The 72,089-nt window shown below is 31.9% G+C and overlaps 4 protein-coding genes across 7 annotated transcripts in view; 3 read left to right on the plus strand and 1 right to left on the minus strand.

Annotated features, from left to right (window-relative positions):
- LOC109818099 (rac-like GTP-binding protein RAC13) overlaps nucleotides 1-2,211 on the plus strand; it is a 2,357-nt gene extending 146 nt beyond the window's left edge. The window contains exons 1-7 of the mRNA XM_020383502.3: nucleotides 1-95; nucleotides 207-294; nucleotides 380-489; nucleotides 589-652; nucleotides 1,202-1,266; nucleotides 1,361-1,426; nucleotides 1,828-2,211. The exon at nucleotides 1-95 is cut by the window's left edge and continues 146 nt beyond it. Coding sequence (XP_020239091.1) covers nucleotides 1-95; nucleotides 207-294; nucleotides 380-489; nucleotides 589-652; nucleotides 1,202-1,266; nucleotides 1,361-1,426; nucleotides 1,828-1,926 — 587 coding nt within the window. The 3' untranslated portion in view covers nucleotides 1,927-2,211. The remainder of the gene's footprint in view (nucleotides 96-206; nucleotides 295-379; nucleotides 490-588; nucleotides 653-1,201; nucleotides 1,267-1,360; nucleotides 1,427-1,827) is intronic.
- Nucleotides 2,212-21,346: 19,135 nt separating this feature from the next.
- On the plus strand, nucleotides 21,347-31,485 carry LOC109792671 (WUSCHEL-related homeobox 9). Of its 2 annotated transcripts, XM_083071158.1 has the most exons (6): nucleotides 21,347-21,487; nucleotides 25,480-25,579; nucleotides 28,811-29,137; nucleotides 29,603-30,403; nucleotides 30,761-30,969; nucleotides 31,048-31,485. In XM_083071158.1, exons 3-6 carry the CDS (start codon nucleotides 29,008-29,010, stop codon nucleotides 31,051-31,053), a joined length of 1,146 nt encoding a protein of 381 aa, XP_082927284.1. In that variant the 5' UTR covers nucleotides 21,347-21,487; nucleotides 25,480-25,579; nucleotides 28,811-29,007; the 3' UTR covers nucleotides 31,054-31,485. The 2 variants fall into 2 exon arrangements, with proteins under 2 accessions (XP_082927284.1, XP_029126020.1); XM_029270187.2 differs by lacking the exons at nucleotides 21,347-21,487; nucleotides 25,480-25,579 and having other exon boundaries at nucleotides 27,440-29,137.
- Nucleotides 31,486-49,545: 18,060 nt separating this feature from the next.
- Nucleotides 49,546-53,184, plus strand: LOC109792670 (ras-related protein RABA1f). The gene is made up of 2 exons (XM_020352096.3): nucleotides 49,546-49,895; nucleotides 52,537-53,184. The coding sequence occupies exons 1-2, from the start codon at nucleotides 49,675-49,677 to the stop codon at nucleotides 52,967-52,969; spliced, it is 654 nt and encodes a 217-aa protein (XP_020207685.1). The 5' UTR covers nucleotides 49,546-49,674; the 3' UTR covers nucleotides 52,970-53,184.
- Nucleotides 53,185-66,266: 13,082 nt separating this feature from the next.
- Nucleotides 66,267-69,279, minus strand: LOC109791297 (uncharacterized). 3 transcript variants are annotated; one of them, XM_083071161.1, is made up of 8 exons: nucleotides 69,007-69,279; nucleotides 68,440-68,533; nucleotides 67,700-67,780; nucleotides 67,469-67,552; nucleotides 67,330-67,364; nucleotides 67,045-67,130; nucleotides 66,590-66,655; nucleotides 66,267-66,502 (listed from the first exon to the last, which is right to left on the minus strand). In XM_083071161.1, the coding sequence occupies exons 2-8, from the start codon at nucleotides 68,488-68,490 to the stop codon at nucleotides 66,468-66,470; spliced, it is 438 nt and encodes a 145-aa protein (XP_082927287.1). In that variant the 5' UTR covers nucleotides 68,491-68,533; nucleotides 69,007-69,279; the 3' UTR covers nucleotides 66,267-66,467. The 3 variants fall into 3 exon arrangements, with proteins under 3 accessions (XP_082927287.1, XP_020206166.1, XP_082927286.1); XM_020350577.3 differs by having other exon boundaries at nucleotides 68,440-68,477; nucleotides 69,007-69,278; XM_083071160.1 differs by lacking the exon at nucleotides 68,440-68,533 and having other exon boundaries at nucleotides 67,700-67,776.
- Between the last annotated feature and the right edge of the window lie 2,810 nt (nucleotides 69,280-72,089).

Genomic DNA, 72,089 nt, shown 5'->3' on the forward strand with positions numbered 1-72,089 from the left:
GTACTGCCAGGTTTATCAAGTGTGTAACAGTTGGAGATGGTGCTGTGGGAAAGACATGCATGCTTATATCCTATACCAGCAATACCTTTCCCACGGTATGTTTCTGTTAGTTATAAGGTTCAATATTGTGCATTACATGCATTAGAAGAAGGTGAATCATGGTTGAAGGAGTTAACATTCTTTTCCTTTGCTTTTCTCTATGATAGGATTATGTTCCAACTGTGTTTGACAATTTCAGTGCTAATGTAACTGTGGATGGTAGTACTGTTAATCTTGGTTTATGGGATACTGCAGGTTGGTTATTCTTCTTTTTAAGTTCACATTCTCATTAAATTTGAATTCATGAGTGAATGTGATTGGTTTAATTTGTGGATTGTAGGACAAGAAGATTACAACAGGCTGAGGCCTTTAAGCTATAGAGGAGCTGATGTGTTTTTGTTGTGCTATTCTCTCATCAGTAAAGCCAGTTATGAGAACATTTCCAAAAAGGTTCTTTCATTGTTTTGTAACTGTAGTTACCTTTTCATATTTGTATTGTAAAATGTTTAAAATTAATATGCACATTCATGTTTGATTCTTGGCAAACAGTGGATACCTGAGCTGAGACATTATGCTCCAAATGTGCCTATAGTGCTGGTGGGAACAAAACTAGGTAAGATAATTGCATTGAAGTAGCATAACAATCATCATCATGGGTTGACAAGTAATGATTTTTATTTTTTACTTTATTTTGTTGCTATTATGGCGAAAATTAAACTTGGGTATACAAAACACAATCTTTGTGCTGATTCTTAATTTTTACTTTATCATGGATAAAGCAAGCCTGGATCCTTTTTTATTATGCATTACTCACTCTGTACCAATCCTCCTGTGCCTATAGAGGCAATACTTATCAACATATTTTCAATTGAATGTTATGATATGCCTCATGTCAATGGCAGAAAGCAGAGGAAGTAATTAGACTTTATTATAAAAGTTAGCCACAATGGATTTTGTGATTAATACGAGAAACGAAACATGTCTTCCAATTATACTTCATTTACTTTTTGTATTTAACGTAAATCAGTTTCATGTGTAATATCATCAAATATCTTGTCAAATTTCATATGGTTGTTACTTAAAAAACAAGCAATACTTGTAACATTCGTCAATGGACTTCAAACCTAATACAAGTTTCCATTCAAATCTGACGTATGCACAGATTTGCGAGATGACAAGCAATTTCTGACTGATCATCCTGGAGCCACACGAATAACAACTGCTCAGGCATGTCATCGTCAAATTAAACAAACAAAAGCTTATATTGAAACCGAAATTCTTTTGCATGTATAATGAATTTAACAAAGATTGTGGTGAACAGGGTGAAGAATTGAAGAAAATGATCGGTGCAGTCACTTACATTGAGTGCAGCTCCAAAACACAGCAGGTAAAATACCTGCACTTCATTGGATTCAAGTATTTTGATCCATATTTTGAAGTGAAATCATGTTATATAGATCAAGATGAAGTTAAAGAAGCATTGTTTGTAGAGTTTAATTTATATTTACTGTTAGTTAGTGTAAAATGTAGAAGTACACAAACGTCCAATAGAAATTCATTATACTGCTATATTATATTGTCAAATAATATGATGTAGTAATATGGTAAATTCTTATTTGATATCTGTGTAAAAGAAATTATACAGAGTGTCATAAATTATTGTTATTTTGTATTCAATTTATTGCAGCAAGTGAGCAACAGATGATCTCTGAATCTCAATTGGGAAGTAAATTACATTGAAGCGATTGTTAGAAACTTAGAATTATCCTTTTTTTGCTTTGTTTGCAGAATGTGAAGACAGTTTTTGATGCTGCAATAAAGGTTGCATTAAGGCCACCAAAGCCAAAGAAGAAACCACGCAAGAAAAGGACTTGTTTTTTCCTCTGATATTTCATATTCACTTATCCTTCACCTCAAGTCATTTATATAAACAGAATTGAAGCTCAAAGTTTTTAGTGTTTGTGATCCACATATATAAAGAGACTGAGTTTATGGATAATTTCTGGGAAGAACCTTAGACTCATCTCAATTTGTAAACGATGGAAAATCAACTTAAGCGTTGCATTGTTCGATTAATTATTTTATTTTGCAGTGTCTAGTTGTGGCTGTGTATTCAATACTTCTAGTTCAGAAAGATAACTCCTATTTGAAATTGGGAATACCCTTCTGCAATTCCTTATTTTCTGTTTCTAGTTTCTACTCTGTTTCTGGAATTGTTCACAATTCACATCCAAAATTAACGAAAAGGAGATAAAGAATAGGGAGCGCATTAATCATGGCGAATGATTTCTTAATTTGAGCAACATTAATGCGTCTAATTTAATCTTTGACATTTGATCAGGCATTGTCAAAAATAATGCTTTTGTATCTCAGGTCTTAATAATACAATGTAAGGATTAAATCTTGAACTGTTGGTCTCACGGTGTAAGAAATAGGATTATGAAATTAGATTCAAATTTATATTATAAGATGATAGGAGAGTTTATCTTAAAAAGTGTTGTTGGACTTATTAAATCATTATGGAATTACTCACAAAAATTTTACGAACTTCACATTCAAAATATCAAATCTTTGATATTGAAGATGTGTTTAAAATTTTCGTGAACTAATAATAATGTCTTATCAAAATAAATAAATATATATATATATATTAACATTTTTTTCTTCGAGATCGGAGAGAGTAGGTAACTTCTACATGAATACAATATGTATGAGAAAACATTAATATAACTTTGATATGGAGTTATTGTATTTTTGATTAATTGTATGTACAGGCACCGTATTCAGGCAAAACTTTATATAAGAAAAATATTACTTACGCGTTTAATGCATTGAACAGAGGAAAATTCCTTTCGCACCGTGTTTCCAAACATACGTTTACTCTGGCATAAATAGTGTTATAGTGTAGGTAAGTTACATGCATGCATTGGTAATGCTATATGAAATTAATAAAAACTTATTCATAGACAAAAGAATGGGAAGTATTTGCATTTGCATGATTACATATAAATCTATGCTTCAAATCCTAAAGATTTCATATTTTAGGACTTTTTTTGGTTGAGAAATATACTTTTTTCAAATAAATTTTATATTCGTCTACGAAACAAATAGGCACTCAGTTTCAGTCAATTGAGCTGTTGAACTACTAAAACCTGTACAATATATTGAATATTTCTATAAATAATAAGAAAAAATGTACCAACATGTCATTGATTTAAGTAATGACTATTTTTTTTAATAAAGTATCAAATTCAAGTTTTGTAAGTGAAAAAAAAAATATTATTAGAGAAAGAAATTCAATGAAATTATTTTATCTTTATAAGAGTAAAATGATATTTTTAATCATGACTTCATACTTGAATCGGAGATTAAACCTCGATTATTGGTTAAAAAATATAAGTGCTAAATTATTTGTGTTAACAATTTTTGATAAGTTGATAAATACTTTATATTTGAGACATAATATGATGACTTAAAAATAAATTAAAAAAATCGTATAACTATTTCATTATAGCTATAGATAATGTCATAAAAGTGAAAGAAAAATAGAAGTGTCAGCCAGTCGTTTAAAAAATTGAAATATCAAGAAATCATAACTAAGTTTCATCACATCTATTTCATAACAAGTGTTTACTTGAACAATTTTCAGAGAAACTTGACTGAGAAAGTTTCTTCCACCTGAAGCATTGGCAATGACATTGTTACGCGAGTTTTCCCATTTATTAAATATGCAGATTAATTTATAAATATAAACACTAAATCACATGCATGACAGAATTGAGAATACTCATTCGCTCTTTCAAATAGGAATATGGGGGAATAGAGGAAGTAGGATATGAAGCAGCATGCAAAAAATGAGCAAAGTACACCTGGATTGGCTTCAAGATATATATCAGGCAACAGAAACATGTTTGATAAAGTTTTCAAGTCATGAAATAATGGTTCCATCACCAATGGGTGGCGTAACTTTCTGTCTCTAACACCAAATTTTTTGTGCCAGGCATTTATTATAGGCATGCTCAGCCCTCACACGGTTGCAAAAACGCATACACATCGCGGTATCATGTGCAGCAAAATTAAAGCATTCAATCTCAGCATCTTTGTATTTACTGCATGCACGTTAGCATTAACTAACTGTTGTTGGCGCAACTTCAGATACCACACGCAAACCTATCTCATGTTTTGCATTAGATTATTACCAAACATTTATTGATACATGTGCAAGCTCAACCTCTTTTTGAAACTAAAATAGAAAAAACTTATGTCCAGGTCCTTTCATGCAGTTGATGTTGTTCTTCAATAAGAATTGAAGTTTTATTTCAATATTATGTAAGTGTATTTAATGTAAGTCTCATTAATATACATTTATATATACTATCGAATTAAAACTCATGTAATTGGAGAAAAGTATCAATCACACTTAAGAAATTGTATCCAAATTTTATACACTAAAATATAATAATAAATAGTTGTCAGGCCCTTTGTTCTGCTTTTCACAATTGCCTCCACGTTTATGTTGCTATAAGTGTAACATATATATCAAGTTGAAGTGTATATTAGGATTTCTACATTATTTTAAGAGTATGTTTGGATGAGAAATTTTAATGGAGTGATTCATTTATTTGAAGAATTTCAAATTCTTTGAGGTGAAATATTTTGTTTGGATAGAGAATTTACAAAGAATTTGAAATCCAAGCATTTGTAAAATTCTTTGAAATAGTAGAATTTCAAATTCTCTCAAAAAGGTAAGAATTTGAAATTCCTAATATTTTTTTTCTCTTATTTCACTTATATATTTTATCTTATATCTTCATATTTTTAATTATTGAATATTCAAAAATACTTTAAAAATTATTAAATATTATCTAATATTAATTTTTAAAATTATTAAATATTTAAAAATTGGTTAATATTTATTTTTATAAAATTTTATTTAAAAATCTCAACATATAAATATATTTTTAAAATCAATTTTATCATGATAGAATCAAATTATCATATCCAAATTAGCAATTTAAAATTTTAAAAAAATTGAATTGACTTATCCAAACAAAATATTTTAACAATGATAGAAATTAAAATCAAAGCAATTCAAATACCAAGAATTTCAAATTCCTTGAATTTGTAAAATTCTTCATCCAAACACACCATAAGGTTTTGTTTAGGAGTTAGGTTTTGGAAAGGAGAAGGGAGAAGGATATAATATATATATATATATATATATATATATATATATATATATATATATATATATATATATATATATGAGGAGGAATCCGTTTACTTCAAGAGTAAGTTTACCTAGACTTATTTCATTTAATAACTTATGTTCTACATCAAATTTCAATTATTCAACCAATGAAATTAAACTTTTTAATGCATAGGTTAAGTTTGCAAATTTTTAAAAAATTTAAAAATCATTTGATGTCTCATTTCATTAATTCAAATTGACTTGATTAGAGTTCAAATTTGTAGATTTAATGAAACAAAATATCAAATGGTTTTAAATTTTTTTAAAATTTGTAAATTTGATTTATGCATTAAAGACTTTAATTTCAACGGTGTTAGATCGTTAAAATTTGATGTAAAACATGAATTATTGAATGGAATAAGTTTAGATAGATTTACTTTAGAAGTAAACGAATCCCTCATATATATATATATATATATATATATATATATATATATATATATATATATATATATATATATATATATATATATATATATATATATATATATATATATATATATATATATATATAAAAGGTACGACTTCATATAAGATTAGAATCAACCATCAACCATCATATAAGGTACGACTTCAGTGAAATTATAGATTATTTATCTCATTTCTAACACAAGTTTGGATGAAAGGATATAAAATACAAGAAAAACTAGATTTGATCCAAAGTCCTTGCTAGTAGGATATAAGAATCTTAATGAAGTATGTCACCTTGTGAAAGGAAAGAAAATTTTTTTTAATCTTTCATTTCTAATAAATAATTTTTAATTTAATAATTTTTAAAACCAAGGTCATGCTTAATCATTATTTTTTAACTATGTGATCAAAACAAAATTTTAGTCTTGTTTCTTATAAAATATTTTACTTTTTTTATTTTAAGATAAATAAATAATATTAATTTTAAGAATTTATAAAAAAAAAATTAGATGTTGTACACTAACATGATATCATAGACAATTATAAGTATCTTCTTGCATTTAAAACTTAACTCCCAAACATATCATTTGGATTTAGATTGAATTGTGTATATTCCTATGGAAGACATAAGTATATCGATGATATATGTTAGAGAGTATGTATATGTTGGAGAGTATGTCTTTTTCGATTTTTGACAAGTTCAATTTAACGGATAAACACAAATCCATCATGTGTTTAATTATTTTTATTTTTACCCTTTGCAAAAATTTGTATAACACAGTAACTATGCAATAGAAAACATAAGTTATTCAATTACATTAGAGTTCTCATGCAATAGTCGATTAGACATTCATGCAATAAATATATATATTGGGTGCAAAAAACGTAAATAGTCATTGCCAATATAACTGAAAACATAAAATCCCTTAAAAGGTTACGCATAATCTGTGTACATATATACAATATACATCAAATATACTAAAATTGTAAACAACACAACCTTATCGACAATTAGCATCTCCATACAACAACCACTGTATTAGAGCAATATATACAAAATAGATCATCTCTAGTATGACTATCCACCAACATCCAAGCCATTAAGCTAATCATGTTACTTTCATACCAAGTATGACAATTGTAGTCCAACAACAAAGAAAAGAAAGGTAAACTTGTAAAAAGAATCAACATAACGATAAGAAATGCAACTCCATCAACCAAGTTTAACTTTGACAACTTAACAATAACAAGCTAGGTCATAACACAACGTCAACCTATCATCATCAGTTATAACTTTCAATCATCATACACAACTTACAACACAACACAATTGAACAACTTTTCAACATCTCAACAACAACATAAGAACAAGACAACAACTTACAATGCAAACAACATTTTGAACATGAACAACTTTAAACAAATGATGCATTGTCATGCATATCAACTTATGGAGATCTCCTACAACAAAGGTGAATAGTCTAAGTAGCTTGACTTTATCAAATCACTATGATTGACATATCGCAACTAGATCAGATAAATACAATGTTAGACCTCTCAAAGTACCTAGCAAACAACTTAAATTGATCTCTTAGGCTTTGTCACTTAAACTATGAAAGTCTATTATTATTGTCAAGGTAGAGTAACTTGGGTGTGAACCTATCACAACCTTAGCATTAATATTTAAGCCTCATATGGTATTAGTTCGACAACTACCCTCAAAATTACTACACACCTTTCCAATAATGAGTTAAGGATTTTACCTTTCAATTTCGTACTTTACTAAATTAATCACTTTTTACACATATGGCTTAACCTTGCCTCTATACGGATCAACAATTTGGTTACTTTATAATCAGTATGGCTTGACTTAGCTCTCATACTATTTCCACATAAAATCTAGAGGAGACAACTTAAAAATAATTGTCCATTTAGTAGCCAACTTACTTTCTCATTGGTATTTTAATTTTCAAAACAACTTTACTCTCCTCTAGTTTTATGTATATCAACTTAGACATGTATCTCATCACCATAAGTCTATACAACTCAACAACTTAATCAACTTCAAGCAATTATTAACTTATAACTTAACAACTTTCATTCATAAGAAACTTTAAACATCATTATACATCATCCTAGATCAATGCATAATGAACTATCATCATGCAACAACATAAATCATATGAGTAATAAACATATTACATTCCCTCTCAACACTTAGTCAAATATCAACTAGTTTTTCATTCAACACATCATGCCCAGGGCCATCTTCCCCACATTCGGCGTCATTGAGGCAAGAGCCTTTAACTCACCCACATCCAGCACCAATCCATCTACACCCAACTTGGATGAGGTAGAAAACCTCTAAGTCAACCACACCTATTGTAGATAAACCTATGTTTGGCTTCATTCAAGTATAGAGCCTCTACCTAATGCACGCCTGATGCCATTAAACTGGCGCTCGATGTCATCTAGGTAGAGAGCTTCTATCTTAATCACATTTGGCACCATTCATCTTGGGGCCTAGTGTTACTAAGTCAAAGAGTTCCTCAAGTAATGACACTTGACACCTCGCATTCCATGCTTGGCATGACTAAGTTCAAAAGTTTTTCACCGATCCACATCCAATGTTACTAATCTTATTCCCAATGTGATCAAGGTAAAGAGTCACTAACTTGAGTCATTTCAGTGCCATGAAGGTGCACTCGACGTGATGAAGATTTTTGCACTAAGTAGAATCTTGATTTGGTTCAAACATGCGAGAAATCTAGACCAATCCAACATGCAAGGCAATCTTCAACACCCTTAAGGAACCAAAACTCAAGAAAACATCATCATCTCATGAATCCAAACAATTTTCTCTATAAATAATGATTCTAGGCAATAAATTAAACAACAATTATACATCAACAAATTTCAATCAACAAATTTCTCTTAACTCGAATCATCTGAAAATGAGAAGAGACGAGAAAGGAGGAAGAAGAACTCAACTTCTCCGTACAACTCATAACTTCAAATTATCGACTCCAAGCTTCAAATTTGATAATCTACTACTGTTACTCAACTGAGGGAAGGATCTAGAAGGAAATCAACTTCTTTGATTCTAGTGTCTTTATCTAACTTTTATTAAGAATGAACTTATGAGATTCACTTCTTAAAAAAAACACCTTATATACCCTTTCTCAAATTAAGCCAACCATATCCTAACTAAACTACCTTAGAAACAACTTAACCCTCAAGGATCCCTTGACCCTTAAAGCTCTAAAACAACAACAATTTATCAATTATTTACATAAATCATATAATTAATTAATAAAACTAAACTCAATGTTACATTATTTTTAAAATGTTAACTTTTGGTCTTTTATTTTTATAATGTATCAAATTTTATTTTTGTCATTAACTTCTCTATATCTAATTTAATAGTAATACTTAGTTATTATTATTATTTGGTCTTTAAATTAACATATACGCAATACTGATGGGTTTTTGAGATAAGCGCACTAAGTTACTGTAGTGTAGAAATTAAATACAGGTTGTTGAACCTCAAGAACTTGGAAAATACTTACAATTTATGATATACTAAAACTTGAAATATCAAAATTCTTAGTTTTTATAATTATGGTGTTGTTGAACTTCAACAATGGAATTAGAAAAGATTGTAAACAGAATAGTAATAACCAGGGAGATGACAATTTATAAAATAGTTAGGATTAAACTTTACTAATCTCACCCTTATGCGCTCCTATAATATCTATATATGATTTCTATCATTCAATATTAAGGTCATTTTAAATCAATTCCTTACATTTATAAATTCTAAGGAGTCTAACTTAATAAATAATTCCTCTATTTATCAAATTAGAAACTTGGCATTAAGTTGAAAAACTTGTTCAACTAACAATCCCAAATCTATTCCTAGTCTTTAGAGTTATTAAGCGATTTGATTCAAAACTAAATTTAGAAAATGTTTCCCAACCAAAATTCAAATCAAATGCAAAAAATGAGTGATTAAGTCACTTTAGCATTAAGAACAAAATCAAAATCAATAACACTAATTGAATAATAGAACATCATATATATATATATATATATATATATATATATATATATATATATATATATATATATATATATATATATATATATATATATGTGTGTGTGTGTGTGAATCAAAAGGAGTACATAAGAGATTGATGATTTATATTGAATCCCAACAAAAGAAAAGGATCAGACACTCATGGTAATGAGAACTAATCCTAAATACATAAAGAATGAGTAGAAGAAGAAAGTAAACTCTATAAAACCCCTTTTCCTAGCTGGTTTGTAGCCTTTCGTGAGCTATCCAATTTTTTGCCTTTCTTCGTTCTATTCCCCCCCCCCCCCCTTTTTCCTATCCCCTCATCTTTATATAGGTGTAGTAAAATAAAATAGTGCATAGAGGAGAGAGAATAAATCCCTCGGTCCTTCTCAAATAGTTGAGAGATTTTGAGAATTCTTCATGGTGAAGCAACTCATATGGTTAGGCCCTTGGGAATCCACTAAGCCCTCGTGAGTCAGATTTATCATCCTCCTCTAGACCCAAACCACTCAACTCTTTCCAAATGATGGAATAGCCTTGAAGAATGGTTGATGTTCTTCAAGTTCCACCTTCAATCTCTTTCTTCTCTTGAGGTAAGACACGTCAATGATGAAGAATCACCTTTGAAGAAACTCCAATGGTGAAGAAGCATTAAGGAGTGCTCGGTTACTCCTAAAAGAGGTAGAAGGAGACAAGGTTCCAAGGCACAAAGGTGGAAACCTTTGTGAAGGAACTAGGAGACAAAATTCTCCATGGCCAAAGTGACTTTGAGAAGAGAGAATTCTTTTAGAAATTCTGATTTCATTCAAAGTGAGGGAAAATGAGAGAAATACAAATTTATAGAAGGAAGTAGCTTAGGGAGTAAGCTAACCTTAATCATGGTTCAATAGGAACCATGGTAGAGTTGCTTGACCGGCCATCCTAGTTTAGGAGGCTTAGCTTGCTTGGGAAGCAAGCTAAATGAGAAGCTTGTAACACAAGCTTCCCAAAGCTTAAGAGAGGAGAAGCAATTTCGGCCAAGGGAAGAAGGCTAGGCAAGCTAGGCGGCCTTGGTTCAATTTGCTCCATGAATCCGGATAAAAAATGTTTGGTTTGGTTTAGTTAGGTCCATCCAAAAATGGTGGACCTAGATAAATCAAATCCATGAAAAATTAGGAACAAAATGAGTCTAATATGTAAAATTTTCCCTAGGTCCAATTACTAGTCACACTCTCAAGCTTTGCTAATTGCCACCCCACTTCTACTACTGAAAAAATAGAAAAAGAGTGACCTTCAATACAAGATTAAATGGAGTCAAAGTCTCCAAGCTAACCTACCCTAGAAACAATATACAATGGTCTATAAAAAAGAAACAAAGTGCCTCACAAATACAAAGGAAAAATAAACATATACAAGTAACTACTATATTTACAAACATAAGAAAAGGTCTTCAAGATCATCTCATTCCTCTTAGTTCCTTTAAAGTATCACCTCTTGGATTCCTTGACCTTGGCATATTTCTATCACCAAATGGCTAAACGATTTTGGATTTTCTTCATTTTTTGTTTTCTGCCTCTGAATAGCTCTACACTTTTTAAACGGCTGAGCGGTTTTGAGTTTGTTTTGAGGCCTTTGATCTTATTTCATACTTACAAGAAATACATCCAAAACTTTATAAATAAAACTACATCAACTCTTAGCAAAATATCACTTTATAAGGGTAATAAAAAAAAACTTCTTAATTCAAACTAGATAAGTGATAAAATGGTTCAATATTTTAAGTACAATAACCACTTATCAAATATGTATTTAATGTGACTAAAAATCTAAAAATTAACGTTTTAAAATAACATATTAAAAATGAATTTTACATATTTATATATAAAAAAATTGACTTTTAATTTTTTAAGGATAGATGAGTTTGTGGGTATCTCTCATCTGGACAGAAATTGTCCAACACCGGAGAGATCCAACTTTGTACTTTTTTGTGTTTAGTCAAAGGCTATAAAAGCAATAAAGTAATTTTCTTGGGAATGCATGTAACAATATTATCGGCTTTAATTTCATTCACGATTTTATTTACAGGAAGTTTCTCAAATACATTGTAAAATCACACATGAATCTGATTTATTATAAGTAGTATTATAGATGATTAAAAAAAATAATATTTTAACATATTTAATGTACAAACGTTTATTATATATAACTAAAATTTATAATAAATTATATATAAAAATAAATATTATGTTTAAAATATAAATTATATATTTAAAATTTATATAATAAATATATAAATTTATTTTAAATTTATAATAAATAACTAGTATTTTAGCATGTAATTTTTAAAAATTAAGTATTTATTATATATAATTAAATTTTATAATAAATTATGCATATAAATAAATAATATATTTTAATACATAAATTATATTTAAGATTTGTATAAATATATAGTTTTAAACATATAAATTATATTTTGATTTAAGAAAGATATTTTATATTATAGTACATGATTATTTTTAATTATATGTAATTTATTTTAAAATATTAAAATTGTAATTTATAAATAAATGTGAATAATAAAAAATTGAATTGGTGAAGAAGTTACAAGAATTACTAAATGTGCTCTTATTAATAACTCCTAAAAACACTATGATGTAAAATAGTTGTTTGTGTTTAATATATAAAAATTAATTTTTATTATAACACAAATTAATTATTTTTATTTATTGAGAATTTATTTTAAAAATATGAAAATTGAATTCATAAATAATTATAATAAATAAAAATTGAATTAGATAAGAAATTAAAAAAAAATGTTAAAATTATTATTATAAAAGATAGTTATTTATATTTAATATATAAGAGTTGATTTATGAACAATAAAAAAATCTTTGTTACATGACCATCTTATTCTTCACCGCATTTTATTCTCTCCTGCTTCGAATATAAGGAAAAAAAAATATTTATTATTATATTATTTAATTTCTTTAATTCCATTTATATAAATAACTCATTTTCGTATTTGTTCTTTCTTAAAACTTAATATTAATAATAAAAATACAATCACAATTAAATGAAAAAATATTTTAGGTATACTATTATTAAATATAGTAAAATTAATTAAAATTTTGCTTATATTTTATATCAACAAATATTTTTTTTTCTTATAGTTGAAACTGAAGAGTGTGTAAAAGGATTTCTAAACACATTATTTAACATATTGTTCATAATACACTTGTTTTCATAGTTAAATTCATTGAAAATTATAAAATCGTGAGAGATTTATTAGATAGAGTATAAGATTTACCAAAATTTTTATTTTTAATAACTTTATTTTAATAACATAATAGGTGTTCAAAAAAAGTATAACAAAGAGTGTGTTTTTATCATTTTTCATTACGTAAATCTAATTTACTCCTAATTTATTTAGTTCTTTGATCCCAAAATAATTGTAATTTAATATTTTTATACAAGATTAATTAAGAACAATAAATATATCACTTTTTAATATAATTTTACTAAAATAATCTTCTTCTTTTAATAAATGTATTACATTTAAGGATAAAATTAGAAAATTAATAATTAGTATTAGATTTAAAATTGACAATATAAGCTCTTTAGAGACTTTTTCAAAATGTTAAATATGGTATCTTGAGATTGAGAGACCTTAATTATTTGTAAGTGAAAAGCATTAGCAAGTTAGCAACACACTCTAACAAATTCTTTTAACACACATTTTATTGTATTAGTTAAAATTTATTAAAAAAACTATAATATTAAAGAAGTTCATTAAATAAAATATGAGATTTATAAAATTTTGTTATTTTAAATAAATCAACTCTTTACATATTAAACATGAATCTTCATAGAATATTTTATTTTAACTTTATTACTATTATTTCAATGGTATTTTCACCAAGTACAATGAGTGAGAATGATTTTTTTTTATTTCACGCAAATCTTTAAATGACAATTATTTATTAAAAAATAAAAATAAACAAACACCTATCAATGGATAATTAAATATATTTTTATTTTTATTTCAAACTTCACTTTTAGTTTCTAAATAAAAATTTTCTTAATATCTACATTTTTTTTCGCTAACATTTATAGTCATGCTATAAAGTTTCATTATTAAGTGTTGATGTCGTGAATGAGTGAATGATTTTTTAAAAAAAAATTACGCAAATCTTTAAATGAACATTATTTATTAAAAAATAATAAATAAACATCTTTCAATAAATAATTAAATATATTTTTAATTTTTAAAATTTTCAAATTTTATTTTTAATCTCTAAACAAAAAATAAAAATTGATCGATCTTAACCTCTAAACTTTTTTTGGTTTACATTTATAGTCCTGTTGTAAACTTTCATTGTTAAGTGTTGATGTAGTATCAACTGCCACGACATCAACTAGTATGACATAATAATCACGTGTAATTTACTTTTCTTTTCTAAAATTGTGTTTTTAGGACATATCTTTTTACAAAATTTTCTTTTAGTCTCTCAATAATTGTTTCACCGGCCGTCAAGATTAAATTTGTGAAGATTTTTATAAGGGGTTGCTGATTTTATTTCATGTATTTTGTTTATTATCTCTTATGAAATATCAATCTTAACGATAGACGATCTAACAAATATAGAGAATCTACGTAAAAACTTATTTTAGAGAGAATTGTAAATTATTTTGTTGAATATATAATTTAGTTAGATCTCAAGACTTTATGAATGCTTACAGAAATACTTATAAATTAACTACTAACAAAGTCCTTATATCAACAACAGAAATCAAATTCACATTTTTGAGATAAGAGTTCGTTCTTTACCAAATACACTAATCTTTGTTGATTTGAGAAAAATTGTAATAATTTCGCAAATTTGAAACCCAACATAAAATCATTAACTGAATACTTCATTAGTTAATTTAAACATTTTATTTAATTGTCAGTTAATAATGTTAATTTGGCATCTATATAGCTCGAATAGAATATTGTGAAAATGTTTTCTTTAAACTAAAGTTTTAATGCAACAATGACAAAAAGTAGTCTTTATCTAAAATCCTGATGTGGTCTGCTATCACAACGATTCCAATTATACCTCTTTATTACCATAATCAAATTCACTTATACATACACAACAAAATAAAACACCAAAAAGAAAAAGGGAGTAACAAATATCTCATTTAGTCTATCTATAACTATAGCAATCGAAGCAATAATCATTTAGTCACATTCTATTACATCACATTTCTTCAAATATTAAAGTCACAGTTCAAACATAATAGGTATGTTATGTTCATGCAAAGACAAGACTCTCCTAAACTACATGCATGTAGTGCATGTAAAATCACTTTATCCTTGCCCGAAGGTTGAGTAATCTAAAAGTACATGTCGAATCAAGTCATCACAACTTTACACTAGAAGGATATACAATAGTGGTGTGACGAGGCAGTTATGTCATGCAAGTTTCACCCCATGCATACAAGTGAGAAAAATTGAGGCTTCCAAACCTAGTTATCCCCAATTAAGGTCATGAATTTCCAAGCTTTTACAAAAAGGGGACCTTCCCTAACAATGTAGTTCACATCCCCATCACAAAAATACATAATGCACATGATACATATCAAACAGACTCTATGCATGATCATACCAATCACATTCACAATTCTTATATACTCAATTTCACATCATACTATTCACATCCTTATTAGGCAATTCACCTAAACTTTCAAACTACTGATAAGATAAACTTAGACTTAGTCACATCATTATTTACATTTTTGTCACATAACACATATCTCACGTTTTAAAGGATTCACATTATTATCATACATGTTCTCAATTTTCCACACAACATCCTTAAATACACGTACATCACTTATCATAAGTAATTAGTTCATATAGTTCACCTATCAAGAATTATTTACATAAATTAATCAATTACATACAATTTAGTTGGCATTGTCAAGTGTTTTTTTATATAACTTACGAATTACGAATAATACACTTACAAGTATGACTCTATGAATATATGTCATATTAAGGGGATCTAGTGCATAGTTGTTTCGTTCTATTCTATAGGTTTTCCTATTCATATTTGTTTCTCTAATAATTTTCTTTGTATTAATTCTTAAGATTCTCTTGAAAACCCACAAATACTCATAGATTCACAATCAAAGATAATATCACAAATAACATAACAACATAATTAGAACATAACGGGACAACAAATACACATTTCAATCACAAATAAGTTTTGGGTTTAATCCCTCATGCATCATACACAAACAATGGAATTAGGGTCAATCCTGTTATACAATAGATAACCCACACTTGGAGCGAGGTTCTCACTCCCTTTACCTTGATGGATGTTAAATTCTTTATTCGAATCTCAAAGGTTGTCTTGGGTAGTCTTTGGTTCTCCCTCCTCCCAAAATCATATGGCGTGTGTTAAAAGTGTTTGGGCGGCAACTCTAACCTTATTAATGTATTTATATAAAATAAACGTTAACCCTAACTCGTGCATAGCTCGTCGATAAAAGCTTGATTAATTATCCTTTTTATCTTTTGAAAATAACAAATAAATAAACTATTATCTTAAAATATCACTTAGAATATATTATTACTCCAATTAATTAAATAAAAATCTTGTAGATAAATACATAAGATAATATCTCTTCAAATAAAATAATTTTGAAATATTTATTTTTATTATCTAATAACATTTTATCTATAAAATCTTTCAATTAATCAAAATCATAATATATAATCAAAATATGTAAAAACAAATAAAATCTATTTATATATCTAATAATTAATATAACAAATAATTTCAAAAGAAAATCTTTAATTAATAAGAAAACTCATAATCATTTAAAAAAAATCTTTAATATAATTATAAAATCTATTTAATTAATTGAAAAATTATTTTAATAATTTTAGAAATCTAGAATTTTACAATTGATATTACTTCCAACGTCAAATGGACTGCACCAAACACCATTTAACATTGTTCCTATAAGGTTTCATGCTACGCATGACATAAATCATGTTGGGCACAATTGATATGTGTGTCATGATGCATGAGTTGCATGTATAAATATATACGTGTGTGTGTGTGCATATTAAAAATGTAAAGATGTATAGGTTGTTATTATATGGTGAAATTTGTGAATGTGATGTTTGATAATTATGTTATATGGTATTTATAATGAAGTTGCTAAGTTTTAGGTGTTGTTCGAGTGCTTTAGAATTATTATTATGGTGTATTAATGGATGTCCTTTAAGTTGTTTATATTGATTGTTGTTGGTATGACATTATTTCTGTTTCACAAACTTACCCTTGCATATTTTTTCTTGTGATTTGGGACTACTATGATCATACTTAGTATGAGCAAGACAGGATTAGTAAATCAAGTTGTGCTATTTTGTGACAAGTCATGCTAGAGGTGGCTTTATTTTGGATGTTGTTACCCTAAGGTAATTAGGTCCAATATAGACGTTTAATCGACAAGTTTATTTCTTACATACATGAGTGCTCGCATGAGATTTACCTACTTGTCACATGATATACTAGGCTAATGTTTGATGCTTATACTTTCGCTTAGTTATTGTTGGACTGAGTAAGTGTAGTGATTAGACGGATCATTACAAATAAAATTGTGTGATGCAGTTTGGTGTAGCTTTTATTGAAAAATCAAGTCATGCACACCCTTATGAGGGAGAACAATTGTGAATAAGTTATAACATGACTTGATTATTTGATGTGTTTTGATGATAGCGATGTCTAAGAAATTAATGTGTGATATCAAAAAGGTTGCTAGACTAGTTAAATTATTAATTTAAATGTTTAGTTTGATGTTAATTTCCTAATGATTATGATTGAGGTGTTAGCATATGATTAGATGATTTCATTATAATTTTATCTTAAGGTGTTATATTGGGAGATATTGTGAATTAACATTATTATTGGAATTGTGAGCATTTGACTTTTGTAGAATACAATGTTGTGCTGGTGTGTGGACTAGTTTTATCTAACCCAACCTAAACAAATAATCATAAATAAATCAAAATAACATAGGCAAGAAATTAATTGAAGCTAAGAAATATAATGTAACAACATATTTTTTTTAAAAAAGTATAAGATAAACAAACTTACCTCAATACAATAACTTGTTAAAAGCCTTGTGCATAAACAAGACAACCCATACTTCTCTGGTGGAAGCCTCCAAAATTTACTTTAGGGAAGCATTCGGTATGCAAATTATTTTTTACTTTTCTAGAAATCTTAAATTAGAAAATTTGGTTCCCATATTTAGTGGTTATTTTTTTAAAAAAGAATTTCAAGAATGTAATTTCTTGATAACTATTTATATCTCACTTTGTCACAAAAATATTCACATGAAAGGGGTGAAGATCCAATTTTCTTGAGTTAAGGGTAAAGTTTTACGTATATAAAAGATCATAGTATCCTTTCTTAAAATAAAAAAATTTATCTCCTTCTATTTTTCCTTCTCTCTCACTCTCACTCCCCCTCTCCCTCTCTCTCTCCCTCTCCCTCTCCTTCTATACCTATTTCTCTTATTCTCCATTTCTCCTTCTATTTATCTTTTTCCCTCTCTCCCACTATTTATCTTTTTCCCTCTCTCCCACTCACACTGTCTTCCTCTCTCTCTCCCTCTCATATCTCTATTTCTCTCTCTTTCTCGCATCTCATTATTTTTTTAACCTTGTCAATTTTAATAATATTTTAAAAATTTGTTTTATTTCTACAATTTAATGGTATTTGTTACCATTTATTTATTTATTTATTGAAATGAATGATATAATATATTTTTATCATTTTTATTTATTATGTAACATTTTTATTTATTTATTTTATTAAATTATGTATTTATATAACTATAACTTTTCAACTTTTTAAAATAGTTTATTGTTATATTTATAATATGAATTAAGTAAATAAATATATTTAATGAGATTATTTTAATAAGGGATATTTTTATAAAAATATTTATATATTCAAGAATATATATTGTGATCAAACATAAAAAAAAAATTAATTTCCAATAATTTTGTATAAATATTCTCAGGAACTTTTATAAATTTTCAAACAGATTTTAACTATTTCTAAAAATCATAATTCCCAAGATTTGTAATTTTCAAGAGTCATAATTCTTGGGTATAAAATTTTCTTTTTCCTACCAAATCCCCTATGTCTAATATATTTATTAAGTTCTTCTCAAGTGAGAAAAACTTATTTAAAGTCCAATATTTTTACTAAGCCCCCAAATGAGAAGAAATATTTTAGGTTCAATGATTTTACCATGCCCTGAAATTAAAGAGGAAAAATAAATTACATTAGGCCCAATGGTTTTACTTGTCCTTCAAGAGATGGAAAAAAAATTACTTTAGGTCGAATATTTTTATTAGACTCTCAGGGGAAAAAATTATTATTTGTCCAATGTTTTTCACATTGTTTTAATCACATTTATTTATTTATTATTCTTTTTCTTTTTATTCTCTTTTGAATGTGTGAGTGTGAGGTCTCTTACTTATATAAGGGAAGTAAGAGATGCACAAAAATATTTAATACAATGTGAGACTTTGTTAAATGACAGAAAAAAGTGACTTAAAGAATATGAGACATTAATATTTTTGATTAATTTTTATTAAGATAAAAAAAATTATTTTAGTCTTTGAAGTGTAGGCATAAGCTATAGATTTTTAATCAATCTTTTTAATAGTGAAAAAAACACTTCAAATGGGTAAATATAACTCAAAAGTTGACACCATGTTTTCATGATATTAAACATTAAAATAGTTTTCTATCGGGATCAAATAAAACTTATTTTGAAACTAATTTTCATTGAGATAGAAGTCATTTTTAAATCATATGCTATGGATAACTATTTCAAATCTCTTATCAACACATTCCAACAATGCAAAGAATACCACAAATAGATAATTATAGCTCAAAATATGACATTGTAAACTTATGGTATTCAACATACATAATAATTAAAATTTTAAAATTTTGTGTTTTCTTTCATTTTTCTTAAGTTATTTAATTACTTGGATAGTAATGTTCATATATCTCATTATTCTTTCTATCTTTTTATTTTTACCTTTCTTAATATATTTTCATTTTTATTTTATATTATCTATTTTAAAATTTTAATTTATTTTTAAAATATTTATATCTTTTGTTTATGATTTTTTTTTGTCATTTTTCGAACGTCCTTTTTTAATTTATCAGATGAAATTGAGTTTGACAACATGGTAAGTCGCATGGTTGTTACATCATCATATATATAATGGTAAGGGAGTTGCTACGGTACCCTCAAAGATGGAAGGGTTTCAATACATTTTTCTATGTAAATTCATAAAAAAAATTTAAAAAAATTAATTTAATTATAAAATAAATAATCTAAATTATATTTATAAAATAAAAAGTAAGATAAAATTATAGAGATTAAAATTATAAGTTTTCAATAATATTATAAAATATTAAAGAAAAAGAAAAAATTAATAAATAGTAGAAATAAAAAATTATTAAAATTACAATATAAAAATTCAAAAATTTAAGACAAAAAGACAAAAAATATACTTAAAAAATTATTAAAATAAAAATATAAAAATTCAAAAATTTTAAATGAAAAGATAAAAATATACTTAAAAAATTATTAAAATTAAACTATTTAAATATATAATAATATTATTACAAATAAATTAGAATATATAAAATAAAAATAAAATGACTAAATAATTTAAAAATTGAAAGGATAAAATATTATAAATATTATTTAAATAAATTACTAAAAATATAAAATATAAAAAACTGTACCGGTACCCTCTCAAATAAGATGGGTACCATAGAATTTCTCTAATGGTAATACGTATTGAGAGATTAAGTTGAGTGACAAGCACAAAGACAAATAATAGTTACGGGACTAACATAGGTCAACAAAAAGTTGTTAAAAGAATATAAAAGTAAAATTCATGAAAAAGATAACGAATTAAGACTAGTTAAAAAAATTATGGATTAGAAATGAATTTCAAGAAAAATGAGGCACTAAAAAAAACAATTCTTTTTTGTATGAATTACATTTGATTACAGTATTAGGTTAATTGATGACATTGTGAGCACGTGACTTATAACACTCCAAATTTTATAAAATTATTAACATAATATTTTGATTAATTAAAGAATTTTATAAGATATTTTAGAGGTTTTTAATAATTATATTTATTAGAAAAATACGTATTTTTATGATTTTTGTTCATAATAAATATTTGGAGAAAAACATGTATTTTATTATAATATTTATTGTTTATATATTTTATTTTAATTATAATTGTATTGAGAAAATATTATATATATATATATATTATATTTATTAATTATTGTATTTTTTTATAATTATTTGGGTTGGTTTTAATAATTATTTTAATTATTTTATATGCATATGGATATATTATAAGGTTTTATAATTAAATAATTTATTTATTTTATTATGTAAGGGAAGGGTTTGTAACTGAAGTTAAAATATTTTAATTATTGGGTTAGTGAGGAGTTAAGTTTTTAAAAGAAGAGTTACATCAATTTTTGATTTCACGTTTCTCTTTTTACTCTTGCATGTATGTTTTGAAGAATGAAAAGGGGAACAGTTCATGGGAGATCACCTGGGAGATTCACGTCTTTCATCAAGCATTCTTTGAGGTAAGGAGGAGTTACTCTAGGATGTGGGATAATTATTGAATAGTGAGGTTAGCCTCCAACCTCTTGTTTGTTGTATGCGTTGTATGAGGGAAATTCCAATTCGTATCTATTTATGATTTGTTGTCTCCTATATGATTTTTCTATTCTTGTATTGTCATTAATTGTATATATTCATGGTTAATTTCATTCATCGACATTTTTTTAATGTGTGCAATATGAAGGGGTTTTCCTAATATTTCTAGTATTGAATTTTAGCCTTTCTTATGATTCTTTTGCTCTATTATTGTTATACTTATGATTGTCTATGGTTAATTTTATGTATTGATGTTTGTTGATATGATTTGAGTTGACTATGAGTTCTTATGGGAACCCTAAGGGAATACATTTGGATAATTGTATGAAAAGATGTTATAGGTATGCAATTATATGAAATTGATATTGAATTTGTGTAATTCATGGTATAATAGACTAATATTAGGCTTTAATTTATGTTTTTACAAATTGGATTTGGAGAAGAGAGTTTGAATGTAAGTTGTGTCTGATTATGAAAATTTTAGTATGAATATACCTTGGTATTTATGTGATTTCTCTGTATGTAATTAATGAAATTGAGTTTCAGTTGTTGTGTTAGAAAGTATACATTTGGGGCTATATTTTAGATACAGGAATTACATAAAAATGTTAAGAAACGAGTGAGTTATGTTAGTCACAAGATGAGTCTCATATTTTGTGCACGAGATATAACATTTGATACTTATAAGCATTGTGAGAGATGGTTGAATTAGATTTGATGTTATTCATAAGAGCTTAAGGCTTGGATGTTAGCTTTCCAATGACACTAGAATCACACAAAAAAAAGTCTAGAACTCAAGTTATGATAAAAATAAAAAATAAAATAAAAAATAAAAAAAAACTACACATCTTCCACACATGATTGATGTAATAACATGCTATTACAACTACTTGAATATACACTAGTACATTCATGTTTTTAGGGAGAGTTTCCCAACATATATTTTCAGGGGAGTTTCCCTACATAAATTGTTGCATTCATCTGAAGTATCGTTTGTATGACTTATCTATATTAAATGCAATATTTAAGAACCTCTATGAACACAAGTATATTTATATGCAAATAACCATGCGTAGTCTTGTAAGTCTATATATCATGCTAAGTTTGTCTGATTATAGATTTCAAAGACTTACTCTTTACAACAAACTACTTATGCTCAAAAAGTTACGTCTTAGGTACTAAGGCTTACTGCGCCTGAAAAAGCAAATAGCTTATGCTTAAACACATAATATTTTTAATCCAAATAAATTATTTTTCTAAAAAATCATGCAAAAAATGTCTTCATTTAATCAAGACCAAAAGTTTTCTTACAAGACAATAAAACAAACTATCTTCAAAAAATGTGTTTGCCATCATAAGGGGAGATTGTTAAGTCAAAAGACAATTTTAGATCCCTCATGGTTTATAAGTTTTAATAATAGCAAACACTACATTTTTAGTAAGAAAACACGTTGTAAAAGTCGTTTCAGATTGAGTAAGACGAAGTAGTGTCGATGAACAAAGCTAATCAGACGAAATATATAAACTATTTCTAACGATCATCATTTATGGTGACTGATGAGTTTAAATGGTCAAATGAATGTTTTACACCTTAATAGATCAAAAGTTTTTGTCTTGGAACTCACATTTTGTTAAAAGAGTATAAGAGCACGAAGAGTAATAGAACAATGAACAAAGATCCCAATTTTAATGGAAAAGGCACTGAAAAAAAGAATTGCATTCTCGCCTACGTACTAACTTTGTTTCCTATTGTTCCTGCTTTGCTACTCTACTTTGATAAATGGCTTGATCTATTAAAGATAAGAAGTACATTTAGGTGAAAGACATTAATTGAAGCATTTAATGCACCAATAAATACTTTTTATCTCTAAATATCAGACGAAAGAGTAAGACGAAGCATTTCTATGAGTCAGACTCAAAAAGCTGCAACGGTCATTTCTTTCAAAGCTACTATGTAACAAGCTCTAGAAACTCATAAGAAAAGAGTTATAGAGAATAGAAGTGTAAATATAGAAGAAAAAAAATTTGTACTCATCTCTTAAACAATCTTCTTTAAGAGCTTTCTTATACTCAAACAATTTGTTATAATCACATATGAAATAGATGATTACAACTTTGTAATACCTTCATAACCATTATTATAAGGTAGACACTGGAAAGACTTGACTGTAAAATAATATTTGGGTTAAAGCTTGAAGAGATTTGTCTATAAAAGAATACTTGGGTTTGATCTTAGTGAGGCTTGTTTATAAAAGAATACTTGAGGTTGAGCTTGGAGAGGTTTGTCTATAAAGAATACTTGGATAATGACTTGAAAAGACCAATCAAAGAACACTTGTTTGAGCTATAAGTGGATTGGTAAAAGAATACTTGTAATTTTATTGAAAGTTAATGGAACTCAATCTAGTTGGATTGAGAACTAGACATGGCCTTGGTGGTTGAGGTGAACCAGTATAAAAACATTGTTTTATTGATTACTCTTACTAACCCTTTGTCTGTCACAAATACTACTTCACAAACTTGAAAATGTGAGAGTTTTTTATATACACTATTCAACCTCCCTTCTAGTGTCTATCTTTTCTCCACGCAACTTTCATTTGGTTCGTCCTTGAACCACATTGTACTAAGAGAAATGACCTATTAATACCATTTGTTATGGCCCTATGATTCAACATCTAAACGATTACATTTCACTCTATAACGCTTCACTTTGAAACACTTACTCATTGACACTTTACTGATCAACTCCTGAAATTCAATAACTCAATTCAATTAAATTAATCAAGGCACATACAAACAAGTGTTCAAGGCATTAAGAACCCATCAAGAAGACATACAAGTAAATCAAAGTTAAAACCTACAAGATTGAAGGTCAACCTCATTATCCACATTTTGAATCACAATCTTGATTGAGATAACTCACTCATTTTACCTTGAAAATGTTCATATGAATGCAATGGTGTAAAATCACTATGATCCTCTCAAACTCCTCAACTTGCATTTATGAAGATATAATGGTTTCAAAGAGACAAATGAGGAAACATGGGAGTATTAAGAAAGATTAGGTCTTAAAAATCCTAATAACTCTAAGAAAATATTCAAAGATAAAAGCACAACTCTTCTTTTTACAAAATAATAATTAAAAAAAATACACTAATTTTTCTACTTATTGAAATTCCATTTTTCAATCTAGTAACCTTCAAATACTTTATTATTTAATAAAAAGTCTTAAAATATTTGATAAATACTAAAACATAATTTAAGAAAAACTTGGCATGTTGCAACTCCTCTCCTTAAAAGTAGTTTTGTCCCTGAAATTCACCTGAAGCAAACAAGGATGGATATGATACTTTCATCTAACTTTCAAGCTCCCATACAATACTCTCTTTAGTGATTTCTCCCTAGACAAACTTAACAAAGGAATTTTCTTTCCTCTTAGTTGTTTCACCTTAAGTCATAAATCTTTAATGACAATGTCTTACAAGTGAGATTTTATTTAAATTAAGCATTATTAGACTTAAGGTATGAGTAGGATTGTGGACATATTGTTTGAGCGGGAAACATGGAAGAAACTATATATGGAGGTTTGAAAAAAATATGTAAAGCAATTTGGTTGGCAACTAGTCAACACTTTTTTAGTTGAATTGAGACCAATGAAAGGAAAATAAAGGTTATATGATTTAAATGCTCAATCAATCCCAATCCAAGAAGTGACTTTCAAGAGTACATGATCTTCTTCAATAAATTCAAGGTTCCTTCTTCTCTTATCTTTGTAACTTTTTTGTCTACTTTGAGTTGTTCTCATCCTTTCTTGGATCAACTTAACTTTTTTAGTAGTTTGCTACACTATTTTAGATTCTAAGACAAGGTTATCTCTGGGTTCTAACCAATACAAAGGTGTCTTACACTTCTCATACAGGACTTCATAGAGTATCATTTCAATACTAGAATGGTAGTTACTATTATTGGTGAACTTTATTAAAGACAAAAGGTTATCTCAACTACCCCCTGATTTTAAGGTACACATTCTAAGGAAGTCTAATTTTCTAATTGTTTATTGAACTCATTTTCACACAATATTCATCATGCTTTTTTACTTTTTTTGTTTAAACATTAGTTGGATTCAATAATTTATATGTATGTGAATCTAATTAATAAGACAAATTTTACATCTTAAATTAGTAAAAAAAAATATTCAAAATCATATCCTACATTCATAAATGAATATTATTTCATAAGATGAATATTATTTCATAAGAACTAAATTAATGTAAATTTAAAAAAATTAAAATTAAAATAAATATTTTAAAAGATTAAAATAAATTTTAAAAATAAAATAAAATAACAAAAGTATAATTTATTTATTTATTTATTCTTGGATTCGACAAGCATTTTTGAAAGAATTTATATATTTTGCACACTAAACAACTTCATTAAATTCTCTTAGTAAGACAAAAAAACAGGAAAAAGTCACACCTATATTAATTGATTCCTTCAACGATTTACCTGTCACAAGTCGCTTAAAAGAGCATACGGACACAACCTACCTATACATGCATCTTCCAAACACCATTATAGTGTGGTCATTCTGAAACACTGACAGCTTAATCACAAGTTGTTTCATAATTTTTTTCTCTCCACAAAAGACAATATTTTTGCTGTTTAAAGCATCTCATATTCAAAGCTGCTCATCATGGTACATACATGTATTGAATTTCTTAAAACGACTAAACAAATAAGTCTGTACTTTGGTGTAATGATCAAACCTCTTAGTCAGTGGGAAGCAAGACACTCACCACCATGGTTTAACACGGCTCGAATTGTTTAGGTTTTTTTTTTTTTTGGTTTGTCCTTAGAGTATCCACTGCTGATAGTAGTAATTAATCTTCTCGCTACGTTAGAGGCACCTCAAAGGTGGGATAGCTGGCCCCAAGAGTTGTTTTAGGTTGAATTGCATTTTTTGTTAAAAGAATGAAAATCTGAACTATATGTTAATCCGATCATATTTGAGTTAGGTCGACTAAAGTCATTGAATAACTAATAAAATAATATAAAAATATATATAAAATATAAAATAAAATAAAAATCTTTTCTTTTCATAAAATTATATATTCAGACCGTTAATTATGAAATAGAATCCTAATTTTTGGACATTCAAACCGTTCAAATACACAATTGATTTTTATTTTTATTTTTTGTATTATATAATCAATTATGTTAATAACTTATGTTTTTTTTCTCTAAAATATTAACAAATGTGTGATTTACATTAATTAAAAAAAATTATAAAATATTATAAGCACACATTTATTTTATTTTTAATATAATTTATTGAAATTTTAATAAAAAATATATTTATTATTTTTTAAATGAATTGTCTTAATATATTAGTCATAGTAAAACTATTTATTAATCCCTCATTTAATATGATAGATATTTTGATAAATAAAAAATTATAATTTAATACTCATTACAATTATACTGCAACCATTTTAACCCGATTGATCACAATTATCCCGCACATCCCCTGATCAGTCATCAAATTACTTGATTGTACCATTTGTTTTCTGGAAGGATCGCGAGTTTCTTTGAGTGATGATGAGATTATGTGAAGAGCGTAGATGCAAAGACCTTAAATACAAACTTCTTTCTTTCTGTTTTACCCTTTGAACTTATATCACGAATAAAAATGTTACTATTTAATCTTAATTAATTAATTTAAAATATTTTTAAAATAATATCATCATTAAATAAAGTAAAAATAATTATTAAAATTTATTTATATTTCAGTTCATTAACCTCAAGCGTGTAATTCAACAGTAGGGGTTGGTCCACGTTTAAGCAAGGTCAGGGTTCAAATTCCGCCTTGTGTATGTAGCCGTGTTAAATTTTAGGGTTAGTTATCCCACCTTTTGAGGTACCTCTAACCTAGCGAGGAGATTTGTCACCACTATCAACAGTAGATACTTCAGAGACGAACAAAAAAAAATATTTCAGTTCATAAGTTTCTTCTTAGTTTATATCTAAGTTCTTGGAAGAAATATAATTTCTCACATTCTCATAAAAATATAACTTTTTTACTTCTTATCATCAGAATAAAATTAAAAATAACTTAATTATGATTTAGTTATTAATGAAATAAACACTGTATCCGAAAATATTTTTTAAAAACTCATAACAAATAAAGGAATACCACATTCTCGTGCTTATATAAATTCTCGTAATGAGTTTTTAGAACATGAAACAAACAAATTCAATTTCTTTTTTATGAATAATAAATCCAACTTTATCCATATTTCTATAATATATTTATTACATTTTTCACTAAAATTTGAAATATTTTAATTAAGTTAAATTGCTATAATTTTAATTAATATTGATAAAATTGTTTTGTAGAGTAACTCTTTGGGTTCATGCACCTTATGACTAGACATATGGAGAAATTTCAGTCAAAATACATGGAGTATATGTAATGGATAATAAATAGGCCCCTCGAGTCAATCCAAAAACCCCCGTTTCTTTTTTTTTTTTTTGCCTAAAATAACCTAAATAACTTGCAATTACTAACCCACCACCGCTTTCCAATCAAACACTTGATGACTTTGAAACCCCCACCCCTTATTTACTCCTGCAACAACCTCTTCCATTAGAATAATCCCACACTTTATTTCTTCCCCTCTTCCCATTAATTCACTCTTGGCAAACGCAACCATGAAAGCACCCTTTCTCTTTCCCTTCTCTATACAAATCTGGACATAGTTCACAACCCATCCTGCATCTCCTTTCAAAGCCCTAGCTAGCATTAAAGCCTCTTAGGTCATATATATTCACACTCACAGCAACAAGATTCTTAATTCTGTACCATGTATTTCTATCCATGTTCCCTTTGCTTCTAGTACTTCAAAACAACCTCCACACTCATATGCATATGCAAGTACTTTTCTTGTCAGGCTACAAATACAAAAGTAAGTGTAAGCAAAAGCTAGCTATAGCGCAAAGGATCATGGCAGACATGCCTTTTTTTTTTTTTTTTTTTTTTTCTTATCACAGGTGATTCATGTTGTGTGTGTCGTTCATTTTTATGCATGCTTAACTATTGGCTTTTCAATTCTTTTCTAACTTTAAAATTTATGTAACTGTATAATTTTTAACATGGTCATGTTTCTGTTAGGGATGTTACACGTTTGACTAGAAAATAATAATAGATTTATTATTAATAATAGTTATTAATATTGTTATTATTGGAATAGAATGGTGATAGACACAAGCACACAGGGGTAGGTGAAAAGGCTATATATAAGAAGAGATATGTTACATACGTTGGCCTAGTGAATTCGGTTCAGAGCTACAAAAGGGATGCTTCTCTGATTGGTTTCTCTTTTGGTTGGCTTCCACTTCAATAATTCTGCTCTTATCTTCACTCAGTTTCTACCATCATCGCCATATCATGTCTTCTTCCAACCGACACTGGCCAAGCATGTTCAAATCCAAGCCTTGCAATCCCCACAACCAATGGCAAAATGACACCAACTCTTCTCTCTTGCCCAATGGATGTCAAAGAAGCCCTTATAATACAGGTTAGTCATAGTTTTACTTTAAAAAATCACCTTTTATTATTCAGGCTCAAATTTAATTAGAATACTCGTGCTGTCATGTACTCACTTTTTGTGTGTGTGCATGTTCATTCATGGTACAAAGAAAGAGAGATGAATTCAACTTCTTTTCCATGAAAAGTGGGTGTAGAATACTGTTTCAATATTTTTAAATTATGTAAACGAATTGAAACTGAAACAGTTACAATGTCTAATGAAAAAGATAACAATGTTTGACTACCATTTTGAATGTTAAACACCAAAGGTCAGTTACCTAGGCTATTATTTTATATACTAATTGTTTACACAAATTAACATTTGATGTCCATACTTTTGGTGTGATATACTAATTTTTGCAAATTTCATATATTTTACATATAATTGATTGACATCGCAGTTCACTCATGAAATGTAGGTACTTTACTTTTTCTTTTATTTTGTCCTTTGTAGCTGCAGAAGGTGAAGAGAGAAGTCCAGAACCAAAACCAAGATGGAATCCAAAACCTGAACAAATTCGCATTCTGGAAGCCATCTTCAACTCTGGGATGGTGAATCCCCCAAGGGATGAAATAAGGAGGATCAGGGTGCAGTTGCAAGAGTATGGCCAAGTGGGTGATGCAAATGTTTTCTACTGGTTCCAGAACCGTAAATCCAGAAGCAAACACAAGCTTCGCCACCTCCAAAACTCAAAGAACAAAAATGCTGAAGCACATCAAAACGCTGTTTCTCTCCCTCAAATGACACCACCTTCATCATCTTCTTCATCCTCAGAAAAATCCTCTCCTAAAAAATTTATGCATCCCAAGGGGTTCTCCTTTGGCTTCTCAAATGTCAACGATGCAGTGCCTAATTCTCCCACCACTTCAGTGAACCAGACTTATTTTCAGCCTTACCATCACAATGAAACCAATTTGCTACCACCAGCACCTGAGTCTTTCTCCTTCTTGGCACACAACAATGGACAATGTGTAGCAACTGATGCCATGTCAACCCTTGGATTTTCCTTCCCTGACTTCTCCAACAATATGATGCAATCTCAACATGTTGGACCTTGCACTAGTCTTTTGCTCAATGAGATCACTAATCATGAAACCTCTTCCAAGAAGGACCTAGATGAAGAGAAGGCTTTGAAGATAATGCACCAACACCCACAACACAATTTCTCTCTCACAACAACTCCACTTACAACGGTTGTTCATCCCAGCACCAGCACACCAATCTCTGCTCCATGCCCCATCAACCAATTTCAAGGTAATATATGTTTTGGTAGAAATAATTAATCCCTTGTATACGTTAAAAATGTTCTTAATTACTTTTTCTTAAAAAATATTTCTTATTCTCAATATAAAAAAAACTTTTAAATACACTTCTAACTTTAATCTAAGCAATTTTTTTAACACGTTGAATCAATTTTGATGGCATGTGCACTTAAAAGAAAATTGACGAGTTGTGTTACTATAACATTTGTGATCAACAATGTTTTCTTACTGTGGTAATTAGGGGTCTGTGTGTTGCACTGTTCATGTACATGGACGTGTGCATGGCTTAGCTAACTAGTTGTAAGTGGTGTTTTTCGACTTGCACATGAGAGATGATTCGGTGTGTCAGGTGTTGGTGATGGTGCAGCAGATAGGGCACAATGTACAGTGTTCTTCAACGACGTCGCATTTGAGGTTGCAGTGGGACCCTTCAACGTGCGACAAGCTTTCGGGGATGAGGCCATGCTTTTCTACTCTTCTGGCCATCCTGTTCCCACCAACGAGTGGGGTGTCACTCTTCACCCGCTGCAGCATGGAGCATACTATTATCTGGGACTGGTGTGTATATTTTTTTCTTACTCTATAAATTTTTTTTTATCAGGATAACAATCTTTAAATTTGATTTTGTTTTTGCAGATTTAATGATGTGAAGTGGGAGGAGGACAATGCAATCGATAGATATAGTATGATGTGTTTTTTTTTTTTTAAATTTTCTTTTGGTACTTTAATTCTGTCTCTACATATATATGGATATTTATCAAGGTTTGGATAGGGTTCTAAAAGTAAAAATGACTGGCTCAGTGTAAGTTCGAAAGTATGGAAACCGTGTCATGGTTGATGGGGACATCTGTATTTTCATTTTATTGATAATTAATTTAAAATAATATTTTTACTTTAAATAATAGTTTAAAACCTTGTCTTACAATAATTTGCAGAAAGAAGAGTTGAGAATCCAAGCAAAACATATTACGTAGTGATTAAAAAATTACAGAAAATGTTAGTAAAAATATTTTTTTATTTAATACATACTAGAAGACGGTGGATACTGGATATGTGTTAAATTTTTTTTAAGATTTATTATAAGAGAAATTCTATGGTACCCATCTTATTTGAGAGGGTACCGGTACAGTTTTTTATATTTTATATTTTTAGTAATTTATTTAAATAATATTTATGATATTTTATTCTTTCAAATTTTAAATTATTTAGTTATTTTATTTTTATTTTAGATATTCTAATTTATTTGTAATAATATTATTATATATTTAAATAGTTTAATTTTAATAATTTTTTAAGTATATTTTTATCTTTTCACTTAAAATCTTTGAATTTTTATATTTTAATTTTAATAATTTTTTAAGTATATTTTTTGTCTTTTTATCTTAAATTTTTGAATTTCTATATTGTAATTTTGATAACTTTTTATTTCTACTATTTATTAATTTTTTTCTTTTTCTTTAATATTTTATAATATTATTGAAAACTTATAATTTTAATCTCTATAATTTTATCTTATTTTTTATTTTATAAGTATAATTTAGATTATTCATTTTATAATTAAATTAATTTTTTTAAATTTTTTTATAAGTTTACATAGAAAAATGTATTGAAACTCCTCCATCTTTAAGGGTACCGTAGCAACTCTCTTATTATAATTAATACATACTAGACGACGGTGGATACTGGATATGTGTTAAATTTTTTTAAGATTTATTATAAGATTATATGTTAAAAAATTAATAAACAATTTTTTTATTTTGAATAATTATATTATATTAAAAATTTAAATACGAAAGTTTAATAGTGAATAGTAAAAAAAAAGAGAGCTTATTATTTCAATGTCTTAGTGTGATAATGTCTTAGTGCAAATTTGAATTTAGTTAAATAAAGTTGTGTGCATTAAATCTTAAATTTTTGTTGAGATATCAAAAGTTTAGAAGTGAAACATAATATGTTGCTATATATGATAAACATGAAAGAGAACTAAAAGAATAAGATGGGAATGAGTCGAAAGATTATGAGAGTGTATATATTATTCATTGGCAGTTTTTGGGCAATGTAGGTAGAACTACCGTGGCAAATAAATAAGAAACATGATATAATCATAAAATCAGATATAAGACAGTGCAAACCAAAAGCTGCAAGAAAATTGGAAGATTATGACCTCACATAAACCACATGGCAATCTTTTATTTATTTATATAATATATATATATATATATATATATATATATATATATATATATATATATATATATATATATATATTAAATAGACTAAAAATGGATTAGAAGTTAACTGAAGTTGATACATTTTAAGTGTAAATTTTGTTTATACATTTTCATCGAGTCTTCTATTTGTAATGTTAACATTATATGTCTAAAAGAATTTGAATAGGAGACTACTTTTCTAGCAGCTAGTACTATCGATGGGTATATTAACTTTTTTCTTAAAATAACTATTCTCAATTGAAATTTTAAATGAGTAAAGTGGATTCATTTCATCCATCTCTTATTTTTAAAGTTAATTTTATAGTAATTTTATAATGATAATAATTTTAATAGGCAAAATCTTATGTCGTGAAAATATCCTTACAGATAATCTAAAACCTTTATTTTTTGAAGGTTGAGTGCATATGCTTGAAGACTTGATGAAGACGTGTTTTGTACAAAAAGCATCAATGGTTAAAAAAAAAAATCCTGCTTAGGGAAAGAAAACAAATGATCTTTCTTATATGCGTTGGTCTCTTCGGTGAGAAACAAAATGTCATTGAGAGCAAATTAGAGAAAATCGTGTGTGGAACATATTAGTGGTATATAGATGATTCAAGTTGCTCCATTTCAAAGTATTGATGTAGCTACCAGTTAATCGGTATAAGTAGGAATGACTTATATTTTTTAATTATAAGTATGAAATAAATTATATCATGAAAAGCACATTTATTTTATATACATTTAAAATCTCAAAGATAAATTAATCACTATTTCGTACTTATATTATAATTAAAAAGAAAACGTATTTTTGTCTCTCAAAATATCTATTTGAAGATTTATTATATTGTCATGACCTTATTGTAGTGAAGTGTATTTTCTATTGATTCCTAATGGTTTTAGAAGAGGTATGGTGAATCCATTAATCATCAATAGTGAAATTTTTTATTGGACTAGGGAGTGAGATTTTTCCTTTAATTGAGGATTATCTCACATTTTAAAATTAATACTTATTAATTTTATATTGTTGTTTTGAACATCCAATTATTTGCCTAAAAATTGTTTGTTTTCTGATATACTCGAAACCATTGTTTTGCTTAGAAAGAAATTGAGAAATTATAATACCATTGACATGATGAGGGTGATAAGAGGTCTTGGCGGTGATGATTGCATTTTGTGATCATGATAACATGTATAAATGATGGTTGATGCAGGTGAAAATAGATGGTTTTAGGTGTGACATAACATAAAAAGAGTGTGTGAGGAATTTCAATTGGCAGAGAAGTATCCTTGATATATCCAAATCGCTGAGTCAAATCGAGGCATCAAACATGAGAGCAAACACTGTTGTTATGAAACTACACGTAAACCAATTTGCAACTGTGCCTGTGACCTCTATCTACTCCACAACCACTTTCCTATACTCCTATTCTCTTCTCTTGTCTCCATCTCAGTTCAAGACAAAACTGCCATTTTGTGTCAAAACGTTGGCATCATTCCCTTTCTGGCCACCCTCTTTTTCTTCTTCAAAACAAGATTCGGTTCCAAATCACACATATTTTCTACTTATATATATATATATATATAAATATGTCGTCCAACTATAGCATTTTCAAAAAATTAAACAGTTAATTCTAGAAAAAAAAATAGAGATTAAGCATCATTAAGCAATTAGTCCTTTAAATTTAAAGTGTGCATAATGCAAGCTATCTATATAGGTTCACTTCTGTTGAAATTTTACTTTTATCAATAAAACAGAAACGGCAAAAATTAAAGTCTAATATCTTTTTCAATATCACAGAACCAACAATTTTAAAATTTTAAAGTGTTAAGTAAATATATATAATTTTATATTATATCTTTTAAAATGGCTATAGTAAACCTAATCACCCCCTAGCTAACACAGCTAAACATTAAATCATTTGTTCGTGTCTCATATATGTCTCCCAACAAAATAAATGAATAATATACAAAGTGTGTGTTTGTGAGAAATTAAAATCTCCCATATCAATTGTTTTTGGAGAGAAAAAATTTATTTATTGAGACAACAAACCAAGTTTGTAAATAGATTTCTTGAAAAAATAAGCTATTTTTATGAAGTTGCAAATTTAAAACATATGAATATTTAACAATTTTTATCTTTTTAAGATGATTTTGTATAAAAACTGTTTTTTTTTTTATATTCAAATAAAATTAGACATCTTAAAATCAAGTTTTAACAAACTTATCCAAATGAAATTTTATTTTGATTACAATCTATTATAACGATAATTAATTATTCATATAATTGAATGTTGAAACAACCTAATAATTTTCACTGTTTTTCGAAACACACTTGAATATATAAAATTATATGGATTGTATATTAAGGGATTTAGTTTAAGGAATTTAGTTGCGTATTTGAGTTATTGTACCTTCTTAGTATTGAGTTTAATTTTATTAATAAAAAATATATGAATTATATGGCATTTAGATTCATTATCAAAAAAATTGTAATACAATAAATTTGTAACGCGCATTTAATAGTGACACAATACATATCATTATAAATATACATTTATATAATAATATATAAAAATATTATTATAAATATAATATATGTATATATAAATCTATTTGACATATAATTATAGAAAATTTTAGTATTAATTTTGAATGAGATTCAATAATATATATAGAAATATTTTGTATATATCATTGTATGTAATATTTATTATAATGATTAAATCAAATGATGAATGAATAAAAATCCTCATATTGGATTCAAACATATGATTGATCACTTAATATGCAAAAAATTGATCATCGGGCTTCTTAGAAACGGCAACATATATATTTCATATTAGAGAATCTAATTCTCTTTCTCAGTCGAAGATCAATATGAGCTGTATTTTTTTTAATTCATGTAAGTAGTTCTATATTTGGTTGATTTATCGTTGTGGAGTTATTTTTAAAATTAATTATGTAAATATGATTATTTTGAAACTATTTATACTTTTAAGATCGTTTACTGTAAAGTCGTTATGAGTCATAACGACTTTAGTGCCACGTGTCAATTTTTTTTTAAAAAAACAATAAGAGTCATGTAGCAAAAGTCGTTAAAATCAATAGTGACCCAACTAAAGTCGTTATCGACTGTAGCGACACATAGCGACTTTTTTTTTGTATGAAATCGCTACAGGTTATAGCGCTTAAAATAATTCAAAAAAAGTCCTCATTATTGTTCATTATATAGTGCCTAAAATAATAAATTCTATATTTCATTATATTTTCCCTTTCTATATATATACTCATTTTATTATGACAACCCTACATATTGTTACTTATTTTTATATTGGTATGATATTGTTCATTTTGAACTTAAGTCCTCATGATTTTATTTTTTATCATCATCCAAAAAGTCTTTTATCAATGAAGACTTTATATATATAAACTCGTGTTTCTCCTCTTGTTTGAATAATATGAAACTTTGATTGCACCCTAAAATAAATCTTAAAGTGAATTTTTTAAAAATTAATAATAATATTTTTTGATAAATTTTTTTTTTAGAGATGATCCTTGAAAAAAATATATTTTTCTAGCTTTTAAAAATGAAGCTTTTAGAATGAATTCTAAAGAAAGCAAAAAATATAACTTTTTAATTTATAAACTTTGAAAAATATTATATAATTATTAATATAATATTTTTTAAAAATAGGCTCACTAAGGTCTTAGTTGGATCAGGGATTGAACCTACCTTACATTGGCAAAATAAGTCTTACGTCTTGCATTGGGGGTGTAAATGAGTTAGATTATGTTAGGTTTGAATAAATCTATTATATGATTTAATCAAAATTTAATAGGTTGGGTTGGGTTAATTAAATTTGTGTATTTTTTTTTAAATCTAATCAAACCCAACCCAATAAAAAATGGGTTGGATTGAATTAGGTCAACATAATTAAATTTATTTATATTTTATAAATATTTATATATTTCATAATAAATATAAATTATTTGATATTTTATTACAAATTTTATGTTATAAATCGATAAAAACAAATAATGATGTAACCTAAATTTTAAAATAAACTTGTTGATTTGTTACATTATTATCAACTCAAACAATCAACATTAATACCAAAAAAATTAAAAATAAATATGTTATATTGTTACAATGTTATTAACTCAAAAATAGTATACACGTTATTGAAGAAGAGTGACATAAATTATTATCTTAAGCAAGTGACTACACTAACTTATTATTATAATTATAATTATAATAATAATAATAATTATTATTATTATTATTATTATTATTATATGACCCAATTGAGTTTGGTCAGAGTCAAAAAAAACATAACATATTACTTGACTTGTACAGTTTTGAATTTTGATCGAATTAAATTGAGTGTAACCTAAATGCTAAGAAAATTCAATCAAGATTAGATCTGTCTAAAATTAAAATTCAAGAGAAATATTGTAACGACCCGCCATGGTCTCTACACTTAGTGGAATCGCACTACTACTAGTGAACTAAGGAAAATATTAAATTGGATAACTCATACTTACAGGTATAGATAAGAATAAAAATAACCAAATTCTTTAAATACAAAATAAAATGCCATATATGTACAGTCATCCCAAAAATAATATTTCCTAGTGCCGGTCAAACAGACAAAAATCGCTACCCAAAATGGTAACCCTAACACGAGGATCAAACTCCCCGTCTCGCAGCAGTCACCTCGACTCCAAGCTAGCCCTGATCTGCTCCCATACCAAGTATGATCATCGCAGTTCCACCACATGGAAACATAAGGGTAAGCTAGAATTCATAAAATGAATCATAATAATCTATACTACACAATCGTATTCATAGAGTCACACCATACACTCTATCCAATACTACTCATGCATAAAATATAATCCACCAGTCATGAAGTCAAACACCACACTTCATCATATTAATAATCATGCAATAAATGCATCTCATGACAGATATCAATGCATATCAATCATCTAATGCGTCGTCACGCATACACCTAGGAGATCTCCACAACAATAGAGCTGTATAAGTGACATTCCATCCTACCGAAACCTCCCCAACCGTTTTCACGCCCAATGCGCCAGCTCGGTCACAGCTAAACAGGATATATAATCCTCCCTCGGGTTTACTCGGATGATGTCACTTACACAATTGGAAGTCCAGATCCACCGTCAGGTATAGCACAGCTGGGTACGGGCTTACCACGACCTTGGCATGCATTAACCAAGTCAATTGTGGAGTTCGCCCACCGACTATCCGCAAGGATCCACGCACCTTCCCGAGTACTTGGTTAAGGGAATAACCCTCGACCTCATACCCCGCTCCAACACTAGCTAAGGACTTAGAGGAGACTCACCCAACCCAGTGGCCTATCTGAGCACCACTCTCCCAAATCCAGTGGCCTCCCAGAGCACCACTCTCATATATCAGTGGCCTATCCAAGCACCACTCTCAAGAGACTCTATGTGAGCTCTTCCAGTTCGAAAATATTTTTCCTCTCCTCAAGTCCTAGGCTAGACTCATGCCATAGGCATCACATGCAATCATGCATCATACATCATAATGGTCTGCCCACCATCATGATCAACAATCATACACATGTCATAAGACATCACATGCAATAATGCATCATACATCATAATGGTCTGCCCACCATCATGATCAACAATCATACTCATATGAACATATACGCATGTCATATCATATTCAAACATTCATACGTATCATCACAAAGCATACATATGAATCACACCTCACCATACATCATATATCATATATACATGATCTAAAACTTTAACTTTAAACATGCATAAGCATCAATTCATTCATAAACTTATTCACGCTCGGCGTAGCCTGAGCTCGCCCAGCCTAATCCCAGCCTGAGAGTCCCAAGACTCATCCACGCCTAGCACATTCAACCTGCGCCCGGCCTAAATTCCAATAACAGAGTTCACAAACTCTCATCCACACCAACAAATCCAGCCACATGCAAACACAAAATACAATGCATAGACTTCATACAACTTAAATAAACCTAGAATCAACATGCACCCATCTGATGCATCAAATTCACCAGAACCCCTATTTTTTTCCAAGACTTTGAACAATTAGCGAATTCTCCGATCCAGCCATGGATCCTCAACTTCCATGCATCAATTAAGTTTCTAAACTCACATGCAACTTAAATAACAAACATTCTAGCTTCCCTTACCTGAAGATTGGCTCAGATAGCCAAAGACTGAACAAAAGTAGAATTTTCCCTCGAGGCTCAACTCGGAACTTCAGTCTTCCCAAAACAAGCTTTCTGATCTGAATTTCAAGAAAAGTCAGAAGGAGTTAGTGATCTAGAGGAGAAAAGGAGTCAAACAGAGAAATTTGGGAGAGAAAGGAGCTCACTGACCCAGAGACCTTCTCTCTAAAACTTCTCTCTAAAAACTCCGAAACTCCTGAAGGCCCCCAACCCCCCTATTTATAGACTTTCGGATTGGCCCAGAACGGCCCGTACCGAGTTCGGAACGGCCCGTTCCGAACTCCCAAATCATGCACAAAATTAACGCCCAGAACGGCCAGTTCTGAAATCAGAACGGCCCGTTCCGGGACTCATCCGGAACGGCCCGTTCTCCCTCCAGAACGTCCCGTTCTCCCTCCAGAACGGCCCGTTCTCCCTCCAGAACGTCCCGTTCTCCCTCCAGAACGGCCCGTTCTCCCTCCAGAACGGCCCGTTCTCCTTCCCAGAACGGCTCGTTCTCAACCACAATATGTAGTTAAATTCAGTAGCTTGGAACGGCCCGTTCCAATTTGGGAACGGCCCGTTCTGGGCTACTGATTTTTTTTTTTTTTTTTTTTTTTTTTAACAATGTTACAAATATACTAAGCCTAAACAAATTAAAAGGTAAGATGATATGATAAGTTATCATCTTTCTTCTTTACATATATATTATCTCTTATATATACTATATTATATTATATAAAATAACAAAATATAGTAAATATAGTATTAAATATTGATTTATAAAACATAGCAATATATATTATATTATATTATATGTTATAATGTGTATATATATATATATATATATAATATTTTAGAAAAACAAAAATATATAATATATAATAAATATTGAATATTAATTTATAAAATATATGCTATATAATATTAATTTATACATTAATATAATATAATATTATATATTATAATGTATATATTAGATTTTATACATTAACATAATTTATATAATATTAATATACAAAATTTTTGTTATTCAAATATATTTTTTTGTCAAGCTTTATTGATTTATATCATATACAAAATACATAATATAATAACATTATATAATTTATTATCATTATATAAAATAAATAATAGATAAAATTAAAAAATTATTGTAATTTATTTGTCGCACCAAAGATAATAAAATCGCTCAGAAATGAGAAAGTTGTTCAGATACATGTGTTTAGTGCAAGGCCGTATCTAGGAATTTTGGGACCTTAGGCAAAAATTAAGACAGGGGCCTATGTTAATATAACCTAATAATTTTTATGTTATTTTTCTAAATTTTTGAGCTGCAAAATTATTTATTAAAGTTTTATAATCAAATAATTCTATCTCACTCTAAATAAATAATATAGTTAATTCATTCAATCTATCTTGTAGCATAGTTGATCTTAAATATGATTTAATCAATTTTAATTTTGAAACACTTTTTTCAACAGTCGCAACAGTTACATGTAATGTTAATAATATTCTATAAGCAATGTATGTGATACCCCCGTACAGATCTTTCTTTCCTTAACTCCTTCCTCTCTAAAGTCTGACCTTACATTATCTCACTCTCTCTTTTTCCTTTTGTTCTTCTCCCCCAAATTGTTGTCTCAAGGTGGTGGTGTGGAGCAGAATTGGGATTTTGCAAGCTGAGTAAGAGTTTCCCTTCTTCTTCTCCTTCGTCGTTCAAGCCGTTCTTCGCTTACCTCTCGTTATTCTTCCCGAAGCTCGATTCCTTGATTTGAGGTAAGGGAAGCTAGTTCTGTAGTGATTTTGGAATGAGAATCAGTTGTTGCATGTTTTTCAGTTGTTTAAGAGGGTTGATGGTTGCTGATCTCGTGAGAAAGGCTGAAAATTAGAAATTTTGAGTTCTTTGATGGTTTTGAAAAATCTTGGGCTTTTTGATGAATTTGTTGTTGCATGTTGAAAAAGGTGGTGTTTTTGAATTCTGGGATGATAATGTAGTAGATTGAACCGATTGCATGTGGGGTTCTCTGATTATTCTGCAGATTTTGAAAAGTCTTTCAAAAATGGTTGGCTGCTGCTGAGCTTCGCGCTGAGCGGGGTTCTTCGCGCCTGGGCGCGCGGCCACCAGGAGACCCCATTTGGCTAAGCTTGCTGAGCGCAATGATGAGTGAGTTGAGCGCGCTTGAGAATGTGGGTCTCTGGCTGGCCCGCGCTGGGCGTGACTTGGACCGCGTTGGGCGCGATACCAGTTGTGGCAGGTTTTGGTTCTCCTTTTGGGCGCTGAGCGCGCTCCTTGTCGCGTTGGGCGTGAGACTCCTTGGGAGTCTCTGCCTCGTGGGCGCTGGGCGCAATTTGAGTTGCGTTGGGCGCGAGACCAAGGGAGGTCTCTGCCTTCCCCGCGCTGAGCGCAAGGTTGTGCACGTTGGGCGCGTGAGACTCCTTGAGTCTCTGCCTGGCCGGCGCTGGGCGTAATGGCCATTGCGTCAAGCGCGAGTGAGCATTGGGTTCTTTGGTTGAGCCCCGCCGGGCGCGAGCACACCTGCGCTGGGTGCGCGGGCCCCCTGATACTCTCTGGTTGCACTGCGCTGGGCGCAACTACAAGTGCGCCGGGCGCATGAATGAAGTTGTATTATATGATGTGAAATGTTGTTATGCTGAGTTGATTTGAAATGGAGGAATCTAAAGTAGATAATAGTGTTGATGATGTTGAGATATATTAGTTGCATATTGTTGTAAGTTGATATGTGAGTTGTATCAGTTGTGCAATGTTGTAAGTTGATTTGTTAAGTTGAACAGTTGTGTTGCCCTGTGTGTTGCTTTTGAATGTTGTAGGCCGAAAGGCTGAGATGTTGTAGGCCGAAAGGCTGAGGTGTTGTAGGCCGAAAGGCTTAGGTGTTGTAAGCCGAAAGGCTGAGGTGTTGTAAGCCGAAAGGCTGAGGTGTTGTAGGAGATCTCCGAGGTGATATGCGTGATGACGCATTTTGGTGTGCATTGGTGAATCTGTGTGGAAATAACTGACTGGATGTTTATTGATGAATCGTTGATGGTCGTAATTGTTGTTATTGTTTAAAAATTTCCCATATGTTGTTTCTCTTTATACTAGCTTACCCTTTGTGTTTCCATGTGGTTGGACTGCTATGATCGTACTATGTACGGGAGCAGAGCAGGGATAGGTGGTGGATAGTGATGAGTTGGCAGCGGATAGATGGAGCTGGCTTCTAAGGATGTTTTGTTTGTGTTGATCACTAGGCATAGTGACTTTTGATGTAATCCTTGTATTGTATACCCTAACTCTAGTCGGACTTGGGACATATGTATATATTTATATTCTAGACACTATAATTATATACTCGTTCTAATCTGTCTAGTGTTTTCGGTGTGCTGTGATTTGTGAGAGTAGTGGCCTGCCGGGTCGTTACAATGTATGTATTTGAAAAAAAACATGATTTTTTTATATGGTTCAATATTTTTAATGGTGTGTTAATTTCATTTGATAGAATTTCTTTCAATAACTTTAATTCTAAAAACAAATCAAGACCATCAATATCAGAATGGTCCTCAAAACTCAAAATCTTTTCAAGATTGAAACAATATTTTTTCAATTCATCTTCCCCTAAAGTTTTAAATTTATTTGAATTAAATAAAAAACCAAACATGTTTTCATATTCTAAAAATTGTTCAAATCGACTCTCAATAGAAGAAATAGATTGATGTAATATATACAAAAAATAATCAATGCAAAAAGAATCTTCAGCAGAATGAACTATCTCATCACTATCAATGTCATCAAAATATTTTTTCCTATGAATATTATGTTTTTCATTGAACTTAGGCTCTATATCCAATGGCCATTTCTTTGGTGGATTTTAATGTAGATGCAAAACCATTTTCCCTATAATTTTTTAAATAAGTTATAAGGCCTCTTAAGTAATCTATAACAACATCTATATGCATATCTTTAGATTGCATAATCTTACTTACAGAATTAACCACAAAAAGTATATCATACCAAATATTCATTCCTAATAAAAATTCAAAATTCTTCATCTCATAAGTCTCTAAACACATGGCTTCACTCTTTATCTTAGGATCTTCACTAGTTTTCGATAATTGAACAAGTGCATCCCTTATATTGGGTGCTTGTGTGGAAGAAAATATGCATAAAATTTGGATGATGCCAAAGTATTGAAAATAAAAGGTCAAGCTAAAGCAAGTTGATGCAAGAACAAGATATCAAGTGTTACATAGATAAGTCTTGTCAACTTAGCTAAGAATGTAAAAGAATCTTTTAGAATTGCAAGTATGTTTGGCCTTAAGAATAAGTTTTCAAAAAAACCTCAAATTAATCTCTTTAAATTTAAGCAAGTTTTAAATCTTTTGAAAGTAAGTAAAATGTTTTTGAAAGACTTAACAAAAGCTTTAAAGAATAGTTCAAATCATTTCTTAAAAGAGATTTGTGAAAGAAATTTTTGATATGAAGTTTTCTACATAAAAGTTTTTGAAACAACGTAAAAATATGTTCTGGTAATCCATTACCAGACCTTGTAATCCATTACCAGAACAAGGAAACTTCAAAGTTCAAATTCTGAATACAAAATGTGTTCTGGTAATCAATTACCAAACCTTGTAATCGATTACCAGAAGATGAAACTTCAAACTTTGAATTTAAATGATACAGCGTTTCAAACATTTTGAACTTATAAACCGTTGTAATTGATTACCGAGTCTTGTAATCAATTACCAGAGTATCTTTTTCGAAAAATTATAAAGAGTTACAACTCTTCATGAAAAGACATAACCCAAGAAATAATTGTCTATAAATACCTATAATTTTTCAGAAGAAGGTTACGAACTCAAATGTGAAAATCAATTTACAAAAACTACTTGGCCAAAGTCATTTACAAAAATCTCTCAAGATCTTAGAAAGTGTATATCTACTCTTAAAAGAGAGTTATTCTGTAATTCTAAATTGATCATTAAATCTGTGAAGGAAAAAGGGCTTTTCTCCTTGTTAGTTTTTGAATCTCAACACAAGAAAAGGAAGTTCCAAGGTGTTGGAGGATTCAAATCTTGTAAGGTTTACAAGAATAGTGGAAATTTCAAGTGGGAGACTTGAGGACTGGATGTAGGCAAGATTGGCCGAACCAGTATAAATTGAGTTTGCAATTCTTCTTTCCCTACACTTTTTAATTACTTGTTATTAATTGTGATTGAATAGTTTGCATCATCATTCATTCTTTACATATAAATTTATCTAAGGAATTGAATTTGTAAGATAGTAATTCGGAAAAAATTTACAAGAGGAAAATTTGGAAAACTTAATTTACCCTCCTCTTAAGTTATACAAGGCTATTTGACTAACAGCTTGAAACTTTATGACTTTAACGCTTTCAAGTAATTTTAATAATAAAAAAATAAAAGATATAAAAAATATAAGATATGTGTCTTATAAAAGATATAAGATATATGTCTTATCTCAAATATTATTAATTTTTTAAAAATTAATTTATATCAATAATATTACTATATCAAAAGAATTTGGAGGCTTTATAAGTTTTGGGGCTCTAGACATTAGCCTTAATTACCTTATTGAATGTCCGGCCTTGGTTTAGCAATCTTATTATATTTTCTGCGACTCTTTACTTGCATGATTTTTATTCAAAGAAAATTATAAGGCTAATAAATTAAGTTTATTTCTTATGATGTAAGATGGTGCATTGTCTTCACGTTTATAATTGAGAATTTAGTGTACATAAAATTTAGTGTTTGAATTTTAGTGTTGTTATCATTATTACAATGAATAAAAAAAAATCTTATATTCAATATCTATTTTTGTTTTTATAAAATTAATTATCTGTTAAAAAAATATTTTTAAATAAATAAAATAAGTTCTATGGTCATATACTGTAAATGTAAAAAAATTTACATCATCATCATCAAATTAGAAATTATTGTCGGTGTGTCTTTTAAGATAATTGTTATAATATTATATATATATATATATAGTATCATTATAAATATAATATTTATTAATATAAATTTATTAGTATATATAATTATACTCAATTTTAGTTGATTTTGAATAAGATCTAATAACATATATTTTATATGTCACTATAGTTTATATTTATATTTTTTAATAATATACCAATATATATTATATCTATAGTGTACATGAAAGTAATTTTTAATAACAAATATTATGTTACTATAAGATATATATTATTATATAATAATTTCTTTGTAGTGATAATATCATATATATATATATATATATATATATATATATATATATATATATATAAAAGTACATTTACAAGCTTATAAATAAGTTAGATATCACATTCATATAGATTCAAATATGACATGTCACGTTCACATAGGTTTCATTCGGATATAATATTTTAACATGATAATAAATAAAATTAAAATCATATCAAGAAAAAAAAAACAATATTAATAATAACATATTTCTTGAAAATTAAGATATACAAATTATTCTCATTTTTATTGTAATAACTTGCCTAGTTGCTCCACAACAAACAACACCACGCAGAATAGAGCATACATATATAAAAATAGAATATATACACATATGTCTAACCTGGGGCTCAAAGTCAATATACAACAACCTTCAACTTAACTACACTAGGTAGTCAAAAACAACAAAACACAACCTCTCTATCTGCTAGCTACAGACTTGCCTCAATACACCAACCTATCCCTGCTTTGCTCCCATACACAGTATGATCATTGCAGTCCAAATCACATGGAAACAACAAGGGTAAGCTAGTGAAAAGAATCAGCACATATATATAATTACAGCAATTATAAACAGCTACAGCTTATCAGCACATCATTGAGTTCAGCAAGATCAGCATACAACACATCACATATACAGCTCACATCATTTAGCAAAAACAACATTAAATAAATAATGCGTCATCACGCATATCAGCTCGGAGATCTCCTACAATAGCTCAGCCTTACGGCCTACAACAGCTCAGTCTTACGACCTACAACAGTTTATATTCAACATTCAGCACAGCCAACATATATAGCAGCATTAACAACAAATAACATACGGCACAACTCAACTTTTACAACAATACAGCTTAAACATCATAATTCAGCATGAACATCTCACAGCACAACACAATCATCACTCAGTTCAACAACATTCATCGTTAACAGCTTAAATCAGCATATATCAACATATATCAGCATATTAAAAAAAGAACGCATTCGCGCCCGGCGCAAGAGTTCGCGCCGGCGTGGACCAACCAGAGAGCTTCAAGGCTCAATCGCGCCTGACACAATACTAATTGCGCCCAGCGCAATCGAAGGCAGAGACTCTTAGGAGTCTCACGCGCCCAACGTACCAAACCCGCGCTCGATGCAGGGAAGGCAAAGACCTCCCCAAGGTCTCATGCCCGACGCAATACCAATTGCGCCCAGCACCCCCTTGGCAGAGACTCCCAAGGAGTCTCCACGCCCAACGAGATACAGTCACGCCTAGCCATACCAAAACCCCCAAAAAGGTGAGTCTCTGTCTGATATCGTGCCCAGCACGGTCCAACCACGCCCCGCGTGAGTCATCCAGGGGCTTCCATTCTCAAGCTCGCTCGGCGCACACAACCTTGCGCCCGGCGGGCTTGACCAATAGAGCCCTCTGATGGTCACGCGCCCAGTGCCCTATCAAGCAACAACTCTCAAACTTCGAAAATTTTCACCAAGACCTGCAAAAACCAGCAATCCAAGCACATGCAATCCACCCAAAACACCACATTTTCATCAAACAGCTCAAAAATCACTTCTTTTTCAACATGCAACCATGAAACATCAAAAACCCCAAATTTTCACCAAAACCCTGAAAACCCAAAAACACATTTTTCATCAATCAAACCATCAATCTTCTAAAAGCAACCAACACATGAGTTTCTAAACTCAATTCCAAACAACCAGCAATAATCTAGCTTCCCTTATCTCGGGGGAAGAAATCTGAGTTCCCGGGAAGGAGAAAGTGATGAAGAAGGAGAAGAAAAGGAAATCCGCGCCTCAGCTAGCTTCCAACACTACTACTCAGCACCTTGAGAGAGCAAGGAATAGAAGAAAAATTAGAAGAGAGAATGGGGAAAAAGAGAGTATGAGAGTGAAGGTTATGAAAGTGAGGGAGAGAAAGGAGAAGCAGAAAAGAAATGGGGTCTCACATCTATTTTTCAATTATAATTAAATTTAATATAATAATTATATGATTAAAATATCTAAAAAGATATATTAATAATTACAATTAATATAGACTAAATAAAAATAATTAAGGTAATTTTGATCAATATCATATAAATCATATTATAAAAGAATCTATCAACATTAATCATAATAATTTTTGTCATAATTAATATATTATCTAAATCAATTTTAAAAGTTTATTTTCGTAATCAATTTAAAATGTTATTACAATTTTTTTTTAAAAGTTTTTTCTTCATCATTTATTTAAAAACAAATCCTAATACATATCGTGAACTTGGACTCTTAGAAAATAAACAGTAATTATAGAAAAATAGTGAAATTATAAGTTTTGAATATATAAATCATATTTAAAATTTATATAAATAGATATTTTAAATATATAAATTATATTTTAGATTTATAATAAATAATTTACATTATAATATATTATTATTTTTATTTATTAATAATTTATTTTAAAATTTTAAAATTTAATTCATAAATAATTATAATAAATAAAAATTAAATTAGATTAAAAAAATTTGTTAAAAAAAATTCCTAAAAATATACTCTAGTAAAAATTCATATTTATTATACAAGAGTTGATATTAGCCTATGCATTATGCATACTTATTATAAAATGTTAGTTTAGTGTCATATTCGACTACTTCATGTTTAGGGCTACAACATTCATTAAAAAAAAATAGTTTTTCTTTCATATCAAATTTTGTTTAATATTCATTCTCTCTCTGCTCTCTTCTTTTTTCGTTTGTCAATGGCTGTTTAGGAATATATATTTTTGTAGTCTATCTGTATATCTAATTAAATTGTTATATTTTCATTTTTTTTAGGATTTGCACAAAAAAAAATCTTCAACAAACTTCTTTAAATAAATTTTCAGGACAGAAGCATTTGAAATTGTGGAAATAAAGTCAGCATGTATATGTGATGATGATGGAAAACAAACATTAACTACAGAGAATCCAACAGGTGTGGAAGTCAAAAAAAGAAAAAAAAATTATCGAAATCAATTCTTCATATTTTTATTTCAAATTATAATAATTCTCTTTAATTATATGTAATTTAATTCTCATTAGAGATTTTGTTTTTAAATTGTAATTAATTCTCAACAGAATTGTAATATAAACAATTAATTTCAAGATTATATCTTATTATAATAGTGATATTTTTTTGCTATAAAAATAAATTTGATATCAAAATCGTAAATTAAGGAGACTCATGTATACTTGGATGTTTTTATTTAATCTAAACTTAAAAATTATTGACTAATTTATATTATTATAAAATTTGATATGTTTAATTGATAAGATAATTTTTATCATTTGAATAGTTTAATCAATATTATGAAATTTACGGAATTTTATGTAGATTTAATTTGATTAGCGTCACATTCTAGAGTTATATATATATATATATATATATATATATATATATATATATATATATATATAGGGAAAAGATACAATATTATTTTATTTACATAATGTTTCATTATTATTATGAATATGTTTTTGTCTTATATCATCTTTTTATTTTTTAAATTGTATTTTTTTCACTAATTTTTATTGTATTAAATGACAAGAAAATCAAATTCAATTCATATATATGTTTTCATTTTTTATGAATTTTTTTTTAGTTACTAAGGAGTATTTTCTACAATCTTCCACGAGAGAGTTTAGATTTTTTTTTTCTTCCGTCGATACACAAGACAGGATTTAAACTCCTGACCTTACTTAAGCGTGAATTAACCTTTACCGCTGAATCACACGCTTGAGATTAGAGAGATTAGATATTAAACTAATTATCACAATAATAATAATAATAAATCATCATAAAAAGAGAAATGGGAGAAAAGAACAAAAATAAAAAAATAATAATAATTAATATATATATATATATATATATATATATATATATATATATATAATACTCCATATCATATAATAAGAGATGTGAAAATAAATAATAAGTGTTAATTAATGAATAATAAAATATAGAGATGTCTATATATTATCATTTTAAAAATAATATTACATTTATACAAAGGTAAATATTTTTAGTCAAATTACTATTCTTTATTATATTTTTTAATTATTTTATTAAATATTAATTTTATAAAGTAAATAATAAACACACGTTTTCTTGAATTTTTATTAGCTTAATTAATTTTAAATTTAATATATTACTTAACTGTACATTACATGAATAACCCACTTTAATACCATACATGATATTTTGTAATTATAAGACTGTATAAAATTATTTTACATAAAAAATGTATATCTGTTTTCAATAAAATAAAAAATAATTCATAATTGTGATCTCATTTATCATTTATTTATTTAATTTGGGGTAACTCGTTGTAAATTTGCAATTGGTTAATTTTACAGAAATAAAGTTCCCTTTTTTACCATTGTTCTAAATCTGGGTTTCCTTTCTATGAACAAAACAAAGCATGGCTCTTTTGTTGGATTGACGCCACCCCATTTGATTTTTCTCTCTCCTTTCTCTCTTCTCCCTCTCCAAAGACCTCACAGAGCAAACAACAGAAAATGGGGGCGTACAGAGCCGACGACGATTACGATTACTTGTTCAAGGTGGTGCTGATCGGCGACTCCGGTGTCGGCAAATCCAACCTTCTTTCTCGCTTCACGCGAAACGAGTTCAGCCTCGAATCCAAGTCCACCATTGGTGTTGAGTTCGCCACCAGAAGCATTCGCGTTGATGACAAGGTTGTCAAGGCTCAGATTTGGGACACTGCTGGTCAAGAAAGGTACCATAAAATCCCAAACCTTTTATTCTCTCTCACTTTTTTCAATTATTGTTATTATTATTCTCTTTGTATATATGTGATTTGATTTTTGCGTTTTGGGAAGGAGGAATATTTGAGGAGGTAGTAAAATTGGAAGCTTTATCATGTTTGAGGGTACTTTTTTGTGTTCTTATGTTATTATTTGGTTGGGCCTAAGCTTTTGTTTTATGATGAAACCGTTAAATCGTGGCATTTATGGCTTTGAGCTTCTTAATATAATGAGCTAAATTGTTTTGTTTGTTAGTTGTTGCTATTGATGAGGTTTAAGTTTTAGTTTGTTGCGCGAAAACTTTGGTGGTGGTGTTTTCGATCTCCTTGCTTCTTTAAAATGAGGTTGGAGTTTTTGGTTACTTTGTGGGGAACTTTTTTACTAAACAATGAAAGACTTGTGAAGATAATGTATCATCTGGCATACCAATGTCCGAAGTTTGTAATGATAAGATGGTGAGCAAGAAAGTTGATACGATATGTTGGATGTTTCTTACTAATGAAACTTGAATTTGGAGGAAAGTGTTTCAACTCTGTATAGCAGGTTGGAAGACTTTTCATGCCATTAGAACCTATTAAGATCTCGAATAATCTGGGTATATGGCAAAGTACCCCTTGTTATGACTTGAGGCATGTTTGGATGCACATGTGGGATCCACAGCCAAACTAGCTTCATATCTATCGATGGAGAAGCTACTCTTTGTTGCTTCTGTTGGATGTGGAGAGAAAGTGTTGATCCACGTTTTACATTTGGTTCCAAACATGCACTTGGGCAATTACGATTTTTCTTCATTTGCTATGTAAGAAAAATGGAGACTGGGGCTCTATTCGATCGAGCTTGCCTCCAGTACCTTCCTAGTGGCTTGGACAGGATCAAGTCATTCGTAGCTCCTTTGATTAAACTTTGGGGTTTAAGTTAGGATCAATCTATTTTCAATTTTAATATAACCAGTTTTCTATATCCTGTGCATCCAGAGATCATGCTTAATTTCCAAAAATATGCATTTGAATTTTTTCTTCAAAACGGCAAAAAGAACACCTTTTCCCTAGTGTTCTTTATGCAACAAAGTTGAAACTCATGACTTCCTTTGTAACTTCATTTTCTATCTTAGCTATCAGCTATTTGAGGAACTTGACCTTGTTTAGGCTTAAAGGAAAAATTATATATATATATAAGAAATATAATTATAGGTTGAATGCATGACAAGTGTGGGAAAGAAATTTAAAATGGGTGACACATCATTGCCATGATGTTTCTTCGCTAACTCTTTAAGATTGATATGTATGTCAACATGCTTATGTTATGGTTAGAGTTGCTGGTAATTAGGTAGGGGTTTTATATTAACTGCTGAATGATGAAAGATATTAAGACAACTGAGCTAGTATTATTATGATTAGAATGCCTGAAATTTTTCGTAATATAATGCTGAAAAAGTCAATACAGTAATGTTGTTAAAATCTAGTTAGCCTAATAGTTACAGAGTATATTTGGATACAAGTTATGTTTTTAAGAGTTTTCTACTGAAAATAAAGAGTTATTTGTAGTAAAGAAATTCTCAGAAACACTTTTAAATTTATAGTCACCGCAAAACTGGCCAGTGGGCATATCCTCAAATTGATTCCCTTCTAATGAAACAGAATTCAGTGGAAACTTTAGGTGAGATGAGACTAATATTATTTCCTGTATTTGGTTTGACATTCTGTACCACCAGAGTTTATTTTTATCGCTAGTTTAACTACACTGATTAATTTATGTATTGCTTGTGTCAATATGATTTTTCACCTTTAATTTATTTTTAATGCTAGCTTTAACTATAGTGTTAGCACTGGTGGGGAGAGTAGATTGCACAATTGCTAACCTTTGTGAAAAGGGGGAGAGGGAGACTAAAATGGTCATGAAAAGAAATTAAGTGAAGTCCCATGGTGAATAATATCCCCGATAATTTAGCCTCTCGCTGAATTCAATGGTGTTATGCAATTCAAGTAACCGAGATCTCATCGAGTGCAATAAGACTTTTGTTATTGTTGTAATGATAGCTTTATGTATTCAAAGATCCAATGCCTTTGTCAATGCTTCTTTATTTGCAAAATGATAATTTCAACGTCTCATTTCTAGTCTGCTTGAATACAACTCAGTTGAAGATCATGACACTTTGAGCCATTGCTGTTTTCTTTTCTAACCAATTGCTGTCTTTCTATGGGGACTAATCATATCTGCCAAGTTTTGAAGACAAGATATATAAGAAAAGATAAACATAAAGCTTGAGGAAGGACGCACACAGAGTTATTGATAAAATAAAAGTGAAAAAACTAGAGCTAATCTTTCTTTTTGGTGAATAAGTTGATCGTTCAGTATCCTTTAGCCTCCTAATTGCGCTGGATTGCTGGTCTTTTAATTAAATGCCATAACATTGTGTGTATCATTTAGTGAAACTGTGTTTATATGCAAGCAAGCTAGTTAATCTTGTTGATTCAGAAATCATAACAAGAATTTTGTAGTAACCATCACCTAATTTTAGACTCCATGTGAATAATGATCTGCTGTGCTGTATTTTATTAAATTAACTTTTCATGTGAGATATCTATTTTAGTTGTTTTTTTTTCATTACTGAAGGTACCGAGCAATTACAAGTGCATATTATCGAGGAGCTGTTGGTGCTTTACTCGTGTATGATGTTACCCGCCATGTTACATTTGAAAATGTGGAGAGATGGCTAAAAGAGCTGAGAGATCACACTGATGCCAACATTGTGGTGATGCTTGTAGGGAACAAAGCTGACCTGCGTCATTTGCGAGCAGTATCCACCGAAGATGCTACAAGTTTCGCTGAGCGAGAGAACACATTTTTCATGGAAACATCCGCCCTCGAGTCCTTGAACGTTGAAAACGCCTTCACAGAAGTGCTGACCCAGATCTATCATGTTGTAAGCAAGAAGGCTCTTGAGATTGGGGATGATCCAGCAGCTTTACCAAAAGGGCAGACAATTAATGTTGGGTCTCGTGATGATGTATCAGCTGTGAAGAAAACTGGATGTTGTTCTGCTTGAGTGTGTAGTAAAAGTCAGTCTCTGTATTTTTACTTTAAAATTTATTCCCTGTTTATACCATGTAGAAATTGGCTTCACAGCATCATGATTATTTAGGGAGCATCAAACTTTTAAGTTTCTGCTTTGGTCTGTAGAGAATTCTGTTCAAAATTAGCCAAATGTTTAGGAAACACGCACATTGATTTTTGCATAATTCCTATTTTTGTGCCCTTTAAGATATTTATTTATCTAATTTCCTAGGTATCAGTTTGGTTCTTTTCTAATCTTCATCATGCTTTTATTTGTTCTTATCTATGCCTGCATTTGAAAAGCAGATGTTCAATCTGGGTCTTCCTTTGCTTAGCTTTTCTCTTCATAATGTAGAGAACATTGAAAACTTGACTATATTTTATCTTCCCTTTTGAAGCATATTAGCTTAGCTCCTCAGTATCGTTATCATCATTGATTTAAATTATAAATTAGGAAAAGGTTGGATTTCGTTCTGAGGTCGTATCAAGAAAGCAATATTTAAAAAAAAAATAAAAAAATAAAAGGAACAGCAAGCAAATAGTCTTCGTTTGACAGAATACAAGGATGAACAGTATCCGATCAGCTTTTTTTTCCCCTACTTATTAGTTTTGTGCTTGTTAGCATTTTCCAATATAAATAAGTCAGCTGTGCAAACGTCTAGGATTAGAAGAAAGAGAGTGCATGAGTTATAGATCATCGCCACTTTATTAAAAGCAATGAAAAATACTATAAATCAAACTATGTGAAGAAACGTTCAACACAAAGATAAATGGATAAATGAAAAATACTATAGCCACCGTCAATACCTTCATAAAAGATAGATTAGAAAGTGTGGATCTTTTCCAGCACTTGAAATTTTCTGTAAAAGAGAAATACACACAAATATGTGAAATAGTTAAAAATAATAATAATTAACATTAATCCTTACTTTGTGTATCTTTTTCTTACCGTAAATTTTTAAAACAAGATGAGATACACACCCTAATTAGGCTGCAAAAATTGTATTAGGAAAATGATCGTCTTGTTTTACTTGCCAGACAAATAACAATTTTACTTCTCCCCAAACCATGATTCCCGTAAAAGCTTGTTCCTTTTACCTTTTACTTAAACCAAGGTAAAAAAAAATAATAATAAATAAATAATAATAATAATAATAACATTCCATTCAAAAAAAACTAAGCATGTTATTAATCAATTATTAATTGACGAAAGCTAGGAAGGACCACCTTGATAGGGTCTACTGTGAACCAAAAATTTCAATCATTAGATTGATCTCATCGTGATAGATTAAATTTACATAAACCACCCCAGATTATTTCTTCCTACAACTTCTGAAACGCAATTGGACCAACTCACACCCTTTGTCTTCTTCACCATGCACAGATCTCAGATCCTATACAATATAAGGGTGAAAATGCTCCTCTTACGGTTTATCTTGCCTCAAGGTGAAAATGCTCCTCTTCATGCACAAACCTCACTCTTTCTATTATTTCAGTTAATTTACTTTTAATACTTTTTCTTACTTCATTAAATAGTAATCTCTTATCTCTACACTTAAAGTAGAAAAGTGTGGATTAAATCTTTAAAATGTTACAGTTTTTAATATGAATTTCTTATTATAAATAGGAAGAAAGAGACACTATGTACCTCTCTGTTTAAAAAAAATAAAAAATTACTTTGAAGTTGAAAAGTTTGAAAACTGAAAATCAAGTTGAAATAGGAAAAGAAGAATAATTAAATGAAGATAATGAGAGAAACAATGATTTAGAGGGAGATTTGGGTAAATTAGTTCAAAATTTGTGTAAACTAAAAAAAAAATACCTCCTTTACGAGTAATATAGATATAGGTTTTAAAATTATAAAAAAATATTTTAACTTATATAATTAAATCATATTTAAAAACTACTATTTTAGTTTATGCAATGTACATATTAAATGTTTATTATATATAACTAAAATTTATAATAAATTATATATACAAATAAATATTATGTTTGAATATATATATATATACTTATTTTTTAGTATAAATAAATTTTGGACTAAGAGCATCTTGAGTATTCGATTCTTAATCATTTCTTAAATTTAGGTACCCAGCTCTTATAAGAATTTTACATTGGAACACATTAACATGATAGGAAAGATTGCTAAAATTTAAGCATTATTTCTTATATAAGAGATAGTTACTTAAGAATAAAAAAATAATTTACTATCTCCCTGCATGACTACACCCTTCACCAAGTTCTTTCTATACAAAAGTGAAGTGTAAATAAAAAATTATAAAAGTTTGAGATGCTTATAAGAACTATTTATTAGAAGTGATATAGTATAGTGAATCTCATTTAAAATGAAATAAGAACTCAAAGAAATTGCTTATAAGAACTTGTACTAGAGATGCTCTAATTTACTCTCATAACTATCTCTAAATCACATTTTCTTTCATTTTCATTTATTCATTTATTCCCTCATTTTCCTCAACAATATTTAGTTTTCAAACTTTATCTTTTTAAATAACCACTTATTATCTTATTATTTTTTTTAAATATAATATTTTTGTGTCCACATTTTTTAAGATGTTTTTACTTTTTATTTTGATAATTGCACACTCCCTTATTAAACAAGAATTATAATTTATCCTAAATCATTTTGCTCATTAATAAACTACGCAGTCCACAATCAATTTTGAAACTTTCACACATTGCACACGACATTAATAAGATCCGAAGTGCCTTTTTCACTAGTTTCTATATTTTACTAATATAGCTTGTCTGATTAATATATACATTCTGTTAACTATTTTTTCCCTAACTTCTGAAACTCTCTTTCAAATTTCTCACTTTTCACATAAGAACTCAAAACTGCTCGTAAGCATGTGATTGTTAACCGATCACACATAATAACTTTAATTATTTTTATTATTTATTTTGTTTTTATTTTTAAAATAAAATACACAAAGGCAAGAAATGCCTTTATGATGCTAGTTATTAATAAAAGAAATTTCTCATTTGTTGTATACAATTTTTGTAGACAACTTTTGTCCTAAAACTACCTTACAAACTACTCTTGATTTTTTCACTATTTTTTCAAAAACTACCCTCACAACTATAATTATATGAAAATTGCTCACCACTTTATTATTAGCTGTTCTGTACCTGTCTAAGGGCACACTCCTTTTCTTCTGGGTGAAAGGGGACCGAATAAGAGCTCCAACGATATCTCCAAGGGATGGGGGAGGTACCTGCAAAGGGTACTCCGACGCTCAAGTCAGTATATGCACGAATATCTAGGGTAAAAATGAACAGTGACATACCTTGTTACGTGTGACCTATTTATAGCATCTGACATGGGCCTGAGCGTGATGGGCCCTCTCAGATATTTATCAAATTAGGTAATACGGTACTAATTGGTCGTTAGGCTTTAATCATGTACTTACCTTTCTTGATTGTGATTACTGTTATGACTTGCTTAACCCTTCGGCAAGAGGCCGAGCCGGCTAATCAATACTAGTCGGAACGGCAAATGACCGAACCGTCTAGTCCGTATACGGCAGCCTGTATACTTCCGGTATGTTCTATGTCGGAACGGTACCTGACCGAGCCGACTCGATGAATGATGATGGTCCATATTTGCATTAACCAGACTGATGTCGGTTCTCGGCCTCATGCCGAGCCGACGTTGATGGTGATGCTTGTACGTGGCTATGCATGGGTGTCTGACGAAATGGCACGTGTTGGCCCACGTGACCGATACGGTCTCTCCGGTACACAAGCCCCCCAGCCTTTGAGGAGCGAAGCGACGCGAAAGGTTAATGAAATAAAAAGAGGATTGTAACCGTTGGGTATGAAGGGTTGTAACCGTTGGGTATTTGATGGCGTACGCGAGAAGTTATGGTGGGAAGCGAAGGGATATAACCGTTGGTCATTAATGACGCATGCAAAGTTGCGGCGGGAGGCGAAGGGTTGTGTCCGTTGGGCATTAATGACGCATGCGAAGAGTCGTGTATCCTGAACCGTTGGATCTAGATGATCCAACGGTATGCACGAGGGGGTGTCGTTTCAGGTGCTCATTAGAGACGCCTATAAATAAGGGTAAGGAGGTGAGGGTTCTTTCGTGCGAATTCATTAGCTGCTCCGAGCCGAAGTTGTTTGGAAGCGTTTTGAGTATTATCAACGATAGGTCAAGCTCAACCATCAGGTACGTAATGGCTAATTTGGGTGTTGTTAACATTGACTCTTCTGGGGACGAAGGGGAATCTAGGTTAAGGGCGACGCCGAACCAGGATGCACCATCGGCTTCGGCATCTAATGGGGACAATTCCGTGGAGTCGACTTCTGGGTCCGGTCATTCTCAAAGTGGGAGTGATTCGGCATCAGCTGTAGGTTCCGATGAGCAACCTAGTCGGGGTGGAGAATCATCAAGAGTGTTCCCTCCGATATCAACTCCAGGATATTCATGGGTGCACGGTGAGGTTGGTAGTGTATACTCTCGGTATACAAGTAAAAAATCTCTGGTGGATTTTGTATGACTTTCCTGAAGATGAGGAGCCTTCTGCCATCTTCTTTCAACCATGCCGAGGCGACGGGGTGTCAAATCCGGATTTTGTTTATTTGAGTCAGGGGACTTCTAAATACCCCTTTTTCTATGTGTATGATTATATGTTCCGGGATTTGAAGATATCTCTCCCCTTTGACAACTACTTCATGGGTATACTTCGGCTTTTGAATGTGGCGCCGAGTCAACTTCACCCGAACACCTGGGCCGCTATGCAAGGGTTCAGGCATTTGTGTCTGGGTCTCGGTCTTTCTCCTACTCCACATCTATTTTTGCATTTCTATACTTCTCGGCCGACGAGGAAGGCCAAGTGGCTGTCTTTGATTCGCCACAGTGATTGTCTACTACAACCTTTCACCACCTCCTACAAAAAATTTAAAGTGGGATTTATGAAGGTGATGATTCGGCCGGAACCAGGGAACAAGTATTTCTTTGACGCTGAGGGAAATCCGCTATTTCCCTTCTACTGGACCCGGAAGCCGCGCAAGTATGACACGGTTTCCAAGTCACGCATGTCCCCAGAGGAGAGAGGAAGTCTTGATTTTTTAAACAAGTTGCCTCGGCCCTTACCATGCCGTCCTCTTGTCCGATTGTTTGATTCGGCCGATGTGGTCGAAGAATTAATCGGTATGGTATTTTTCCTACTTGTTTGAATTCAAGTGTTATCATTGATTTTGACTAATGATGTACAGGTATAATGGCGGCTCATGATGATTTGGATATCCGCAACTTGCTTCAGAACCAACTTGCATCGAATACCGCGAATAGGCCTGCGCCCGCCGCGCGCGTGAATCAACCAGCTGGTCAAGGTAGCGGGGTCGGACCCACGTCTCGGCCAAAGAAGACCACCCGGCCCCAACCTGAAAAAAGAAGGCCTGACTCTAGGGCCGAGGAGGAGAGTCGCCGGGCAAAACAGCGCCGAGTGGCCAGCCCCCCTGTTCCCGAAAGCTTGTCGGCACCAAGTTTCTTGGCTGGCAATGTTAACGCTCAGGATTTCCTGAGTCAAGACCTGACCTCCGAGGTAGGCCAAGGGCTGCTGAGCCGAATGAGTTCGGCGCAGAAATGGAGCTACTTTTGTGAGTTCCAAGTGCGCGCTGTGGCTATGGCACAGAGTATTGTCATGCAGCCGAACGGTGAGGCTGACGAGTTGCGCAAACAGTTAGCTGAGCAGGAGAAGTCTCTTCAAGAGACACTGGCTGCTTTGACCGACGCCCAGACGGTTAGTAGCAAGTACCAGGCCGAGGTGGATCGCCGAGGAAGAACCGCTGATGACTTGGCCCTAAAGGTACAGCGTCTCGAACTTGCTCTGAAGGGCGAGACTGATAAGGTGACAGCTCTGAGCAAGGAGCTGGATGCTGAAAAGGCTGCCTTTGGTGCCTATCAGGAAAAGGCGCGCGCCAAGGTTCTCAGTCAGCATCAGGCCAGTTTTTCTCAAGCTGCTCGGCAGGCTTGCTACTTCGGCGACTTTCCTCCTGACTTCCACCTGGACATGACAAAAGATTTTTTCCAAGGGAAGTTGGTGGATATGACCTCCATTCCACCTGATCAGGAAGCCGACGAGGAGGCGCCGGCTCGGCCAGCTGGGCCGAACGAAGAGGAGACTCTGAACGAGGAGGCTGCGCCTGAGGATGGTCCAGTTCAGGGGGAGGCAGAAGTAGTGTCTTAAATGTTGTTTTGTATTATGGGGCCGATAGCGCCTATTGATAATGTACCCTTCTCTTTTAATGAAATTTCTCCATTCTTTATGTTATAACTGGCGTGAACTCTTGTGGTGATTAACAACTTAATTTGCGTGAGCCGTCTCCTTGGTCGAGAGATATCTCGGGAAGGAAGACTTGAAAAATTTAATTAAAGCCACATCCTTGGCCGAGAGATATCTCGGGAAGGAAGACTTGAATAATTAATTAAAGCCACATCCTTGGCCGAGAGATATCTCGGGAGGGAAGACTTGAATAATTAATTAAAGCCACATCCTTGGCCGAGAGATATCTCGGGAGGGAAGACTTGAATAATTAAAGTCACATCCTTGGCCGAGAGACATCTCGGGAGGGAAGACTTGAATAATTTAATTAAAGCCACATCCTTGGCCGAGAGATATCTCGGGAGGGAAGACTTGAATAATTAATTAAAGCCACATCCTTGGCCGAGAGATATCTCGGGAGGGAAGACTTGAATAATTAAAGTCACATCCTTGGCCGAGAGACATCTCGGGAGGGAAGACTTGAAAAATTTAATTAAAGCCACATCCTTGGCCGAGAGATATCTCGGGAGGGAAGACTTGAATAATTAATTAAAGCCACATCCTTGGCCGAGAGACATCTCGGGAGGGAAGACTTGTAACTAATAAGTGGAAATAATTAAGTGGGAAATGTATTTTCATTGATAAGAAGATGCCTCGTTAAAAGCCTTGCTAATCAAAAACCTCTTTTCACATTTTTACAAGAGGGAAAAAGATCAGTCAAGGAAAAGAGTGCACCGCGATACAATTACATAGTTCGAGTATTACAAATTCGAATTTAACTGTAGTATGTCTTTAGGTGGGTAGAATTCCAGGTTCTTGGAATAACCTTGCCGGACAGCTCTTCTAGCTTGTACGCCCCATTGTGGAGTGCATGTCGTATCCGGAATGGTCCATCCCAATTGGCAGAGAGCTTTCCTTCAGAAGAGTTACGCCTGGCTGCCCCCGTTGCTCGCCACACAAGGTCGCCCTCGTGAAAAGTTCTCGGCTTTAGATTGGAATTAAAGCGCCGAGTCATTCGCTGTTTGCATGCCTCGGCCACCACCTGTGCCTTGTCCCGCACTTCCTCGAGGACATCGAGTTCGGCTCGGAGTGCGTCGTTGTTAGATTCCTCCTGAAAGCTTTGTCGCCGGAAAGATGGTTCTCCAACCTCAACCGGGATCATCGCATCAGTGCCGTATGTGAGGCGGAAGGGTGTTTCTCTATTAGTGGATTGTGGTGTACACCGGTACGCCCAGAGAACCTCTGGCAATTCATCGGCCCACACTCCTTTTGCCGAGCCGAGTCTTCTTTTTAATTCGGTCAGGATAACCTTGTTGGCTGCTTCGGCCTGGCCGTTTGATTGAGGGTGCTCCACAGATGTGAATCTATGCCGAATGCCAAGGTTTTCGAGGAATGAGTTGAACTTTTTGTCTGTAAATTGTAAGCCGTTATCCGAGATGATGGCATATGGGATGCCAAAACGGGTGATGATGTTCTTCCATACAAACTTTTGGACTTTAGCAGCGGAGATGCAGGCGAGCGGCTCGGCCTCAATCCACTTTGTGAAGTAATCTACTGCCACGAGGAGGAACTTAACCTGTCCCTTTGCCACGGGGAACGGGCCAAGTACGTCAATGCCCCATAAGGCAAACGGCCATGGAGAGCTGATGCTGTGCAGCTCGGCGGCGGAGGCATGGATGAGGTTTCCATGTCGCTGACATTGTATGCAACGTTTGACGAACTCAGCGCAATTCCCCTTCAGAGTTGGCCAATAATAACCGGCTCGTGACACTTTTGCAGCTAGGGTACGGCCTCCGGAATGGGACCCACATATACCTTCATGAACTTCCTGCATCACATAATCCGCCTGCGAGTTATCGATGCATTTAAGCAACGGAGTGGAGAATCCTCGCCTGTAGAGGTCGTTAGCCACTATGGAGTACCGAGCGGCCTGAGTGCGAAGCTTTTTTGCCTCCTTCGGATCGGTGGGCAACTCTTGTCGGAGGATGTAGTTCCGAATAGGAGTCATCCAATTCGGTGTGTCAGTATCGGCCGCCATGCATTCAATCGCCACACTTGGGGCAGGGACTTCCAGGTGAATGGTTGTTCTCAGCTGTCTTGGTTTTCGACTACTAGCAAGCCGAGCCAACTGATCGGCTCGTTCGTTGGTGCTCCTGGGAACGTGTCGGATTTGTACGTCAGTGAAATCTTCTTTGAGCTTCTGGAAGAGGTGGTAGTACTGCAACAAATTAGCATCCTTAATTTGAAAATTGTCGTTGACTTGTTCGGCCACGATCTTTGAATCGGTACAGCATACGACCTTTGTCACACCCATCTCAGCTGCTAGTCTCATACCGGCCAGCAGTGCTTCGTACTCGGCTTGGTTATTAGATGCCCGAAAACCGAACTGGAGTGACTGTTCGACCGTGATGCCCGATGGGCTGGCTAGAATTATTCCCGCCCCGCTTCCCTGTGCACTGGATGAGCCGTCGACATGCATTGTCCACGGCTCGTTGTGAAAACTACCTGCTGGGGTAAGCTCATTGACGAAGTCGGCCAAATGTTGTGATTTGATGGGTCCTCTCGGCTCGAACGATATGTCAAACTCCGAGAGTTCGACCGACCAGGCCATCATCCTGCCAGCGACTTCCGGTTTACGAAGAACTTTCGCAAACGGACAGTCGGTTCGGACAACCACCCTATGACTCTGGAAGTATTGCCTGAGCCTGCGAGCCGTGTAGACGAGCGCTAGAGCTACCTTTTCGATTAACTGGTAACGCTTCTCGGCTTCTTGCAGTGTTCGACTGGTGAAGTATATCGGCCTTTGATCCCTCTGTTCCTGTATTAAGACAGCGCTGACCGAATGCCCTGACACGGCAAGGTAAATGACCATGTCGGAGCCGGCAATAGGTTTGGACAGTATGGGAGGTGAACTAAGACGATGCTTAAACTGTTGGAACGCTTCTTCACATTCATGAGTCCATGTAAACTGCTTTGCTTTCTTCAGCAGGGCGAGGATAGGTTGAGATATCTCGGCAAGCCGGGGAAGAAACCGTGAAAGCGAAGTCAGCCGCCCTGCCAACTTTTGTACATCTTTGAGAGTGGTGGGACTCTTCATCTCCAGTATGGCTTGGCACTTGTCTGGGTTTGCCTCGATGCCCCGGCTGGACAACATGAATCCCAAGAATTTTCCACCCGATACGCCGAACACACATTTTTCGGGGTTCAGCCTCATTTGGTGTTGTCTGAGTGCTTGGAATACCTCGGCCAGGTGGCGTACATGGGCAGAAACTTCATCAGATTTGACGACCATGTCATCAACATAAACTTCGAGGCACTGACCAATCTGACTATGGAAAATTTTATTCATCAGGCGCTGGTATGTGGCACCGGCGTTCTTCAGACCGAACGGCATTACACGGTAGCAAAAGTTGGTTGTCTCGGTGATGAATGTTGTTTTGTCTTCATCGTGAGGGTGCATGCGAATTTGGTTATACCCCGAATACGCGTCTAAGAAGGATAGGAACCGGTGGCCAGACGCCCCATCTACGAGACGATCAATATTGGGCAACGGGTAGGCGTCTTTCGGGCAAGCTTTATTCAAGTTCGTGTAATCGGTACACATACGCCATTTCCCTCGGCTTTCGGACCATGACCACATTAGCCAGCCACGTCGTGTAGTGGATCTCCCGTATAAACTGTGCTTCTAATAATTTGGCTACCTCAGCATCGATTGCCGCCTTCTTCTCCTCTCCGGTCTTCCGACGCCGCTGGGCGATCGGCCTTGCCTCCCTACTAATTGAGAGCTTATGGCACAAAAACTCTGGATCGATACCCGGCATATCGGAGGGGTGCCATGCAAATAGATCTCGGTTATCAAGTATTACCTGTCCGATGACTGCTTTCTCTTGTTCCGTCAGAACAGTTCCCAAATAAGTCAGTTGGGTATCAAGGGTTCCAACTTGGAGTGGTTGCCTCTCTTCAATAGGCTCGACCCTTTCGTCGTGCCCGATTCGGGGGTCGAGGTCTATGGAGGACTGTTGGGTTACCGAGTGGACTTTCTGTGGCTCTTTGATCGTTTCGTCTTGCACTTTCGGTAGCCGCAAGCTGGCAAAGTAGCATTCGCGTGCAGTTTTTTGATCGGCGTGCACCATGATAACCCGTCCTGACTGTGCCGGAAACTTCATAGCTAAATGAGGAGTAGACACGATTGCTCCGAGCCGATTCAAGGATGGCCGACCGAGCAGAATGTTATAGGAGGTGCTCGCATGAACGACCACGTATTTAACCGAGATGTCTCGGTATTCCGCCCCTTCGAACCCAAATCGTGTTGATAACTTGATATATCCTTTTGTTTTGACTCGTTCACCAGAGAATCCCACCAAAGGTTCATCGTAAGGGACCAGTTCGGACTCTGGAATTCCCAACTGCTTGAACGTATTCCAATATAGTATGTCCGCTGAACTTCCTTGATCAACCAATGTCTTACGGACGATGCAATTGTGAATTTCAACGCTGATCACCATCGGATCGTCCTGATCTGGGTCGATTCCCTTGAAGTCGGCCTCGGTGAAGGTAATGGTTGGCAAACGGCAACGGTTTGTTTCCACGGCATGCACGTGTCGGACAGCTCGCAGGTGTCTTCGTTGTGCCGACGAAGATGAGCCCCCGCCAGCAAATCCGCCAGCAATGGTGTTAATAACTCGCCGTGGCTGTGTTGCTTGTTGTTCTTCATGCCTATCCCGTGACCGACTGCGCTCTCTATACGAGCGCGTTTCTGCTCTGCAGTGTTCAGAATGGTCACGTCTCTGTGATTGTTCGCCGTGTCGGGGCCGGTCGGGACGGTTCACAAAACCTTGCAACTGTCCTTGCTTGATCAAATCTTCAATTTTGTCTTTCAAGGCTGAACATTCGTCAGTTGAATGCCCACGATTGCGGTGAAATCTGCAGGATTTGGTTGTGTCGGCTCGGGGAGGGGTCGATGCTCTCTTCGGGATAGTCAGCACTTCTGAAGCCAATGCTTGTTCTAGTATTGCTGACCGGCTGGTGTTCAGTGGTGTGTACTGTGTATACTTCGGACCACGGGGTGGCCGCTCGCGGGGTACGAGTTCTTTTGGACGACTGCGAAAATTGTTTTCTATTGGCTTTTCTGTCTTGCTCACCACTTCTGCTCTGGCCTGGTTGCGAAACTCGGCTAGTTCTTCCATCTGCATATACTTGTCGGCCCTGCACCGAAGATCATCCATGTTTGCCGGTGGCTTTTTACAAATACTGTTGGCGAAGGGACCCGGCTTCAACGCGGTGGTTAGATGGTGTAAGGCGACGGCTGGGTTGAGGTCCCTGATCTCTAATGCCGCTTTGTTGAATCGGCTCATGAACGCCCGGAGAGACTCCTTTTTCTCCTGGCGGATGCTAACTAGTGATAGAGAAGTCAACTGGTGTGGTCGGCTTGTAGCGAACTGGATGGTAAACTGAGAGGCTAAGGTGCCGAATGAGTCGATCGAATTGGCCGGGAGCCGAGTGAACCAGCTCAACGCTCGTCCTTTTAGCGACGTCGGGAAAATTCGGCACAGGGCGGCGTCATCGGTGGTGCTTAATGTGACCTGAGTCAAGAACACGTCAACATGTTCATCTGGATCGGTGGTTCCGTCGTACTTGTCGAGAGACAAGGACTTCCAATTGTCAAGGAGGACGGACTGCATGATATTGGGTGTAAAGGGATGTCGGTGTGATCCTGTCGGCATGGGCTGTATTGGTCGACTGGCCGAGGCGTGGGCGGCAGGGGCAACAGAAGTATAAGGGACCGAGGTGTGCTGGCCATGCGAATGGAACGACCCTTGAGTGTGGGTTGTCTCGGAGGGCTTCCATGTAGGATCGTGGTATTGGTTCTTGAGGGCGGCATTTTCCGCCCGTAGCGCAGCCATTTCGGCCGCATCTCTCTCCCGCTGTTGCTTCATAGCGGCCATCTCCTCCTTCATCTGTCGCATCATACTGTTCAAGTTTGTCTCTTCCGTCGTCTCGGCTCCTGACTGATGCTCGTCCTCGGACTGGTGTTCTTCAACGTTATTCTTTCTCGTCTTCACCATTCTTTCAATAATAATCTCGGAATAGCTCTCGGTTCGGCCCCACGGTGGGCGCCAAAATGTACCTGTCTAAGGGCACACTCCTTTTCTTCTGGGTGAAAGGGGACCGAATAAGAGCTCCAACGATATCTCCAAGGGATGGGGGAGGTACCTGCAAAGGGTACTCCGACGCTCAAGTCAGTATATGCACGAATATCTAGGGTAAAAATGAACAGTGACATACCTTGTTACGTGTGACCTATTTATAGCATCTGACATGGGCCTGAGCGTGATGGGCCCTCTCAGATATTTACCAAATTAGGTAATACGGTACTAATTGGTCGTTAGGCTTTAATCATGTACTTACCTTTCTTGATTGTGATTACTGTTATGACTTGCTTAACCCTTCGGCAAGAGGCCGAGCCGGCTAATCAATACTAGTCGGAACGGCAAATGACCGAACCGTCTAGTCCGTATACGGCAGCCTGTATACTTCCGGTATGTTCTATGTCGGAACGGTACCTGACCGAGCCGACTCGATGAATGATGATGGTCCATATTTGCATTAACCAGACTGATGTCGGTTCTCGGCCTCATGCCGAGCCGACGTTGATGGTGATGCTTGTACGTGGCTATGCATGGGTGTCTGACGAAATGGCACGTGTTGGCCCACGTGACCGATACGGTCTCTCCGGTACATGTTCATTTTTATTTTTTATTTTTTTATACACACTTAAGCACAAAATGTCTTTATTACACTAGTTCCATGTAATCTCCATGAAAAATTTTGCGAGAATTGTGCATAATAAATTTGGTTGAGAGAGAGAGCCTTGGAACAGCGAGAAATATTAATGAACTAATGCACTGACAAAATTTTCAATCTTAAACTGTTTAGATGCATGGTAATTCATATAAACAGTTGGCTATAAACAACAAAAGAAAAGGAGATGGAGGATGACAAAGGGTCAAAAAGAAATTGCTTTCTAGGCCACATGTAATCAATATTTCAAGCCACACAACAACGAAAAAACTGGCATCTCATGGTAATAAACTGGAATGGTAATATCCCATATAAAGCTAAATGGACATAAAGTGAAGTAAAGATTCCTCTTGTAAATTGGAGGAAAACTAGGTCCAACAGCATCCACCACAAAATTTACTTGCGCGCTTCAACCTTCTTCTGTTCTTTGGCTGCAACAAAACTTGTTATCAGTTTAAACTTTCAAGCAATAGGGTATAACCAAAAAGTGAACACACCAAATAGTATTTCAAGCTTACCGGCTTTCTCTTCTTCTCGTTTTTTAGCAGCTTCTGCCCTTTGTTGACGTATAAGAGCTAAACGTTCTACATGCAAGAAAATAGAACTATCATGAACCAACTAATCCAAAAGCTTTAGTTGTTAGATAAAAACATTTGAATTGTTTCATATCTAACACACTCCCTCACACAAGTGTCCCTTGGATTTGAAGCATGAATAAACTCTAGGCTACATAGTCATAGAGGCTCTAATAATGTCATGAGCTAACAATTACAAAAGTTTAAGCTGTTGGGTGAAAGCACATTAATGATTTTATATCTAGCAAGAACATTAATCATTGAGAAATGAAAACTCAACATAGAAGAGAAGTATTTTAAACTTTAATTAGAGACAAATGATACATTGTGCTTGTCATTTATCCCTGTAAAAGTATATTTTATTTCCATTAAAACGTTATTTGAAGAGCAACTAGTACCTAAGTCTTTCTTTGATTGTTCTGTTTTTCCTTGCTCTTGCAGCCTCATATAGCGCTCATGAGCTCTCTGTTTCTCTATCTCCTCTCTGAAAACAGGTGGAAAATTTTTAAGATATTAGAAAAACCTGCTAATGTAGAAGCTTCGCCTTCAATATATTGTCAATTTGGTACTGAAGAAATAAGATGAAAAAGAGTACATGGCACTCCTTTAACCATAAGCAACACCATCTTCCAAGTGTGTGATTATCACTACTGTAAACAATATACAAAATAAACAAAACATACCTTTCACGCCTTGAAAGCTCAGTAGTTTTCCCAACCTGCATTGGGAATGAATTAGCATTATTCTTTAAATATAAATAAATATAAATTTAATTACTAAATATACACTAAGAAAGGACCATTAATGGAAAGGTGGACTTACATCAACATCTTTAGCTTTCAAGTTCTTTGGCTTTACCAAGTTAGGGTTTTCAATCTCAATAACCCCTTGAGTACCTTTTGTCTTCTGCAGACAATTTATAGCATTAATACAGTCAACTTCATGTTGATGGAGGTAGATCTTGGAAAGAAATAAAACACAGAAAACAGCAAAATCAAAAGAATAAAAGAATTGCAATCCCTTTGTATAAGTAAATGGTTATAAAATACTAACAGTTGTTTCATCTTCAGATTCTTCTTCAGATTCATCCCCAGAGACTTCCTCGGACACCTCCTCTTCATGCTCAGCTTCTTTCTAACAAGATCATAGAAATAATGACAACATTAAATAACATTGATTTGTAAAACATCTAAAGTAAACGGAAAACAACTTAAGACAAATGAGGTATGGATAAAAAAGAATTGACAGGTTGCAACCAAAGGATGCAGAACCAGATCCCTGCAGTCCCCAAAAATCTGTAGGCTGTGCAGTTTAATTCAACAGCCAAAACTATATTTGTCCTAAAACTTAATGATAAAAAAAGGTTAAATTTTAAGGGCTAAGATCCCTCTAGTTCATTTTAAACTACAGAGGATTCTCCCATTAAAATTCCATATATAATAAAAGTTGATTTCCAAAGTTCGTTTATCATGTTGGATCAAATTTACTCAACTTATATATCAACAGAAATCAAATTTACATTAAAATAGTACAATATTTCTGAAACTAAATCAGGTTTTAAGTATAGTGGATAGCAAGGATAGCTTTTTCTTTTTACACCATTTCAAAATTTTGTCAACTATTAACTAAAACTTCATTCTAATTCCATCAATAAAAAGAATATGCTATTAAGATGTTTGTGAAGTCTGCACAAAACTACCCCTTGCACAATTGATCACACGTGTGTGTACGTGTGAATGAGAGGTAAATATAGGGGGATGAATCAAGGGTAGGAGTAGGGGACAGAAGAAAACCTGTTTAAAAGACCTAGGACGGGTGGAGGTGCCAGCAACTGCAGTAATCATAAGAAATATCAAATTTTCAGAACCTCTTTCTTAAATCTTTTCCCTGTAAAGAAACATAGTTTCTTATTCCTTTATCTGTTTGTCTAATACTCTAATGTCATTCACGTCTCATTTAGTAGTTTCACAAAAAAAGGATCACCAAAAGTACAAAACTCAACAATAAATTTCACATGGCAGGAAGCTAAAAACAGTAAATTGAATTCAATTCAAACAACGAGACCTTCAGAAAGCTTAAAACCTACACTCCATTCAGATCTAATGGTCCCATAAAAAAATAAAACAAAAAATAAATAAATAATAAATCTCCCTGTGAAAAATTGAAAACACACCCACAAACGAAAACAACATTGAAATTACCCTCTTAAGCCAAAAAACAGATTTTGTAAAATAGATTCCGCGAAATGCAAAGCACACCCACCAACAAAAAAATATAAGATAAATTGAAATTATCTCATCAGAGCAAAGATGTAAAATTTTGAGCATAAAATGAAAATTGGTTGATTGAATTGTGCTTACTGAGATCCTCCCGGGTGGAAAACTGACGGCGACCGGTGGGCTTGCTCTTGAATTTTCCCCTTCCCATGGTGGAAAGTGCAAAGTGGAAAGGACCCAAAGTCACAAATTTTATTTGTTTTCCGCGGATAATTGCAATCTAAGAGCCTTCGCTGGAATCGAATTTCAGTTATTGGACAAGGGAAATGCACTTTGTTCAAATCCTTTCAGTTTATGGGAAACCCTAATCATTTCTGTTTTCAACTGGAACACTTTCGGTGATCCAATCTGATTTTTTACGATTAATTATTTAACCTTTGAGTTAATTTATCATAAATACATAATTGATCGATTTTATTTGCTTATTTGATTTTGATGGTTTTTTTTTTTTTTTTTAACTTGATGGTGTAATTTTGAGTAATAAGTAATTTAAAAAAATCTAGAAATAAATAAATCATGTTTCTTATATACGAAATTTAATTTAATATAAAAATTGTGTTTGAAAACATGATTTTCCTATTTATAATTTTAAGATTTTTTTTAAATTTAAAAATTAAAGCCGTGTTTAATAACATAATTTTCATAAATACTTATCTTTAAATTTTTTATTTTATTTATTTTTAATTTTTTTTACAAAAAATAATGAAATTGTGTTTATTCTTGCGAATTTTTCTTTTTAAAAATAAAAAAAAATTGAAAGTCATGATTGAAAACACAACTCTCCCTCCCTTATTTTTTTTTACTTTTTAATTTTTTTATAGTGTATAATATTTTTTAAAATTGGAATAAATTTTCTAAAAAAATTATTTGCTTCACTATTAATAATTAAACCCAAGACATAGAATTTTTTAAAAATTAAAATAAATTTTCTAAAATTACTATTAATAAAATCTAAATATGTATATATATATAATAGTAAACTTAATTTTATAATATTAATTTAATTTTATAATATTAAAGCTAATATTCTTCATATTTAATATAATTTTATATATTCTTTTTAATTTTTCTAAAATACTATGATCATAACATCAAACCATGATAAAATTAATAATGGGATCATATCCCACTAGAAGGTATTATTCGTTCACATTGTGGTCTTGCTCCTCTTCCTCTAACTCTAGGGCCACTTCATTGTTGTACTTGACTTGTAAGCCCTTCTCTTGTTCTAGGACCAATGTGTAATTGTTTGTCGTTGTAGTGAGGTTATAAGATGATAAATTTTATGACTATCTTTATCATTATTATCATTATCATTGTCATTAACATTGTTAGTATCATCCTCCTCATCATCATTCGTGTTACGCATTTTAGTAGGCAGTATGGGACAATGATAGTCCATCATTGATGGTGTTAAGTTGTATGCAGACAACGGTGTATAAAAGAAGTCACAAATATTTGCAAGGATAATGTAGATGTTGTGTTGAAAGAAGTTGCAAACATTTGCAAGTGTAACATAAAGGTATTTGATTCGTAAGGAACTAAATAAAATGAATATTGAGGCACATATGTAGAGAATCCCTATGGTTGAAAACTTTGTTCACTGTTAGGGCATATAGCAAGAAAATCCTGCTAATTGATAAGTAAATTGTGGAAGTGATTATTGATGTTGGGACATATATTCAAAAGCTAGAGCCGGTTGATCAATAGATTGTGCATGATGATCCAGAAAATTAGGTTATGCATGTCATTGTTCATCCTAAAAAACCAAGTCTAATAGGTTCAAAGACAATAATGTTAAGCAAATAATATATACAAATAATTATATATATATATATATAAGTAAACTTACTTCATCTAAGGTTGGTGGTGACTCCAAACGTGATATATAACATCTAGTTCTTGGTATAAGCCATTGTATGTATTCAAAATTTTCAAATAAAAGACCTCTATGTTGTTCACCTTCAAAACGATTATTTTGATCATTCTACATTTCAATCCATTAATGATGATAGTATGACAACTATTTGTCTGTTTTAATACGCATATCAATTTTGTGGAGTTGATCCAAGTTTGGTGGGTTGTGAAATATTTTATTATAACCCAAATTGTCTCAATACCTTGTTGATTGGATGTCACTCTACAATTGCAAAACATATAAGAGGTACCCTTGTACAAGCAACAGGACTCAATTAATTAACCGTTTCATTTGAGGTTTCCGATATGGCGTCCATAGAAATTATAAAAGGTTAATGTTAATGCAATTTGCAAATATTTTTTACTAATAAATAGATAAATGATTTAAAAAATAAATAAAGTCAACCTCTTTTTTGACGTAATCGATCAAATAATATATGTATCAATTTTACTACATATGTGGGAATGTCAGTTTTTTCCATCAGGCGAGACCACCTTCAATCATATGAAAACACTTGTTATTGTTAATATATAATTTAAATAAAAAAAATTAGACATAGAATAAGACATATCTACGTGCAAAAGGAAATCCAAGTGCTTGTTCAACATCTTTGTTTGAGAACTCTTTAATACGTAGAGCGATGCATGTGGTCTAATCTCACATCCATGATTGCAAAAGTAAAATGCATTCTCCAATATTTGTCTCTTTGGGTAATGTTGCATCTAAAGCTCGATATAATGAAGCCAATACTACTGAATCTCAACTACAATTTCTAACAATTGTCAAGTCTTGTAATAATAACAAATACATCATATGAACTTTTGATGTTGATGTATTTGGCATTAGAAATCCACCTATAAGCATCATTATATGAGCTCTAACGTGTTGTGCAATGACTACATTAGCATCATTAGGTAGTTGTTGGAATTGAGAGCTAAGCCATGATAAATAAATGGTGTTGTCTTTAATGTGTTCACTACCTAAAGTAACATTTCACAAACAAGAGCCAAATTACCATTGTTTTAACCAATGATAGGCTCGCCATCAATTAGGAGGCCAATGAGGAAAATGAAATGTTTGTATTTGAGTTCTCCAACATTATACTAAAGTTGTGACTATATGATGATTTATCTCAATTTTTGCAATGGTAAAGACATGACCAAAACCATATTGATCAATTAATTGTGTCACACGAGGATCTAATGAGGCTAGATTTTTGAAAGCTTATATAGCATGACATCTTGGATAA

The sequence above is a fragment of the Cajanus cajan genome, chromosome 3 (genome assembly GCF_000230855.2).
Source record: "Cajanus cajan strain Asha chromosome 3, NIPB_CcT2T_4, whole genome shotgun sequence".
NCBI classification, from domain to species: Eukaryota; Viridiplantae; Streptophyta; class Magnoliopsida; order Fabales; family Fabaceae; genus Cajanus; species Cajanus cajan.

Bases quoted from the DNA above. Each gene is read 5' to 3' on its own strand.
- LOC109792670 (XM_020352096.3), top strand. From the start codon at position 49,675: ATGGGGGCGTACAGAGCCGACGACGATTACGATTACTTGTTCAAGGTG. The intron at 49,896-52,536 runs GTACCATAAAAT...TCATTACTGAAG, and splicing joins GACACTGCTGGTCAAGAAAG to GTACCGAGCAATTACAAGTG.
- LOC109791297 (XM_020350577.3), bottom strand. From the start codon at position 69,073: ATGGGAAGGGGAAAATTCAAGAGCAAGCCCACCGGTCGCCGTCAGTTT. The intron at 67,553-67,699 runs GTTAGTATTTTA...AATTGTCTGCAG, and splicing joins AATCTGAAGATGAAACAACT to AAGACAAAAGGTACTCAAGG. The intron at 67,131-67,329 runs GTATGTTTTGTT...ACCTGTTTTCAG, and splicing joins GAGCTTTCAAGGCGTGAAAG to AGAGGAGATAGAGAAACAGA.
- LOC109792671 (XM_083071158.1), top strand. From the start codon at position 29,008: ATGTCTTCTTCCAACCGACACTGGCCAAGCATGTTCAAATCCAAGCCT. The intron at 29,138-29,602 runs GTTAGTCATAGT...TGTCCTTTGTAG, and splicing joins AAGAAGCCCTTATAATACAG to CTGCAGAAGGTGAAGAGAGA. The intron at 30,404-30,760 runs GTAATATATGTT...TCGGTGTGTCAG, and splicing joins CCCCATCAACCAATTTCAAG to GTGTTGGTGATGGTGCAGCA.